This window comes from Neomonachus schauinslandi, chromosome 3 (genome assembly GCF_002201575.2).
Source record: "Neomonachus schauinslandi chromosome 3, ASM220157v2, whole genome shotgun sequence".
Taxonomy (NCBI): domain Eukaryota; kingdom Metazoa; phylum Chordata; class Mammalia; order Carnivora; family Phocidae; genus Neomonachus; species Neomonachus schauinslandi.
In genome coordinates, this window is record NC_058405.1 from 173,790,865 (window position 1) to 173,862,726 (window position 71,862).

Sequence of the window (71,862 nt, forward strand, 5' to 3'; positions counted from 1 at the left end):
GAGCTTGGACTGGTTTATAATAACGCATCTTGTTTACAGTGATGGCAGCTTTCTCAGAGTCCTCCATAAACACAGCTCTGCATCGGCTCCCCTGGGCAGACAAGGTCTCGGGAAGTCCCCTTAGCTCCCCGCCTCTCCCCACGCACAGAGAGGGAGAGACAGACGTGGGGGGGTTCTCCTCTCTGGGCTCTGATGCTGGGTCTCCTTGAGGGAAAATGATGCCATCATCTCCTCCACTCTCTGGTCCCAGAATCCTCCCGTCTCAGGGATGGAAGAACCACAAGAGAGAGAAAAGAGTCTACCCTGAATTGAGCTCCTAGAGAAACACCAGTACCATCACTATGACCCATAATAATAACAATTACTAACATTTATCGATCCTTTACTATGTGCCAGGCACTGTTCAAAGTGTTTCAAATTAACTCATTTGATACTCACACCAGGAAACAGGTACAATTCTTACTCCCCATTTCAGATGAGGAACCGAGGCTCAGAAAGGTTCAGTCACTTGCCAAAGCCACATAGCTAATAAACATGGTCGGCCTGAGTCGGGCCCCAGCAGTCTGGCTTTCGGAGTCACATTTTTTGCCTCACTCTAGACCTCCTGGCCAACACAGCCCTGTTTCCAGGCCCAGCAAATCCTCCCCAGGCCCTGTCTAAATCCCGCACTCCTGTGCCCCTCATTGGGCAGTCAGTTAGTGCTGAGCACACTGCGGCAGGCCCGGCAAGGACCACCAGGGAGGCAAAAGGCCCGGGCCTGCCCTCAAGGGTCTTGTAATCCAGCTAGAAGACAGGTGAGCTCTCGGGAAGTTTGCAGGGAAAACTGAGGGGTCCCATATTCTCTGCTGGAAAAGGCCTAGGAAGGTTTCTGGGGAAGCTGGACTTCGAACTGGGACTGCCCCTCACCATGGTGGCAGGATAGTACTCGGCTCAGATACTACCATCACCCCTCCTTGCTCATCGACTCCCCAGGACCGCGCCCTCCCGGCCCAGTCCCTCCTGCCTCCCAGAACACCCAGGCCTGAGCTACAAGCCTCCAGCCCTAAAAAGGCAGGGATTACAGAGCCCAGACTAGCCCTGGAGGAGGCGGCACCGGGGACTGGCTCGGGCCCACCTACCACCCCACCCGACACAGCTCCAGCTCTCTGGAGACCGACCATCTCTCCGAGGGAAACCAAGGTGTGGACAAGTAGGAAGATGGCCAAGGCCACCAACCTGAGTTGAGGCAGACAAGGGACCCAGCCATGCCACCTGCCACCTCCCCTCTTGGGAAAGTGCTGCAGGCAATCTGAGCAAAGGAAGGAGAGGAAGGGCCAGGTGTGACCTTGCATAATGGAGCAGAGCACCCAGGGAGGTGGGCATGGCCTGCAAGGCTGGCAGACCCGCCACCCGACTACCTCGTTCCAGCTCGCTGGTGCCCACACCTCTGTGTGCCTAATGGCTTTGAAAGCTAAGAGCCAGGCCCATGGGAATATAGTTCTGGGGACAACAGTCCCTCCAATCTCCGAAAACCTCTCTCTTCCTCCCCTAGCATCACGCCCACTTGCTGTTTTCAGAGTCCAGTAACTGAGAGGGCTTTCCTCTGCACCCCCCTCCAATACCTGTCCCTCTGCTGGACCTCAGTTTCCCTTTCTAGGCAGAGACACGTGGCCCCAGAAATAAGCCAATAAGCCAGGGCCTGCAGCTGAGAGCCTTTGCCGTCCACGCCAGCTCGCACACTCAGCATCTCACCTTCCTGCCCCTCTATGGGGTCTCTGTCGAACCAGAGGAAAGCACGTCCTAATGAAGCAGCCTCATCTAGTCCTGGCTCGGGACAAGGGACTCCAGTTAGACACTGAAAAGGACTTCATTCTCAGATGAAGCCAGGACCGACTGGAGGCAGGGGGACGACCAGGGTGACCTCAGACCCCACTCCTTCACTCTCCCCACCAAGCAGAAAAGGAGTCACGGGGGCCATGGGGAGACGCAGGCTGGGACAGGATGGACGGAGCCCTGGTGGGTCCTGAGCCTAGCCCAGAAGCCTACCTTGACATTGCGATCATGAAAAGCCCCAGCCTCCCAGGGTGTGGTGCTTGGCAACCTCTAACCCCAATCCCACCCTGCCTCTCCTCCTGCCGCCTGGCACCCCCCCCCCACAGGAAAACAGGTCTGGAGAGGTGGCAGGGAGGGAGTGAGGGGACCTGCTCCTCCCACACTCTTCCCTCGCAACCCCGCTGCGACGTACACAAACCACTTCAAGCTGCCCTGACCACTGTGTCATGGCACAAATTTGGAGACTGAGGCTCAGGCAAGGGCCACCCCTGGGACTTTCTGCATCTCAGATCTTGACACTGTTCCTCGGCCCACTATCTCCAGGCAGCCTGGGGAGGCCCACGGGGGGGTGGTAGCAGAGGACAAACTGGGCAGGGGCATGAGCTGCCAAACCTCAAAGCACACCCCTGCCCCTACTCCTCACACACCAGCCGCCAGTTAGCCCCCTTAACTGGGAGCACGGGCTCTAACTGAAGTGGGCAGGGGGCAAGGTCGCCCCCTCCATCTGTGCTGGCCCTCGTGGGGTTAACCAGCAGGGCAAGGCTCAGGGTGAGACAGGAAAAATAGGAAGAAACTCAGAATCTTTGCAGGAAGCAGCTGGGGCAGACCTGGTAGGAGAGTGAGCACTGGGCGCAAGCGGAGAGCGTCAGGCTCTCTGTTCCCCAAACACCGGCAGGGAGGAATAAGAGGCAGTGCCCACGCCCCAGGCTGGAGGCCCCCGCCTTCCTGCTCCCCCATTCCGGGTGTCAGAGAATTCCTGACTCCAAGAATCCCAGGACCTCAGCATCCCAAGAGACCGTCAGGGTCATCTCTCCTAACCGCATCCCAGCTCAGGAATCCTTCCAAGCTGTTTTCTAGCCTCGGTCTGAACTCCCCCCAGGACGGGAAGCTCACTACCTTACAAGGCAGCCCATTCTCCGGCTGGCCAGCCAGGCTAGTTAAGAACCCCTTCGTTAAACCTGAGCCAAGCTTCCTTCCCCCGACAAAAATCCATTCTCCCTTTTTGCTTCCTGTTCCTACCTCAGTACAAACAGGGCACTGAGAAGTCCCCAAAATCCAGGTCTTCTGCTATAGTCCGTCAGAGATGAGATGGTCACCCAATGGCAAGGTCAGCTCCGAACTCACCGACACCCCAGCCAGCCCCCCTCCAACCAGCCACCAGCTCCCAGTGTTTACGATTCGGGATGCTGCCGCCCCCATGGGAGACTCTAAGCTGGGGCTCTGAGGAAGGTGAAGTATGGAGCAGTACAGAGTGAGCGATAGAGAAGGAGAGGCAGGCGTGTGGAAGCAGAGGGTCCCTCGTTGCCTCCTCCACCACCCGATAATTCTCAGCTCCGGATCAGAGTCCTGGCTCCCAGCTCTGGGGGTCCTATAGACTGGCGGAGACCCTCCCCAGCCTGGGAACCCAGTGAGAGCCCTCCCACCCAGCTCCCCATGTGGAGCCAGGTCCCCACCACAGTCCTGGGCCAGAGGGGTCTGGGGCAGGGGAGGGCTCAGCCTGAGGTCCTGGGGGCGAGTGAGGGTGGGGAGACAGGAGGGGCCGCCAGCTGGCAGGGCTAGAAGCAACTTAAGGCCAAGTCTGAGCCACAATGGTCCCCACCCCACCCAGGCAGCTCCAGGAAGGGGCCCAGCAGAGACTCAAGGAAAGAGAGTGCTCCCCACGCCCTCCTGACCCCCCTCCCTGCTTTGACTCTGCACATGGAAGAAGTTCTGCAGCTTCCAGAAGAGAAAGCCCTGTCCCCAAAGACTCTGGAACCCCGGTTTCCAGCTCCTCCTCTGAGCCTCATCCCACGGCTGCTTGTCCTGCCCTCCCCTATCCAGCACCCATCCTGTCCCCTAACCCCATCCCACCCCTGCAGGGAGCCCATCTCGGGAGCGCAGCAGGCTTCTCCTGGTCACCCCTGGGTCACCCCCTCCCAGTCTTCCCTTCTAGGACAGTGGCCAGCCTAAAAACATCTGGTCCTGAATTGGGCGGTGGGGGCCAGACACTGAGATTAGCTCTGCAGAGCCTGTTCCACTTGGGAAGGGGTGGCAGACGGGGCACCAGAGGGTCAGAGGAGGAGATGGGGGGTGGGAAGAGAGGAAGGAGAGGGGGTAGAAGGCAGCTGTGTGTGTCTGTTCATTAACCACCTGGATTAGCCATTTCTGCCCCGAGGGGTGAGGAGGGGATAAGAGCTGCTGGCTGGGGGAGGGCAGCAGGGGGCACTCGCGCCAGGCTGTGCCCGTGTGCCCAGGGACCCAGGCTGAGGGCAGTGCAGCGGGGAAACCCTTCCAGGCCTGCCTCACCCTCCCTCGCAGCCTGGCCGGCCCTCTGGGAGATGAGAGGTGGGAGTAAGGAGAGCCCCAAGGAGGAGGGCCCAGCAGCAGCTCCAGGGGGTGGCAGGGAAAAACCGCCCAGGCTCTCGTCTCATGGTCCTCTCCGAGCAACCCCGGGATGGGCAGCAGGTAGGGGAAGAGACTAATACTCCCAACCTCCCCCTCTTGCCCTGCTGGCCTCAGTCTCAAGCAGTCACTGACACCAACAGCTTCCCCAGCAAATGAAACTCCTGCTGACGGGTCTCTCAGAGCAGGGACAACCGCACCCGGACATCCTTGCCAGCACCAGACCCCGAAGGCAGGGGACTGACAGGTTGGCCTCCAGGGGCTAGCCTAGCCCGGGGACATGTGACTGAGTGGGCTGACCTCCCCCTCCCCTAATTTACAGGATCGGTGGTCCTGACAGCATCAGTAGGACACACACACACACACACACACACACACACACACACACCACTCACCTTGCCAACGGAAGAGCCACCGGGTGGGGTGGGTGCCTGCGCTCAGGGGACAGGGCAGTGGGCAATGACAGGGCAGCAGCTGTGGCCAGCCAGAAGCTGGTTACCGAGACGAGGGCGTGAGTGAGGCTTGTGTCCAGGCAGGAGCCGGCAGGAAGCAGAGCTGGTCCCAGGGCCACTGCTGGGAGCAACTGAGCCAGGGCGCTGCTCACCCGGCTCCCTCCCCCGGCAGCGGGCGGGCAAGCGGCGCACCGCCTCCTTCCCCTCCTTCCCGGAGCCCCGGCCAGCAGCCCGCCCGCCGCCGCCGCCGCCGCCGCCGCCGCTGCCGCCTCCTTTAACCCCTGAAGCGCTCGGCCAGCTCCCAGCTCCCAGTTCCCAGCTCCCAGTTCCCGGTTCCCAGCTCCCAGTTCCCGGCTCCCAGCTCCGGGCTCCCAGCTCCCAGCTCTCAGCTCAGCGGCTGGGCGGCAGGCACACGCCTGGGGCCCCGCGTGCCCAGAAGCACAGCCTCCCCTGCTTCAGCCACCTGCCCAGCAGCCTCCCCGGGCCCTGCAGGGAGGCGTCAGAGGGCCTGGGGGCAGAAGTGGGGAAAGGGGACAGGTGGCCAAGAGGTCCAGGACCCCAGGGAAGAAACACAGCTGCTGAGAAATGGCAAAAGGGCTGCCGGCTGGAGAAGGATGGTTGGTCAGATGGCAATGACAATGATAATCATAAGAACAGCAACTCCCAGTTTCTGTAGCGCACCCTGCTCTCTGCCAATCCCAACTCATTTGGTGACAGGAGACCTAGAATCTCACTTCTGAACCTGTTTTTTCTTTATCTGTCAAATCTGGGGTAACAGTCCCTGCTTTCTTCTCTCGGCTGAGTTAAGGCATTTGTGACTATTTTCAAAAGTGATGTGAAGTGGGCACACCTGGGGGGCTCGGTCAGTTAAGCATCTGCCTTGATCCCAGGGTCCTGGGGTTGAGTCTCCAATGGGGAAAAATCCAAGCTCAGCAGGGAGCCTGCTTCTCTCTCTCCTCCCCACTTGTTCTCTCTCTCACTCTCTCTCTCTCTCTGTTGCTCTCTCTCTCTCAAATAAATAAATAAAATCTTTTTTAAAAAAGTAATGTGAAGTGAACTCTAGTTAATGAGATGCATGCTTCAGCTCTCTTTGAAATGCATCAAACAATAACACGGACTGATGGATGGAAAGATAAATAGAAATGTGATAAAGCAAATGTACCAAAGAATTCATCACAGAATCTAGGGAGTTTACCATATAATCCTTTCAACTTTTCTATATGCACAAATTTTTTTTATAATTACAAATATCAGGGGAAACGTGACTTGAAAAGCTTGAAGTACCACATAAATAAGAGCTAGGAAGCAGAAGGGATTACTTTGAGCAGAAGGGAAAAATCATTCTGCACACCTGTTGCATGCCAGGCACTTAAAGAATATTCTCTCTCATTTAATCTTCGAATCGCCCTTATTCTAGCTGAAAAAAGTGATCTTGCAGTGGTTAGGTGACTTATCCAAGACCACACACAACAGTGTTGAGTGCAAACTCAGCCTCAGACAGCCTTGCTCCAGAGCCAAGCTCCCCACCACTCAGCCCTCCAGAGACGGAAAGGCCCTTCTCTTCCCCATCTGGGCTGCCTTTGTGGGACGTCCTGGGCCAGTGACCTGCATCTCTGAGCCTCAGTTTCCCCTGCTGTCCGATGAGTTTGAATCCAAAGGTCCTCAAGATGTCTTCTAGTTCTAACACTCTAATTTTACTAATTCAGCCAAACCCTTCCCCAGGCTTCAATTTTCCAAAGAGCAAAGTGACAGGGAAAGCCCAGAGGAGGGACAAACAGCCTCATGAAAGATTTGGGGGCATCTGGGGCCAGCAATGGTCAAACCTTCAGAGGGTTTTTTCCCTCCCCACCCCACCCCTCTGGCTTTGGTGACAGTGAGATCCTTGAGGATTCAAGGAAGAGGGGTACCTTCCCAGGACCCTGTGGAGACAGAAGCATCATTGTGCCCACCCCCTGCCTTCAGAACAAGATGACTTCACCCCTTCCTAGGTGGAGGGTTCCCAGGGTTCCAGATGCCAGCATCTCAGAACCTACCAGCCTTGAAGGTGGCCTCAGTCTATGAGGGTGAGGGTGCTGGCAGAGACAGAGACGGGAGAGACGTGCCCCACTGAATGTGCCTCTGACCTGCCCAGCTAGGTTCCCTGCCCAGCCCTCACTGCCCCAACTCTGGGGCAAAGGTGAATCCTGATGCCTCGTCCTGCTAACCCCCATGCCCCTGCAGACCAAGGGGTGGCCCAGGGGCTTGGAACAGCCCTGGTCAGGTGAGGGAAGTAAGAGAGTCCATGTCAGCAATCGGGGCTCCTCTAGAGGTGGATGGGGAGTCTGCCATAAAAGGGGGAACCCCCTCCCCATCTTGGACCACAGAGCAGCTCCCCATCCCCAAGTGCAGGACTGCACATCTGGTTCCAGTGCCGTCCTCCCCATCGCCTCCTTCCAACCCACACCCACGGTCACCCTGATCAACACCAAACTGTCCCAGGCTCCCCACTGCCTACCAGATCGAGTCCCAGCTCTGCAGAAGGACCCCTGTGACACAGCCCCACCTCTGAGTCTTCTCAAGGCACAATTCCCTCTTTTCTCTCAGGCCTCAATTCAAAAGCCACATCCTCCCTGGGTCCTTCTGCACCTGCACCATTTGGCGGGTACTGTCCCTTCCTCTGAACACCTAAGGCTCTTGCTCATACATTAACGCCAGGACGCTCACTTGTTGCGTGCTCTTCTAGATCTCCCAGTGAGCTGAGCAAAGATTTATTCATCATTCCCTTCCCCCACCCTAGCGTGTTCAATGCCCAGCACAGGAGGGCACACAGATTCTCAATGAATGCAGAATGAATAACTGAATAGTGGAGAGATGGATGGATGGATGATTGGTTACAAATGGAATCTTTAAAAGAGCACTTTTAAATGCTTGATTCAGCACAACACTGTACCAAGACGATTGTTGGCAGACTTTTATCTTCAAAGCTGTATAAAAAACTGAGCATCACAGAAACTGACCATGCTAAGACATGAGGATCATGTACATGATGTCCCAGGCACATCCCATCCACCCCAGGTCTGCAACAGATTGGGTGGGGGGGGGGCCTCTGAGAGATGCCGGCCTCAGCTGCTTGCAAGGAGCCACTGGAGGTGACACCTTCCATCCTCCGCCCAACACGACCCCTCTCTCCCAGCCCTCCTGCTCCAGGACCAATTCAGAAGTCTCTAGAAACCACACAGACAGGAAGTCAAGGAGCTAGAGGATTTCAAAGGAAAAGAGTAGCCTTCCCCTTTATTTCCAAGAGCTGTCCCATAGCTGATCATCCCCCGCAAACCCCCCCCCCAGGCTTTCCCCGGTGTTAGTCCCAGCATCTCACACGCCTGCACGCATGCACGTGCACATTCACACACAGAGTGAGAGCTGCTTTCTACAGAAGTCTGCTTAGCCCCTTTTCCCTCCCCTCCTCGCAGCCCTCCTCCCCTGAGCCAAAGCAGGCGAGGGATTCCCAGGGTTTCCCATCTCCCCTCCCCCCTCCCCTGCCCACCTCCTAAGCCAGCCCATGCCCCTTTCCCTCCTCCCACCCGCCCTCCCTCCCATCCCCAAGTGCAGGACTGCACATCTGGTTCCAGTTGTGGTTGGTCCGTTCAGGGGTAGGCCTGGGGGTTTCTCATAAAACTGAATAATACCAGTGTTGGAGCCTGTGGAGCTGGGGGAAGGGAGGGCAGGAGGCCGAAGGGGCGGGCAGGAGGGAGAGAAGTGGGCAGCCAGGAGGCAGGGAAAGACACAGAGCCCAGAAAGGAGCAGGGCAGCGCCTGGCATCTAGCGAGGATTCAATGGATGCTTGTTGAGGGAAGATAGAAGCCGGAGAAAGAGAGGTCAGGAAAGCCAGAAGGAGAGAGAGCAGGACAAAGAGGGGGTCAGAAGCAGAGACCCAGAAGGAGGAAAGAGACGAAGCTGGGGGTGGTGGGACAGTACCACTGAGCCACAGAGCAGCCATTGAGAAGAAGAGGGAAAGCGCATTGTGCCTGTCAGGGCCAGGTGCTGAGTTAGGCACTTCCAATGGAGCAGGAGGGGATGTGGCAGAAAGGAGGACAAAGGGACACACAGAGACAGAGAAGAAAGGGCAAAGATAAAGTCAAGGGAAAGATGGCCTGAGAATGTTGAATCCAGATTCCCCCAGCCTCTGGCCCCCAGAGCTGCTCCCTTGTTTTCCCTCATTCCACTTGCATCAAGATTTGAGTGCCTACCCTGCACCAAAACTTTCCCGTGTGTTTTTCCATTAAAACCCGTGAAATGGCTGTAATTCTTATCCCGGCCTTAGAGACGGGCTCAGAGCAGTTAAGCAATTTACCTAAAACCACAGGGCAGCTGATGAAACGGAATCTGAACCCAGGTCTTGCAACTCAAGGCTGTTTCGCCGCCTGAAACAACTGGGAATTCCAGGTCCCCGGTGCTCCCTTTGGAGGTCATCATGTCACGTAACCCCCACTCTTGCAGGGCCAGATGCCCCCGGGGTCCTTCCCCGCACTGAGCGGGGCTAAGAGTAGACCGCCACCATCCAGCAGGCAGGGACTGGCCTCCCAATCTTCCTAGGAGGTGCTGGAGCTACCCCCCTCTAGCGCCCTTGGCCCCCACTCTCTTCCTCCCTCTCCACCACAGGGAAGGCAGGGCCACATGCCCAGGTCCCCAAGGGCAGAGGCCCACAGCACAGCTGGCCGGGAGCCAGGCCCTGGGGGACACCCTAGGCACTTGGTCAGTCTGTGCCTTGGGTTCCACCCCCCCCCCTCTGCCCCCCCCCCCCCCCCACTGCAGCTAGAGATGAGTCAGGCTTTCTCCCAGGATCCTCCATCTCAGGGCTACCTCCTAGGAACCAGCCACCCCCTCAGCTCGCCCTCCTCCCCCAGAGCTGGCTCCAGAAGCCACGCGCCACCCTGCTGCCCCACAGAGCCCCTCTCCCTTCCTTCCTGATGCTGGGTTCCATGGCCCAGGTCACAGGTCTCTTCTATTTGTCATCCTCAACACTCAGGCCAGACTGAGGCAACAGCAAGGGGCACCCCCTCCTCACCATTGTCCACTTCATTTGCATCTCATTTGCATGCATTCCCAGCATCTCTCAGAGTGCAGAACTGGGCAGAGCCTCAGCCCTGCGCCAGCCACACTCTCCCCCAGGGAGGGAGACATGCTCAGCCTTCCACGTTCTGGTTTCCTACGTTCTGGTTTCCTACTCTCGGGTTTGCGCCCGTGGTCTGAGGGCAAAGGATCAAAAGGGCAGGAGAAGCACGAGAAAAACAGCCTGCCAACAACTTGTGCCTAAGACACATGCTTGCAGCCCCTCCCTCCTGAGCCTGCCTCAGTTTCCAAGCCAGGAAAGGCACTTGGATCCAGCCCCAAGGCTCAGACTGGGAGTCAGGGCCTTGGGTTCCAGCCCTGTCCAGCCACCAACGCCCTGGTGACCAGAGGACACTCTTGGTCCCTCTTGGCTTCCATCCCCTCATCTGACAACCTCTAAGGTCCCTGGGAAGATTCCCGGAACACGTTTTTAGGGAGACGCTAGTCCTTGGCAGAAAGTGCCTGCTGTGCCAGTTCATTGCCAGTTCATTGCACACAAATCCCTGTCTCCCCTGAGAACCCCGATTTTAAAGCTGTAAGAGCTCTGGGCTGTAACTGCCCCTAAACCAGCGATGATCACCAGCTTCAGCCTGGATATTTTCAGAGAACCCACAGCCCTCCTTCACACAGCACACCCACCACCCTAACCCCATTATTACAAGGTCCAGAGCCTGGACAGGACAGTCGGGGATCCCCCACACCTTAGGTTATCTGGATTTCAGGGAGGTGTTGGCAGGAGCCGTGATGAAATGCTTGGAGACGAGATAGAAAGCCGAGTGGATTCCTAGCCAGCAAGCCAAGGGGTGTTGATTAATAGATCAATGTCAACTTCCTGATTTGCCAAAGGGCTCTGTCCTCTGCCCTGGCTTGTCCAACATACTTATCAGTAACTTAGATGAAGACTTAGAACAGAGGCTTACCAAGTACACAAAGGTAAAAAAGCAAAAGGAAGAGCTAAGGCGCTTGAACCCAAATGCAAAACTGACTTGATAAACAGGCCAGAATTAGTAAGGGAATATGTCTCTTGGGGTCAAGTCCTAAACTAAGGTTCAAAAGGCATAAAATAAAAACCCTGAATTAATAATAGTTCATGCAATAACAAAAAAATTAAAATAGTTCATGCAAGGAAAGGTCTAAGATTTAGTGAAAACAGAAATTCAGTTCAGCTCTCAGTAGGATATGGCTGCCACCAAAAGTCATGTGCTCTTTGGGTTGCATTAACAGAGGTACAGAATGTAGACCAAAGGAGATGAGAGTTCCACTCTACTCCATGCCTCTCGGACACCATCAGAAGTGTCGAGTTCGGGGCACGTGGGTGGCTCAGTCGTTAAGCGTCTGCCTTCAGCTCAGGTCATGATCCCAGGGTCCTGGGATCGAGCCCTGCATCGGGCTCCCTGCTCAGCGGGAAGTCTGCTTCTCCCTCCCCCACTCCCCCTGCTTGTGTTCCCTCTCTCGCTGTGTCTCTCTCTGTCAAATAAATTAAAAAAAAAAGAAGTGTCAAGTTCTCTCCTATACTCTATAAACCAAAGAGCATCCAGAAGAAGACCGCAGTAGACACTCAATAAGTATCTGTGGAATCAAAGTACAAGAAAAGTTAAAGAAATTGGGCCCAATTTTTACTTCAGATGATTAAAAAAAAGGACACAACATACATCATCAAGTATTTGAAAAAACTGTCTTAGGGAAAGTGAGCCAGGGCAATATCTACTGCCCACATACACCTCCTTTGTCTCTCTGCCCCTTCATCTGTGAATTCCTTGAAGCCCGGGACCATTTCCCATTCATCTCTGAACGTCTAAAAGGCAGAATCGGTCAGGGGCTGAGCAGTGCGAAGGACAAAACAGCATCCTGACAAGGCCAGGCCTATGGGCGCAGATCAGTCGGGAGCTTGCTGGCCCCAGCACGAGAGCGGACCTTTCGCCAAGCCGGCTGCTGAGCCAGAGGGGGCGAGGAGCCAGTCTGGTGGCTGAACGTTTGGCTTGCACATGCTGTCCCAGGCTGGCTCTCATGCTGGCCAACTGGCCTCCCATCCCCCAAGACTCACCCCTGCTGCCCTGTGGGGACTGGCCCCAGATGCACACACTTGCCCGAAGTGTGGAGCCGCCCTGTGGCCCAGGTCCTGCCATCGCTGGATTGGTCCTGTCTCTCATCACCTGCATGGCCTATCGCCTCATCCTCTGTGCATGGACTTCCTTTCCCTCGCCCCCTAACCGACCCTCCTCTCATCATCCCTTCTCCTTAAAGTCGAACCCCATGCCTCCAGTGTTCTTCTCATGACTACTTCTTGCTCTGTGCTCCGTGGCTTTGGGCTGCTAAAAATTGCAGCCCTCACCCTACTCCCGCATCCTCCCCATTTTTTCTTATTTATGTAGCGCTTCCAGGGCTGGACAGAGCTGGAGACTTCCCCCTGAGGACTTAGCTTCCACCGCTATAGATAATAATCTCTCCGCTTCACCTTGAAATGCAGTGCCGTCCCTGGGGGGCTGGGGATGATGAGAGCCAGGGAAACCTGGCCCTATCCTACTGAGGCCCAGGGGAGGAGGGGAAAGAGTCTAGGCTTTGGTGTTGCACGGACCATCTCTGAAGCCTGGCCACCCACCCCTCACCGGCTGTGTGACCTCAGGCAAGTTATTAACCACTCTGAGACATGAGCACAGAGTCTGAGCCAGAGCGGCCCTCCCTATACTCAAGCTTCCCCCACCCCCTCCTCCATCCGAGAAGCCATCACCATCCCCACCCCAGAGTCACAATTCATCTCTCCTTCCCGTGTGTCTCTTAAGCCCTATTTAATAAACACATTTATTGAGTGTTTTCCATGTGCCAGGCACTATTCCTGGATATTAACTTTAATCGTCCTAACAACCCTATGGGTAACGACCATTATTAACCCCATTTTACAGATAAGGAAACGGACACTCAGAGACCTCAGCTATGATTGCCACTACTCTCCTCACTCAAGCAGCATCCGCAGGGACCTCAGGGCCCATCGACATCCTGTGCCTGACAGATGCTCGCTCGCAGCCTCTGAGCTTGCACACCAGGCCCTCGGAATTCACCCCGCACCCTGCTGAGGTTGGAAGGTTCCGCTGAGTGGCAGCCTGCTTCCTGTGCCTCCTGGTTCTGCTGCAGAGAACAAGTCCCTTCGAAGCTTTATTCAGAAATTTCCCTCTCTCTTTCTCTCTCTCTCTCTCTCTCACACACACACACACACACACCGGCTCACAATCTCCCCCAAGTCCTCGCTTCACAGGATGGACATTCCCAGCTCTGCCACAGTTTCTGGCTCTTCCCACCTCCCAGGTGCTCGCTTGTTTCCCTGCCTCCGATGGGCCCCGCGGGCCTCCAGCCGTGCCTCCATTCACTTGTTCCTTCCGCAAACGCTCCTGAGGGCCTGCAGTGGGGCGAGTGAAGGGCCGGCCCTGCGGGCGGATCCCGAGCAAAGCCAGACGGAGCACCTGCCCTCAGGAGCACCTGGTCTGGAGGAGGAGACACCACACAAGCAGGAGCCTCAACACTTGCCCCGAAACGTGCTGAGCAGTGCAAGGGGGACGAGCAGAAAGCCAGAGGGAGGGATGGCGCAGATCCTAACAGCTATGGTGCACTTGGCATAGGCACAGGCCCGTTATAAACCCCGCGCCTGCCTTATTAGCTCGTTCCCTCCTCACCACGGGCCTGGGAAACGTCCTTCTAACCCGACTTCCAACAGCGGAGGGAGCTCAGTCACTTGCCCAAGGCCAGTAAGACAACACAGTGGCGGCCATAGGCCTGAGGCCCAGCTGTGCTCTCAAGCACCCGGCCATCTTATCTCCAAGAGGCTCGGGGCGGGTTCCTTAGGACTCAGTTCCCAAACCACCCGCCCCTCACACACATGCCAGCAGCAGCCTGGCCGTGCAGAAGGTCACAGGCCCACCCTGGCAGTGACCCCGACCCCATCCTGTGCTTTTCATCCATCCACCCTAGTGCAGCATTGGCTTCAGCAACATGGTAGTCACGCCAACACCAAACCCCCGGCTTGTTCTCCACTTGCTGTCACCTTCAGACATCTGACCTTTACCCCGGTTGGCTTCAAGATGGCTGGGAAAAGATGCGAATGAGGCCAGCCCCTCCCATCAGGCTTGCTTGAGACATGGTTCCTGGTGTCACGGATGGGACCAGGGATGGGGCGAGAAGGGCTCCAAACTCTGGGAGACAATCACCCCAGGCTCTCCCCAGGGCCACCCAAGTGAGGCTCACAGATGTTGACAAGAATTTAGAGTTGACTAATCCAGTCCTCTCATTGTAGTTAGATGGAAACTGAAGCCCCGAAAGGACAAGTAGGGAGTCCCAATGTCACTACAGGGAGGAACTCAATGGAATCAACCCTAAAACCCTGTGTCCGCTCCCACCCCAGTGCTCAGGCCCTGTATCCCGCTAGCCCCCAGGAGAGCCGGTCCTGGCCTTACCCACGTGGGGATGGAAGCAGGACCGTATCCATTTAACCATGAGGGAGGAATGAGGGGCTCAGGCCCCTACGGTGGTGAGGGGCCCACAGGGCCAGATAAAGGATTCTTGGGCTCCAGGTGCAGGCCAGTCCTGCTCCCCACCAAGGGCCAGAATGGAGGCTGGGGCAGGAAGGGTAAGCAGGGCAAGGGACATCAGCTGGAACCCCTCCCTCTGGGTGCTCCTCCCCAGGGACCCCACAGGTGACTGTTTTCCTAGGAACATTGTGTTCAAGCTGTGAGTCTTGGCTCAAGCACCCCACCCTGGCAGATCTCCAGCTGCCTGTTTAATAATGTACAGCCGATCGGCCATTAACAGTAGGTTTCAAAAAAAAAAAAAAAAAGTTTGATGGTTGTTTTTGTTGTTGGTTTTTTCTTTTCCTTCCAGATAGTTGGTGATGGTTATGAGGAACAAGTCTCCTCTGGCAGGTGTCCAGGGCAATCACTGCCTGCCCAGGCTGAGGGATCCTGGCAGATCCCACCTGCCTCTGCCCACCCCGCCCACAGTGCCCAGGCGCTAAAATGCCCGCTCCCGCCTCCACAGCCCTGGCGACACCCTGGGCCGGCTTCCCGGGGGCGGGCAGCCGTCCTGGCATCTGGGAGGTCCAGAGAGACCTAGCAGGGCCGAGGGAGAGGATGTGGGATGTGCTGGCAGGGGCAGAGGAAGGGCAGGTGGGGGCTCAGCTCTAAATGGGCCCAGCGCTTCCTAGGAATTCCGCCCCGTCTGGCCACAGTCAGGAGTGGAAGGTGGAGCTGGGGTAGCCCAACCAGGTGTGAGGACCTAAGTCCAGAGCCAGATGGCCAGCTCTCCCGAGCAGGGCTGGGCGAAAGGGTGAAGATTCTGGGCCCTGCCCTCCTTGGGGCCGACTCATCTCCACCTGCGAGTCGGGATTTGCCGCAGGATCAAGGGAGCTAGAAAACAGAAGACTCACAGGAGGGCAGTTAAGACAGACAGTGGAAACTTTGATTCTGTAAGAACAGATCCAGTAGTGAACAGATTGGTCCTGGGCGATGTGCAGCAGTGGACCCGGGTGAGGAAGCCTGTCAGATTCTCCTTGCCTCTCCAGCCTGGTACCCCAGAAACGGGAGCAAGGAAGTGCAGGGGGTGAGAAGAGCTGCCAGGAGCCAGGGGCTGGGTCCTCACAGCTCCAAACAGCTCCCTGATGACCCCAGGGCCAGTCTGTGCCCTCTCTGGGCCTCCATCTTACTGCTGTGCCAGGTTGAACGGGGGGCTACGGGGGGGTCCCCCATCCTGCCTGGGTGTCCCAACCACAGAGGGACTGCCAAGGTCAGATGCAGGGCACACAGAGGAGTCCATAATCATGATGCTGATGGGGATACATTATCATTTATCAAGCTCTCAGGATGTTCTAGGCACTGTATTTTTTTCTCTCTTGTTAATTTTGCTGGGCAGGTGCTATTATTCCCACCACCAAACAGATGAGGACACTGAGGCTTGGGGCAGTTGAGGAGTCACTTGCTCAAGTGATGGTGTGAGTGACAGAAGCAGGACGTGGACCCAGGCCGGCTGACCTCAGGGTTTGCACTGCCTTGGAGCTTCCAGTCAAGGGGAGTGGTGGCCCAGCCCCCAAGCACCAAGGGCCCCAGCAGCCCCTCCTCTCGGCTCTGCACATCTGACCACTGCCTCCCAGCCTGTCTTGCCCTGGCGGGGTCAGCAACCTCCCCTCTGTCCTTTCCCTCCCTCCCGCTCCCTAGGCCCCCTTGGGGCTTCCTGGCCCCCCCCCCAGGGCAGTGGCACACACAGCCAGAGCCACACAGTCCTGTACACACTCACACACACACACACACACACACATACTTGTGCATGTATGCACAGAGACCCATGCACTACAGGCCAGCACATGTGCTTAAACTCATGCACACACACACACATGAAAATATGTGTACAGAATACACATGCACCCTCTTTGCACACACATTCCCACACCTAACGGCCCCCAAAGATCCACACTGGCACACACTGGCACCCACACAGGTACATGCCCCCACGCACACACATACACACGGATCCATGCACACACGCACACAGATCCACGTATGCACACACACACACACAAGCACACACGTGAGCCCCAGCCATGGGAGGCTTGGCGTCGGCACCCGCAGACTGTCTGGGCAGGCCGAACTGGACAGATGTCTGCCATGCCACCCGGGTGGTTATTCCAAAGGCGAGAAGGCCGTCGGCTAAGAATACTGCAGCGCATTCCTGGCCTGAGATAAGCGGCCCCAAGCATCCTCGGCACGTTCTGGCCTCGCTGTCTCACCCCTGTGGATTCCACCCACCCGCAGCGCCATCCTGGAAGAGCCCCAGCAGCCGGCACCACCAGCAAACACACCTTGGCCGGGGACCGGCCACTCTCCCCTCTCCAGGGACCCCAGGCCCACGGGGGGGGGGCCTCGGTCTCCCCCACAGAGACACGCACACAGGGAAGGAGGGGATGTGTGTGTCCATCCTGAGATGCGGGCTAACCTACAGGAGCGGTGTGCCTTCCAGCCCCAAGCTGGGCAAACACACACCCCACGCACCCCCCACTAAGTACACACCACTCAGCACCTCATCACACCCCTGCTCACCACCACTCCACGGCATCATTGTACCCTGCAGGGGAAGGGACTGAGGTCCACAGAGACCCCACTGCTAGAAAGGAAGAGACCCCAAATTTGAACCCAGGTCTTCTGGCTCCTAAGCCAGGGCTCTAACCAGGACCTCAAACAATTCCCCCGCCTGGCTGATTCTTAAATCACATCTTTTCAGGGCCACTAGGTAGATCAGGGACATCCCTGGGATCACCTTCCTTGGGGAAAAGACTTGTGCTCATTACAGGCTCAGGAGGGGGCTCTCAGTCACACACACATACAAGGGCAATACCCCTACAAAAGTGTCAGATGTTAGGGGACGTTCTGGGGCATCTGCAGCTGCCTTGAGAAGTGAGGGGTGTCCCTGGGGCAGGAGACTACGAGCTCTCAAAGCCCCAAGTCCCCGAGGATTTGGGAGGAAATGGAGCTGTGAAGACAGAGAAAGGGGCTCCCCCATCCATGGAGTCAAGAGGGACAGGCCTTTGGATTTTAGTGCTGGAGGATCAGGACGAAGGGCTGGGCCTTGGGGAACAAGGCAGGATCCTGAGGATGACAGGAACATAGAGAGTCCTCAGGGGCCCAGAAGGGACACAGAGAGAACAGATGGGAAAGAGAAAGAACAAAGTTAAGGAACCCGAGGTCCCTAAAGGAAAGAGGTAACAGGGAAAGATAAGAGATGTGGTTGCCACTCTGGAAAACAGTATGGAGGTTCCTCAAAAAGTTGAAAATAGAGCTACCATACGATCCAGCAATCGCACTCTTGGGTATTTACCCCAAAGATACAAATGTAGGGATCCGAAGGGGTACATGCACCCCGATGTTTATAGCAGCAATGTCCACAATAGCCAAACTGTGGAAAGAGCCAAGATGTCCATCGACAGATGAATGGATAAAGAAGAAGTGGTATATATATACAATGGAATATTATGCAGCCATCAAAAGGAATGAGATCTTGCCATTTGCAATGACGTGGATGGAACTGGAGGGTGTTATGCTGAGCAAAATAAGTCAATCAGAGAAAGACATGTATCATATGACCTCACTGATATAAGGAATTCTAAATCGCAGGAAACAAACTGAGGGTTGCTGGAGTGGGGGGTAGGGTGGGAGGGAAGGGGTGGCTGGATGATAGACACTGGGGAGGGTATGTGCTATGTGAGTGCTGTGAATTGCGCAAGACTGTTGAATCACAGATCTGTACCTCTGAAACAAATAATGCAATATATGTTAAGAAAAAAAAAAAAAGAAGATAGCAGGAGGGGAAGAATGAAGGGGGGGAAATCAGAGGGGGAGACGAACCATGAGAGACGACGGACTCTGAGAAACAAACTGAGGGTTCTAGAGGGGAAGGGGGTGGGAGGATGGGTTAGCCTGGTGATGGGTATTGAGGAGGGCACATTCTGCATGGAGCACTGGGTGTTATGCACAAACAATGAATCATGGAACACTACATCAAAAACTAATGATGTAATGGATGGTGATTAACATAACAATAAAAAAATTTTTTAAATTAAAAAAAAAAAAAGATGTGGTTGCAACAGAGGCCAGGAGCTAGAAAGTTCTGGTGTACCTTGGTGATCCTGGGCAGCCCACACTTCTGTTTTTTCTCACCTTGTAGCCCAACCCTGTTCTGGGGCAGCAGTTCTAAAGTCTGTGTGCGTGTGCGCACACACACACACACACACACACACACACACACCCCTAAATCTCAAGTGTCCCTCTCGGCAACTCAGTCAATGAGGTCAAGAGCTGTTCTGGACATTTTTCATATGAGAACAGTGGGGCCCAGAGAGGGGCTGTGGCTTCCCGAAGGCGCCAGGTTTCCTTTCTGCTGGAAAAAAAAAAAAAAAAAAAGCCAAGAAGAGGACCCAAGTATCCCTAGCTCCTCAATTCCCCGGGAAGCAGCCCTACCAAGCAGTAGAGCTGAGGCCAGAGGCCTCAGAAGCAAAGGGAGAACGGAAGGAAGCAGGCCCCGGGAACTCGGGGGCGTGACTTTCCCAGCCCCAAGGAGATGGGATCTGAAAGGATCAGAGCGGCATCCCGAGCTTGACACCAGCCGACCAGGCTCCAAGAGGGCAGGACCTTGGCTGGCCATGAAGGCAGAGGGCACAGAGGTGCAGGAGGTGGGGTCACAGTATGGAGTGAGGCTGAAAGAGGGGGTGTGTTCCCATGAAGACTTGGCCACCCCCAGCCACTAGCTTGGTAAGACAGCTGTGCTTCCCAGAGCCGCGTGACCCCGCAGCCAGAACCGCCTGCTGGCCACCCCCACCCCCCCCAACTCTGAGCAAGCCAGGCAGCCTTACATGGACATCTCAGGGACACAATATTTACCAGATGAGGCATCAAGGGACTCAGACGTGTGAGCTCCGCCCCTTCCCCCAACTTCACCCTGGGGTGCCGCTCACTCTCCACCGCCCCTCCTTCCAGAGCCCCCTCTTTCCTGGAGACAGGGCAGTGGACCAGCAGGCCAAGGCCGGGAAGGAGGAGCTGAGAGAGGAGGAATACTAGACTCCGGATTTCACGTCCAGCCAGAGACCCCAGCTGGAAGCCTACAGAGAAACCTGGAAGGGAGAGGCCAGGGATAGGAACTAAGGAATGAGGACCCATGGGAAAAGTGATCACCTATCGTCAGCTGATTGGTGAAGGGACAGAAGCAAGAATATATGTAGATACATGATTGTTCCAGAAACGGACAAGAGCAGAGTTGGCACGTTCATTTGCCTGATGCAAACAAACCAACTGAAACAAGACATTTTTGAGATAATCACGGAAAACTGAACATACACTAGGTATTAGCTGCTCCTAGGAAATTGTTATTAATTGTGTGGACTGTAATAATGGTATTATGGTAATGTTAAAATTGAAAGTCCTTATCTGTTAATGATACATAGTAAAGTATTTACAGTGGAATGATATAATGTCTGGGATTTGCTTTAAAAACACTCCAGCAAAAAAAAAAAAAAAAAAGGGAGTGAAGGGGGCAGATGAAACAAAAAAGTTGATGGTTGTCGAGCATGGGTACAAAGGAGTTCATCATGCTATTCTTGCTACTTCTGTATATGTTTTAAATCTCCCACAATAAAGAACTGACACACACACACACACACACATACACGCACGCAAGCACACAGTGGGAGGAAGGGGGGTTCATCTGATCCACGTTCCCTAAAGTGTGGTATTAAGATGATTTTAGTTAGAAACATGGCTCAATAATTTTCTTTTAATATTTCTGCATATTAAAAATATAAAACCAGGGCGCCTGGGTGGCTCAGTTGGTTAAGCGACTGCCTTCGGCTCAGGTCATGATCCTGGAGTCCCGGGATCGAGTCCCGCATCGGGCTCCCTGCTCGGCAGGGAGTCTGCTTCTCCCTCTCCCACTCCCCGTTTGTGTTCCCTCTCTCGCTGTGTCTTCCTCTGTCAAATAAATAAATAAAATCTTTAAAATATATATATATATATATATAAAACTGTAGAGTAAGCCTATACATTCTTTTTTTTTAAGATTTTATTTATTTGAGAGAGAGAGAGAGAATGAATAGGAGAGGGAGAAAGAATCTGAAGCAGGCTCCCCACTGAGCACAGCCCGACATGGGGCTCGATCCCACAACCGCAAGATCATGACCTGAGCAGAAACCAAGAGTCAGACGCTTAACCGACTGAGCCACCCAGGCGCCCCAGAGTAAGCCTATCCATTCTATTACTTAAACGAGTAAAAGGTTATAAAAGCCAAGTCTTTTTTTTTAATGCAGTGATAGTTAGGCCAGTGAGACCTGAAACCGTAAAATGGCAAAGGAGAATGCGCCCGAGCGCAGCTGGGGAACCACCAAGCCCACCCAAACTCCCCACTGCCTGGGAAGCCACACAGGCTCCCACGGTGGAGCCACCCATCCTCCCTCGTCAGCATCCCGGAGAGGCAGGTGTGCATCCACACCTGAGACAGCACCACAGAGGCTGGACGGGGCTGTGCCTGCGAGCAGCTGGGATGCAGAGACCACAGTGGGTAACAGTCAGCTCACCCAGCTCTGTACTTGCACAGTCTCCCATCCCCGATCCCCACAGAGCCCTCAGAGGTAGACAACATCATACTCATTTTACAGATGGGGAAACTGTGACTCAGAGAGAAGAGAGGACTTTCTCAAGGCCCCAGGGCCAGTGGGTGGCAGAGTCAGGATTTGAACCCCCATCTCTCTGATACCCAGGCTTGCAAGTTGAACCAAGAAGGCAGCCAGGTAACTGGACCAGCAGGAGCCCATGGCCCAGCAAAGAGCTAAAGCGCTGAAAGAGCTGGGCAGGAAGACAAGAACGACATGAGCTGTGGGAGGGAGAGGAAGGAGAGGCGGGCTGGTAGGCCCAGGGCTGCATAGTCGGCTTGGGTGCCAGCACAGTTGTTACCCAGAAGTGGCAGAAAGGGAAGGGACTGCAGCAAGTTGAATGAAGGTCAGACAGCCGGGGGAACTGGAAGGTAGAAACGGAAGGCTGGTAGCCTTGGTCAACATTTCAAAACGGACTTCTGAGCTTTGGGCTGGAATTAAACCAACTCAGCATGGGAACATACATTATTCGGTGCCTCCTGGAAGTTTCTAGTTGGTAGCCAAAATGTGTTTGATTAACAAAAACAAGGAAATGCATGTAATTTCTCCAAATGTGAGGTTCATGGGGGAAATATTAGTAAAAGAATCCTTTCATTGTGCACCAGAATCTGGATTAGACCCGAGGACAAAGGGGTTAAGGTAATGCCCTAGAAAGGCTATCTGCCTGCCCAAGGTTCTAATTTGACAAGGCTAGGAAATAGGAGAAGGAACGCTTGAGGGACACAAAGCTTCTACAAAGCTCTGAGCCCCCAGGAGATCCCCCATCCGTCTTTCTTGGCAGTGGGGATGCCCCTGGGAGGCCCAGGCTCCTAAGCAAGTCTCACTCCCATTCTTGCATCTGCTCTCACGGCTGGGGCCCGGGGCCTAGGTTGGACAGGCTGATGGAGCCTAAAGCTGGTTGTGGGGAAGGGGTTCCGAGTTATCAGCAACATAGGGGTTCTGGCTCCATTCATTAGCTGCGTGAGGCTGGGCAAGCAGCTTGACCTCTCTCCTGTTTCCCCGGCCTTCCCACCTTCCCCTGCCTGTCCATCTACAACTGGAATAATAACAATCATAATGACTTCCTCATGGGGCTGTTTCGAGAATTCATTGACATGATCCATGTAATGTGCTTAGCATGGAACCTGGTGCCTAATTGCTTCATCAGTGATAACCATGGCAATTATTAGCCTTAACTATCCTGTCTGAGATCCACAGTTGGGCCCTTTGGCGCTCAGGGCCCTGATGAGCCTGGACCCGAGGAAGCCAACGGTGGGCAGTAGCCCACAGGACAAAGGAGGCCGAGACGGGAAGAGCAGCCCAACCTCATCCTCTCCAGGAACGCGGCTGGTGGCTGGGAGGGTGGGGGGCGAGGGGAGATGCCTCGCCGCTGAGGTCAGGCCCTATTTGGAGCTGGCAGAGTGTTTATCATCCTCACGTGTGAGAGGAGGGGGGGTGGTGGGGAGCGGAGAGGGGGAGGAGAAGAAGCAGCTGCGGGGAGGGGGGGAGGACTCCCGAGCGGGAGGGAGACCACCCCCACCCCGGCCCCTCCACTAACTCACTGTGTGAGCGGGGGGCAGGAGGAGTGCCAACTGCACACAAAGGTGCCCCCCCACTTGCTGCCTCAGCCAGGAACAGGACATCCACCCCACCGTGGGCCCCGTTTTCAAAGCTCTTCACAACCCCCCAGCAAGCTAGATCTCACTATCCTCGGACGAACGAGGTAACTGAGGCTGGGGCTGGTCAAGCTCACTGCCCAAGGATGCTCACTGACACCAGTCCCCATCTCCTGGATCTCCTCACTGCCCCAGAGGCCACTCACAGGGGTGGCTGCAGGGGTGGTGGGACAAAGGATGTGGTCTTAAGGAGGCGGAGTCGGCCTGCGCTGGTTTGCCCCAGGTCGGGGCAATGCAGGCTGAGACACATCATCCTGCCCCTACAGACACACGCACCGCCAGGTCAGGGCAGCTCGGCCCTCCCCTGGCCAAATACAACCACTTTTATTCTTTTTTTTTTTTTTTTAAAGATTTATTTATTTATCTGAGAGAGCGAGAATGAGAGAGAGAGTACATGAGAGGGGGAAGGGTTAGAGGGAGAAGCAGACTCCCTGCCGAGCAGGGAGCCCGATGCGGGACTCGATCCCGGGACTCCAGGATCATGACCTGAGCCGAAGGCAGTCGCTTAACCAACTGAGCCACCCAGGCGCCCCACCACTTTTATTCTTGACATTCCAATCAAGGGGCCCCAGCGGCTCCTTCGGTTCCCTGGTGCCCCTTTTCTGGCTCCCCACCACCAGAAGACAGCCCCTCGGAATGAACCCAACTCGTTCATGTAGGAAGCATGAAAGCCACTAGCTTCTCATTTGTCAAGGTAGGTAGAGGGATGGAGAATTTCAAGCTGTTTCCTCCTAGGCTGTCCTCCACCAAGACCAGGAAAATTATCTGGCTACCTCAGTGACTGTGGTCGTACCCACTCCTCTACTGAAGTTAGAACCACCCCGGGCCTCGGTTTCCCCTTATGGAAAGAGGGAGGGCAAGTGACCCACAGGGAGGTAGGAGGAGTACCAAGGCCCTAACAGCATGGGGCGGGCTTTGGAGATATAACTAGAGCTTTCCATCTTGCTGGTTTCTCCCTAGTTTCCAGACCTGCCCCCATTCTGGGAATGCCAGACCTCCCCTGCTCCCCCCTCTCTGCTGCCTACAAAATGTCAGGGAGCTCAGCCCTGTTAGAGAGCCTTGCTCGGCAGCTATCTCCTCCTTGCCAGTGCAAATCCCCGAAGGTCTCCCTGAATCGCCAGTCATTCCCCACCCACACCCCAGGATATTTCACACACACACGTGCGCACACATACACACTCGCAGCCACAATTCCTGCCTGGGTTCTGTAGTTAACCCACTGTGATGACTCTGATTACTGCCTCCCATAGCGATCAGATCAGACAGAGGAACTGTGGCTGCCAACGCCACCTCAGCCTCTCCCAGAAGGGAAGGTGCCCCGCGTGTCCCCAGAAGACTGGCTGCATGTCCCAGAAGGCAGCTGAAGCCAAGCCCTGCGGAGGGTGTGTACCCACTCAGGCTTCTGAGCAGGCACTAAAAATCCTTCCTCTGATTCCCCCCAGCCACCTGAGAACAATAATGATCCTTGCATTTTACAGAGGAAAGGAGTGATCTGCCCAAATCTCACAGAGGGCAAGAGTCAAAGATCAAATCTGCAAACGAACGAGGCCCAGACCAGAAGCACATACTTCCATCCCAAATCAGCCTGATGGGACCCCTGTATTCTCCATCCCTCTACCTACCTTGACAAATGAGAAGCTAAGTGGCGTTCATGCTTCCTACAGAACAGGTGGGTATGACAGTGTCATACTCCTTCTGTGTCAACTCGTCCCAGCCACAGTGCCCAGTGATTTAACCAAACACGATCTGGGTGTTGTCTGAGGACGGTTAGTATCTATAATCACTTGACCTTAAGTAAAGGAGATCGCTCTCCATCATGTGGACAGGCCTCCCATTAATTGAAGCTGCAAAGAGCAAAAACTAAGGCTTCCTGGAGAAAAAGAAATTTTGCCTCCAGACAGCAACACCAGCTTCTATCTGATTTGCTAGACTGCCGGCCTGTCCTAGAGATTTCAGACCTGCCAGTCCCCACAGCTGTGTGTGCCAATGCCTTAAAATAAAATCTCTTGGGGCGCCTGGGTGGTTCAGTCATTAGGCGTCTGCCTTTGGCTCGGGTCATGATCCCAGGGTCCAGGGATCGAGCCCGCCCATCAGACTCCCTGCTCCACGGGAAGCCTGCTTCTCCCTCTCCCACTCCCCCGCTTGTGTTCCCTCTCTCACTGTGTCTCTCTTTGTCAAATAAACAAACAAACAAATAAATAAAATCTCTTAATATACATACGGGCATACCTCAGAGACGTTGCAGGTTCGATTCTAGACCACCATAATGAAGCCGATTGTCCCAGTAAAGCTAGTCAAATGACTTTTTTGGTTTCCCAGGGCATATCAAAGATGAAAATGGGGCGCCTGTGTGGCTCAGTTGGTTAGGCGACTGCCTTCGGCTCAGGTCATGATCCTGGAGTCCCAGGATCGAGTCCCGCATCAGGCTCCCTGCTCAGCAGGGAGTCTGCTTCTCCCTCTGGCCCTCCCCCTCTCATGTGCTCTCTCTCTCTCTCTCTCAAATAAATAAATAAAACCTTTAAAAAAATAAAAAATAAAAAAAATAAAAAATAAAAAATAAAAAATAAAAGATGAAAGTTACATTTACACTAGACTATAATCTAGTAACTGTGCGAAAGCATTATGTCTAAAAATTTACATAATTTAAAAATACCTGATTTGCGGGGCACCTGGGTGGCTCGGTGGGTTGAGCATTTGCCTTCCACTCAGGTCGTGATCTTGGAGTCCTGGGATCGAGCCCCGCATCGGGCTCCCTGCTCAATGGAGAGCCTGCTTTTCCCTCTGCCCCTCACCCCACTCATGTTTTCTCTCTCTCTCTCTCTCAAATAAAATCTAAAAAAAGGGGGCGCCTGGGTGGCTCAGTTGGTTAAGCGACTGCCTTCGGCTCAGGTCATGATCCCGGAGTCCCGGGATCGAGTCCCGCATTGGGCTCCCTGCTCAGCGAGGAGCCTGCTTCTCCCTCTGACCCTCCCCCACTCATGTACTCTCTCTCTCTCTCATTCTCGCTCTCTCAAAATAAATAAATAAATCTTTAAAAAAATATATCTGATTTGCTAAAAAATGCTAATTGTCACCTGAGCTTTTAGCGAGTCACCTTTCAGCTGGTGGAGGGTCTCCGTGTTGATGGCTGCTGACTGATCAGGGAGGTGGTTGCTGAAGGCTGGCATGGCCATGGCAATTTCTCGAAATAAGACAATAAAGTTTGCCACAGCAATGGACTCTTCCTTTCATGAACCGATTCTCTGTAGCATGTGACGCCGTTTGGGAGCATTTACCAATAGGACGATTTCTTTCATCATTGGGGTCAGTCATCTTAAACCTGCTTCTGCTTTGTCAACTAAGTTTATGCAGTATTCTAAATCCTTTGTGGCCTTTTCAACAATCCCCACAGCATCTTCACCAGGAATAGACGCCGTCTCAAGAAACCACTTGGTTTGCTCATCCACGAGAGCAACTCCTGACCCATTCAAGTTTGATCATGAGCTTGCAGCCATTCAGGCGCATCTTCAGGCTCCGCTGCTAATTCTAGTTCTCTTGCTGTTTCCACCACGTCTGCAGCTACTTTCTCCACTGCAGTCTTAAGCCTTCAATTTGCGGGGGGAGGGGGAGATAGAAAAGGCAATATCGGCAAAGCGCAATGAAGCAAAGTGAGCTAAAAAGAGGTAAGCCTTGTATACCTCCTACTGGTTGCTTTTGTGGAGAACTCTGACTGATACAGTGAGCAAATAAGATGTCAAAAAACGTGAGTCCTACCAACTTAAACAAACTCGCAATGGCCATGGCAGGGTCAATTCAAATAATAATATAACAAAAATAATGATGATAGCACTGGATTACAGCCTTTAAAAACAAGTGAATATCCAGGTTCCATACTGACATAAATAAATAACTGAATAAAAAAATAAGGGATGCGAGACAGTGGAATGAATAGAGACAGTAGAATGTGAAAGAACAGTCGAACTCCATTTATCCATGTAGAAGGAATGATGGAAACACAAAACCAAATAAAGTCAAGCTAAGAGACATTCTACAAAACACCTGACGCATACTCTTCAGAAGTGCCAAAGTCATGAGAGACAAAGAAAGACTGCTGAACTGTCCCAGCGGGGTGGAGGCAAAGCAGGCACACGGCTAAATGCAATGTGGGATCCTGACATGGATCTGGGATCCAGAAAAGGGGAGATACTGGAAAAACCCAGCAAACTCTACTAAGATCTGTGAATTAGTAACAACATCCGATCAGTGTGAATTTCCTGGTTTTGATCATCGTGCAATAGATCTGTAAAGCTGTCAACATTTGGGGAAGTTGAATGAAGGGTATATGGGAACTCTACTATTTTGGCAAACTTTCCGTAAGTCTAAAATCATTTCAAAAAGAAAACTTTTTTAAGTGGGTTCTAAAGAAGACACAGATTAAGGGTCAGAATGAGAGTCAGAGGGCAGTTAAAGAATTAGGTCTTTGGGAGGGAAGAGGGATTCAACGTGGGAAGGCCCCAGATGCCTCAGGGAATCAGAGGAGGGATGCTCAGATGAGAGAAGGAGGAATGCAGGCTGCTCTAGGTGCACAGCACACAGATCTGGCCTCTGGATAAGGTGACACAAATAGAGCACATGGGCCTCCCAGCTCTGGGACCCTCCCCTGGAGACAGCCAGACTTGGCTAACGACCACAATGCCACCACTACCATCATCGCAGGTCACTGCGCACCAGGAGCTGAAAGCTCCATATCGACTAATGTCATCCTCACTCCAACTCTGCAGGAAGGTCTTTATGACCTCAGTTTATAGATGAGGAAATTGAGAATCCGAAACCCTCAGTAAATGATCCCAGGTCACTCCGCTATAAACAGGGGAAGCAGGGAACAAATCCAGCTCTGACTCCCAAGCTCCCAAACCCTAAAACAAAACAGACCTTGACTACCCCCAGTCCGACTTTCCTCCACACAGCACAAGATGGCTGCTGAGAGTTTACCATCTCACAAAAGAGCCCCGTCCAGGGGAGACCATTCTCATTGTCTTCCCTGGAGGTTAAAGCTGGCTTGGTAATACAGAATTCCCTCCATCCAACCCAATGGCAGCCTCTGTCTGGGACCCCAGTCACAAGGCAATGACAATGACACAAAATGCTGGGATTCACGACTGCTCCAAGCACTGTCTATGCATTATTCACTCGGTAACTCTCACAATTATCTGACAAGGCAGGGACAGATCAGAAGTCCAAGTCACAATGAGGCTGTTGAAGTAGAGAAGTCAGAAATGGGCCAGTTCTCACTATATCATCCGCAGGTCAGACTCTCTCCTCGAGGCTCTCCCTAAATCTGGGTCTATTCCCAGGTCCCGGTTCCACCACCTTCCTGGCTGTGTGAGCATGCAGCTCAACCATCCCAGCCTGTCTCCTCCTCTGTGCCCTAGGGGATTACATTAATGCCTACCTTTTCATGTTGTTGTGAGGATTAGATTAAATGGATCCCGTCCATGCAAGGATAGAAGATCTTTGTAAGCCAGGCACTCATGGTGGAATTCAAGCCAGTGTGATTTTTCTAGTGCAGGAGAGGGCACTGGAGTTTTTCTGCTGTTCCTCCAATCACATGTGACCCATGAGTGACCTTCCTCCCCAGCTTCCTTAAACAGAACCCAGTTTGAACCCAGACACCTCTGGACACCCTCGCTTGGGTGCCCAGGCCCAGCAGGTGGAAACAGGCCAGGGGGTTAATCTGTGACTCACTCGGTGCTTTCTTGTGCCTCAGGACATACATACCCTCTTTTCCTAATGGCCCCCCGCTAACATCCCACCCTGCTTGCCAGCTATGGGGTACAAATGACCAAGTCACTCATCAGCCAGAGGCCAGAACCTTAGAGAAGAGGAGGCGGGGCCTCATAGGTCCTGGGCAGGGTGAAGCAGGGCACAGGACAGGGGGCCAGCAGGTGACCACAGGCAGAGGAAGCAGTGTGGGGGAGGGTAAGGGAGTATAGGCCATTGTCATTCTGGTGGAGCTGGCCAGACCCGCCAGCTGGTGGATTTCTGGGGCACTTAGCTGCTTGTTATCCTTGGGTCTCATAATAACAGAATAAATAGGAGTTATCATCTATTGAGAAAGAGCCTATCACATGCCAGGATCTTACCTACATTTTCTCTAATCCTCACACCAACCTTGCAAGGTTGACTGATATCAATGTCACCAGTTTTCTATTGATGAGGAAACCAGATTTCGGAGGTTGAGTGACTTGTCTGATATAACACAGCTCACATAAATGGCAGAGTCAGAACCACCTGAGCCCAAGGCCAGAGGAGCTCCAGCTCCATCGGGCCCCCTCTCAGGACACTCAGGCTCTGGAAACTGTTCTAGGTCAGTGGCTTGGGAGGCTCAGAAGGCTAAGACAGTCTTGGCCACTAGGGAGAGCCACGCAGGAAAGAATGCTGGGTTCCAGGAAGGCAGCTCAGGACCCCAGGAGGGAGGGGCTCACCATGCACTAGGAGTGGGGAGCCCACCTCTCCCTCACCCTCTCTTGCTTAGCCGACTCCTTCAGAGACTACAGACCCCCAAGCTAAAAGCTGGAAGCACTGGGGGAGGCTGGTATGGGCCAGGGGTCCAGGAGTCACCCTGTTCCCTCCCACACCACTGACAAGCCTCCTCATCTGCGCCGGGCCTTCTGCCCTCTACCCCACACCACGGACCCCAGGCCTCACCAGATCCCTCACACTCTCAGTGGGAAACCTCTGGCCTCTGTTCCCTCCCACATATTTCACCACATGTCCTGTCTCAACAGGACCCCAGGGTTTCCCTCTCCTTTCCCCCTCTCTGGCTCCAAGTCTCCATCTCCCATTCACCCCCTCTCCCTGCTCTGGGCTCCCACCCTCCCCCTTTCAAACTCCTCTGTTCTCTCAGACACAGCAATCCCCTATGTGATGTTTACACAGCCCCAGAGTCAGAAATACTGAAAACTATGAGACCTTTTGGGAGCCACATTCCAGGAAAATGAGAAGCCAGTCTCAGCTCAGTGTCACTTTCTCCCCCCACAACCCCTCCCCGCTTTGCCCCCTCCCTGCTGGGGTGTGTATGTGTGTGCATGTGCGTACTCACTGCTTATGACACACACCCCAAGCTGACTTATTAACTCCTGAAGGTCCTACACTCTATTACCTCAGAGAGAACTTTAGGAAGATGGAGTAGGGGCGGGCAGGGCATATAAAAATGTACAACTTCTTGCAAATTTTTATAAAGCATCGAGGAAATGGCTTCCCACCCAAGACCTACCTTATCCTTGACCAGCACCCCGGGGGTGGGGGAAGCAGAAGCCAGGAGAACACAGAGCCCAGAGGAACTGTGGCTTCCTGGGGAACCAAAACCCAGGAAAGTTGTGGAGGAGTATCCAGGGCAAACACGGGTTATTCAGGTGCTGTCAGGGAATCCCAGCATCAGAATCTTTGGGGACATTAGATAATACGGCATATCCCTGGACCCGAGCCCAGGCTCACTAAATCAAAGCTGCGTAGCTCAGTCAGCTAAGCATCCGATTGTTGGTTTCAGCTCAGGTCATGATCTCAAGGTCATGAAATTGAGCCCCAAGTTGGCTCCACACTCAGTGCAGAGTCTGCTAGCGATTCCCTCTCCCTCTCCCTTCCTCCTTCTCTCCCTCTCTCTCTCATAAATAAATAAATAAAATCTTTTTTAAAAAAATACACAAACTTCCAAAACTGACTCAAGAGGAAACAGAAAACCTGAATAGACCTCTAACAAATAAAGAGATTGAACTCACAATCAAAAAACTGCCCACAAAAAAAAAGCCCAGACAAACTGCTTCAAATGTGAATTCTACCAAACATTCAAGAAGAATCAGTATCAATTCGTCCCAAACTCTTCCAGAAATTGGAAGAGGAGCAAGCACTTTCCAACTCATTCTATGAGGCCAATATTACCTTGATGCCAAAACCAGACAAAGACATTATAAGAGAAAGAAAACTAAAGACCAGTATCTCTTATGAACTGAGATGCAAAAACCTTCAACTACATACTAAAAAATAAAGCCAGCCACAAATAATAATAATTATACACCATGACCAAATGGGATTTGCCTCAGGAATACAGGACTGTTTTCACACCTGAAAATCAACTAGTGTAATCACGTTCCATAATTAAAGTCCATAATACATCCATATCAAAGGAATAGAAAAACAAAACCACTTGATCCTCAAGAGATGCAGAAAAGGATTTTGAGAAAATCCAGCAGTATCTCCTGATTTAAAAAAAACACTCATCAAACTAGAAATAGAAGGAAATGCCCCTGACAAAGGGCATCACAAAAAAAAAAAAAAAAAAAAACCCACAGCTATCATCATGCTTAATGGTGAAAGACTGCATGCTTTCCCCTAAAGTCAAGAACAAGATTAGGATTTCTGCTCTTGCTACTTCTAACCAACATCGTAACTGGAGGTTCTAGCCAGGACAATTGGGGGGCTGAAGGGGATAAGAAATCAAAAACATCCAGGTTGGAAAGGAAGAAGTGAAACTACCTCTATTCACAGATTACGTGATCTCACATATAGAAAATCCTAAATAATCCAATTAAAAACTATTAGAACTAATGAGTTCATCAAGTTGCAGGATAAATCTCCAATGTTCAAAAATCAGTTGTATTTGTATACACTGGCAATGAACAACGTGAAAATGAAATTAAGAAATCAATTCCATTTAAAGAAATTCCATTTCTTCCATTGAAAAGAATAAAATACTTAGGAATAAATTTTATAAGACATACTCTGAAAACTACAAAACCATGTTGAAAGAAATTTAAAAAGATCTAAATTAACGGAAAGACTTTCCATGCTCATGGCTCAGAAGATTCAATATCGTTAAGAGAGTAATATTCCCAAATTGATCAATAAATTCAATGCAGTCCCTATTAGAATCGCAGCAGGTTGCTTTGCAGAAATTGATAGGCTGATCCTAAAACTCAGGGACCCAGAATAGCCAAAGCAATCTTGAAAAAGAAGACTCACACTTCCCAATTTTAATACTTATTACAAAGCAACAGTAGAATGGTGCCTAAGGATAGCCATATGTACCAATGAAGTAGAATTAAATCCAGAAATAAACTCACACACCTACAGTCAATTGATTTTTGACAGGGTTGCCAAGATCAGTGGGGAAAGAACAGTCTTTTCAACAAATGGTTTTGGGACAATTGGTTAGCCACATACAAAGGAATGCAGTTGGGCCCTGACCTCCTACCCTATATAAAAATTAACTCAGGGTGTCTGGGTGGCTCAGTGGGTTAAGCATCTACCTTTGGCTTGTGACATGATCTCAGAGTCCTGGGATCAAGCCCCAAGTCTGGCTCCCTGCTCAGCGGGGAGTCTGCTTCTCCCTCTCCCTCTCCACTGCCCTCCACCCCACCCCATCCCCCGCTTGTGCACTCACACTCTCTCTCTCTAATAAATAAATAAAATCTTTTAAAAAAATAACTCAAAATGGATGAAAGACCGAGCTGAAAAAGCCAATACTATTAAATTTTTAGAAGAAAACATAGGGTCAAATCTTCATGACCTTGGATTTGACAATGAATTTTTAGGCATGACACCAAAAGCAAAAGTCATAACAAAATAAGAAATCAGACTGTATCAAAATTTTACACTTTCATGCTATAAAATGAAAGGACAACCCACAGAATGGGAAACAAAATAGCTCAAATCATATCTGATAAGGGACTTGTATTGTGAACATATAAACAACATTACCAACTCAATAATAAAGACAACCCAATTTTTTAAGTGGGCAAGAATCTGAATAGACATTTCTCCAAAGAAGATATACAAATGACCAAAAAGCACATGAAAAGATGCTCAGCATCACTAGTCATCAGGGAAATCAAAGCAAAACCACAATGAGATGTCACTTCATTTTCACGAGGATGGCTATAATCAAAAAGTCGGAGAAGCAGCGACGAGGATGTGGAGAAATCATAACCTTCATCCATTGCTGGTGAGGATCTAAAATGGTGCAGTTCTGTTATGGGCTGGATTGTGTCCCTCTAAAAAGATATGTTGAGGTCCCAATCTCCAGTACCTGAGAACATGACTTTATGTGGAAGTAGGTTCTTTACAGAGATAATCAAGTTAGAATGAGGTTCTTGTTGTGGGCCTTAATCTAGCATGACTGGTGTCTTTGTAAAAATTTGGACACAGAGTCAGGCAGACACAGAGGAAAGATGATGCGAAGACATACAAGGAAAATACCATATGAAGACGGAGGGCTGGGGAGATGCCTCTGTAAGACAAGAAGCGCCACAGATTGCTAGCAAACCCCCAGGCGCTAGAGAGAGGCAAGGAAGGATCTCCTCTACACCTTTCAGAGGAGCGTGGCTCACCAACATTTTGATTTTGGACTTCCAGCCTCCAGAACTATAAGACAATAAATTTCTGTTGTTAAAAGTCACGGATATGTGGTACTTTGTTGCAGCAGACCTAGAAAACTAATATAAGCTACTTTGAAAAACAATCTAGCAGTTCCTCCAAAAGTTAAGCAGAATTACCGTAGGACCCTGCAATTCCACTCCTAGGTATATACAGTTGGCCCTTGAATGAGGGGGTTAGGGGCACCAACACTCTGAGCAGTGAAAAGCCCCATATAACTTTTGACTCCCCCAAAACTTAACTACTAATAACCTACTGTTGACTAGAAGCCTTACCAATAACATCAACAGTCAATTAACACATTTTTAATTGAAATCGGCACATATTTTATACGGTATATGTATTACATACTGTAGTCTTACCATAAAGTAAGCTAGAGGAAAGAAAATGTTAGTAAAAACATCATAAGGAAGAGAAAATACATTTCCGGTACCATCCTGTAAAAATCTGTGTATAAAGTGGACCCGTGTGGTTCGCACCTGGGTTGTTCAAGGTTTGACTCTATCCCCAGAGAAATGAAAACATACGGTCACAGAAAGACTTGTACATGAATATTCATGACAGCATTATTCATAACCATCAAAAGGTGGGAACAACCCACATGCCCATCCATTGAGGAATGGATAAACAAAATGTGGTATACTCCCACGATGGAATAGTATTCAGCCATGGATGTGCCTTACAAACATTATGCTAAGTGAAAGAAGCCAATCATGAAAACCATACATTCTATTATTCCATTCATATGAAATTTCCAGAATAGGGAAATATGTAGAGACTGAAACTAAATTAGTGGTTGCTTAGGACTGAGGCAGGTGTGGGGGGAAAAGGATGGAGGAACTTTTTGACACCTTGATCTTGAAACATGGCATTATAGTTGGGTCATCAATCTCAGTGCTCACGAGAGCCCTACAAGATAGGTCTTACTATCATCCCCGTGGTATGGGTGAGGGAACTGGAGTTCAGAGAGGTTAAGGAACTTGCCCAAGGTCACACAACCAATTATGGATGCAATCAGGATTTAAACACAATACTCTGCCTCCAAGGCCAAGGAACAACCCATGCGTCCTGGGGCCACGAGCCTCCCCCAGTCCAGCTATACCCGGTAGCAGGAGAATACTCCAAGTTTCCAATACCTCGAGGGAAGGTTGCAGGTGTGTTTATGAGAAAGCGGGAAAAGCGGTGTGTCGTATGACTGAAAGGTGGGGGTTCATTATGGGATTTCCTTTCCTTTCAAGCTTAAAGGATGGGATTTAAACCCCTTTGGTACAAGGGAGGAGACAAAGTCATTGCTGGTGCTCGGGACAGGGAAGAGCCAGGGTCTGGGAAGAGGGTAGGAGAGAAAGAGAGAAGCAGGAGGTGAGTAGGAGCCGCCTGGAGGCTGAGGCGTGGGCAATTTGGCTGCCCAGCAGCTGCCTGGTACCTTCCTTTAATTTGCATCTGACCTGGAATGGAAATGAGCATTTTGCTGGAAGGAGCTGCTATTTTAAAACAAGGGGCAAATCAGAAGCGAGAAAAGCGTTTCTCAAAAATGTATTAGGGATTAGGGAAACGATGTGGGCTACACGGGTACTCCCTGGATCATCTTTGCAACTTTTCTGTAAATCTAAGACAACTCTAAAATGACAAGTTTCCTTTAAAATAATAGATAAATAGATGATAGTTAGCTAACTAGATAAAATTCACCTGGAGGTTGTGGAATCATATAGCAGGGGAGAGAGAAGAAACACAAAGCAGAAGACAATCTGCCGTGTATATACATACCATGTGTATACTGAAATAGAAGTGGAAGACACATCCTGGACCATCCACTTTAATCCTCAACAGGAGAGAAACAACTAGGGACAGATAAGGACCCCATGAGACATAGGGGTGGGGACTAAGGGAGGCTTGGAACTGCTTCCTTCAAGGGATTCGGAATGGGGAGCTGGAGGGTGGCATTTCCATCCACTGTGGTGTGTCTCCAGTGCCCAAATCAGCCCCGCTCTCAGTCTGTCTCACTCTCTCCTCTTCTCACCTGCTCCCCACCAATGGATCCCAGGGCCGTGCCAGAATCATGTAGAAAGCCACTGGCCCTTAGCCAAGCTGGTTGCCCTCCCCGGGCCTCAGTTTTGGATCTATAAATTGGGGCTACCATGAGCCCAGCCCACCCCACAGAACCGAGGTGAATGAAGACATTTTGTATATCACAAAGTTCTGTGTAGATACAGATGACTGAAGCACATCTGTTCATAATAGCCCCAAACTGCAAATAACCCAAATGGCAATCAGCAGTGGGATGGATAAACAAATTGTGCTTTATTCATATGCTGGAATACAACATAGCAATCAAAAAGAATGAACTGCTGTAATATGCAAGGGCAGGGATGACTGTCCCAGACAGAATGTTGAGTGAAATAAGCCAAGCACAAGAGTAAACAGGGCTCCCTGGGTGGCAAAGTCAGTTAAGCATCGACATTTGGTTTCAGCTCAGCTCATGATCTCAAGGTCATGAGACGGAGCCCCATGTCAGGCTCTGCAATCAGCACAGCATCTGCTTAAGACCCCCTCTCCCTTTCCTTCAGCCCCTCCCCGCTGCTCGCTTGTGCTCTCTCTGTAAAATAAATAAGTCATTTAAAAAAAAGAGTAAACATACTGTATGACTCAATTTATAAGAAGTTCAAAAAGAGGCAAAACTAATCTGTGATGGCAGAAGTAAGACTAGAAATTTCCTTTGGGGGATACTGACTTGGAGGGGCGCAAAAGGGCACTTCTGGGTGCTGGAAATGTTCTAGATCTTGATCTGGTTCATATACAGGTACAAACTTATTGATCTGTGTACTTGACGGTACGTGAGTTATACCCCCGCTAGAAAATGTAAACGACTAAACTTATGTGGAGTGTGAGTCTCTGTCAGAAGGTCGGAGGGCTTTCTGGAAGGATATTATGAAATGATTTTGCTGCTCCCTCTCTCCTGCTCTCATGTCCTCCCTCACCCCACTCCACAGCCTCTCTCTAAATAGGAACCTCTTGTTCCTCAACATTCCTTTATTCCACTCCTTTACTTCTTCATCCGAACCCCTTCTATGAGTCAGGCACTATTCTAGAAACTGAGGGTGCAACCTCTCAGCCCTCCTTTGTGCAATAAACAGGTATTTTAACATCTACTCTGGGGCCCCTCCTCAACCAGTATGGAGCATTTTCTCTCCAGCAGGTCCCAGTGGCAAAGAACAGGGCATAGAATATCTAAGATCCTGGCCAGTCTCCACCTATGGTTCAAGAAAGGAGAAAGGTACCTACTATGTGCTGGGGTGCATTTATTCCTCTACAACACAGGTCACATAGCTGGAAGGCAGCATGGGTAGAGGGGTATGTCTGATTCCTACATCTCCGCCCTTCCCACCACTCCCATGGACCACCCCCTGCCCAGGAGCAAGGTCAACCTCGCCCTCTCTCTGGGCATCTATGTAGCTGGCCTCCAAGGTGGCCACCCCATTGATTCTTGCCTCCAAGTATTCATGTCTTTATATAGGTCCCTCCCACAGTCAATGAGGATGACCTATACAACCAATAGGATATTGTAAACATAATAGTGTTTGTCTTCCAAGGCAAGGACATAAAAGACATTGTGGCTACCACCTTGCTCTCTCTTGAATCATCCACCCTAAGGAAGCCAGCCACCATGTTGTGAGGACACTCAAGCAGATCTATGGAGAGCGCCATGTGGCAAGAAACTAGGACCTCCTTCCAACAGCCAGCACCAAGTTGCTAGCTACATGAATGAACCACCTTGGAAGCAGCTCCTCCAGCCCCAGTCAGGCCTTCAGATAACTACAGCCCCAGCTGACATCTTGACCGCCACCGCATGAGAGACCCCAGGCCAGAACCAGCCAGCCAAGCCACTCCCAAATTTCTGACCCATGGAAACTATATGAGATAATAAATGTTTGTTGCTGTTTTAAGCTACTAAATTTGGGGGTAGACTGTTACATCATATTGCTATATGTAAATAATATAGCCCCTCTCAGATCAGATCATGGGTTCATGCTGCAAGAACAGTCTGGAAGGTGGCATGTTAAGGTGTCCAGAACTATCCACTCACTAGAGGGATGATCAGCGTGGGCTGAATCTGAGAGGACAGGAGAGAACACACGTGCACAAGAAATCCCCAGTATGTGGGAGAAGAGCTGTGAAATAAGAAATCAAGCAAAGCAGAAATCTTGGCACCTTCTTCCCTAGAAATTTCTCACACACTCCATCTATCTCAGTAAGTGGAACCACGTGCACCCAGTGACTCTGGCCAAAAACCTGGGAGTCATCCTTGGGCCTATTCTCTCTCACACACCCAACATCTCATCCATCAGCCAAGTCCTGGGCTCTACCCCCATGATGTACCCCAGACCTGGCCCCTTCTCACTGCCTTTCCTGCGAGCACCACGGACTAAGCCACCAGCCTCCTTCACCTGGGCAACATCAGTAGCCTACTGGCCCATCTCCATAGCCTACCCTTGTGCCTGCTCAAGGCCAGAGTAGTCTTCTCAAAACAGATCAGATCATGTCCCATATGCTCAAAACGCTCCAGGGCTCACCATTCTCCAGTGACATGGCCTTCTTTCAAGCATTTCATAAGCTCATCTCACCTGAGGGCCTTTGCACTTGCTCTTCCATCTTCCAGATCATCACGTAACATCAACATCTGGGTCTCACCTCATGCAATACTTCCTCTGAGAAGTTTTCCTGGGCCAGGTTAGCCTAATCACTCTCTAACCCACTGCTTTAGCTCATTTCCTTCATAGCATGTTTACCTATTTATTGTCTGTCTCCCCCGGGAGAATGTCAATCCCATGAGGGCAAACATCTTATCTGTCTTGTTTACCTAGAACACTGTCTGGCCCTTGGAAAGAGCTCAATAAGCATTTGTGTAATGAGCCCTGTCTAGAGGTAAGGGGATGGATGAGATGACCTCCAAGTTGATCTGGTTATAAAATCTAGAGGACAGAGCTCTGCTGTGTGGTGTGTCCTGGGGCTCACATTGCCCTTCCCAGCAGGAGGAAAAGACAGGGCAGTAGTAAGAGCTGTGGTTTTAGGGGAAAGACTTGCCAGCTGGGTGGAGCCCACACCACCAGTGGGTCCCATTTCCTATAGAGGAAAATCCTCTAAAAAAGCTCCTTCTGTCTGTCTGTCCGTGCCCTGCCAGTCCACCTCTACCCTCTGGGTTGTCCTCCGGGGCTAGGCAAAGCAAGATTTTGCCACAGCCTGGTGGATTCTAAGCCCCCAGCATTTCTAAGAATTGCCAGGCAGGCTATGCCCCCAGAAGGCATCTTTGGCATCCCTCTGTCATCTCACAGAGGCTGTTATATAATAAGAAACCCTCTTGGGTCACACCTCCTGACCTCCCTCAGCCCCCATTCACCCAGACTTAGACCCTCCACGCCAGTATGTTCATGCCCTTATCCTCTCTGAAGGCATCCGCTGCTGCAAGAGATGGAAAGCAAAAGGGGAGGGGTAGGCAAGGATTAAGGGACATCGGCAAGATGGGATATTTAGAAGGAAGCACAAAGGCCCAGGGACAAAGACAGGGTGAGGAATTATACCAGGAGCCCTTGGGAAAGTCATTCACTCAGTGCCTCAGTTTCCTTATTCATAAAACAATGGGATCTTTCAGCCTACTTTATGCTGTGATGGAATTAAAAGAATAAAATCAGATAATGCACTGAAGTGCTTTCTAAAGCCTGAAGCGCTGTACAAACATTCATTGTTACTACGAGAAGCAGGTGCAGAAATGAAGAGAGGAAGGGAGTAGACAGAGAAGGAGCGAGAAGACACCGCCTCTGGGGTTAAGGGTGGAGAAGCTCCGCTCTGGATGAAGAGAACAAGGAGGGAGATGGAGGGAGAAGCAGAAACTCACTCGCCCCCCCCCCCCACTCCCACCTGAAGGAGACAAGGCTGAGAGAGCCGGAAAAGCAGAAGGTGATGGGAGGGGCAGCAGCTGTCCAGGTGTGCCCATTGTGAGCCAGGCCCTTTGCACCTCTGCTAGGAGGACACTCCTACCTGGAGTTTACCGATGGGGAGATGCCCCCAGCAAGGCTGCATACTTGGCTTGAGCACGGTCACCCGGAGGAAGTGGATTCCCTCGCAGATCTGTCTGCTCCATGAGCACCCTTCTCCAGAATAATACTTGGCTCTTGGAGCTACCAACTGATAATAACCAATCACTACGTTTTTGAGCACCTACCTATGTCAGGCACTGTACTGGGCACTTGCACACACATTATCCCATTTCATCTTCATAATAACCTTTTCTTATTCCCATCCCCTTGAGGATGAAACAGAGGCTCAGAGAGGTTACATGACTTGCCCAAAGTCATTCAGCAAATAAAGAAGCAGAGCATGAGATGCACCAGATACTGGGCCTCCACTGTTCAGTGCATCCTTTTGAAACCTCCTCCCCTCTTCTTCCATTCACTGAACTCCTTCTGGAAAGATCACGTGTGAACAGCAAAGGTGGGGTGAGAGGGCGAGGAGAAGGTGAGCCATCATGGGGTGGGGGGCACAGACTGACAGGTAAGGCAGGGCATTTCCACCTCCAGAGGGCTGAGCCCATCTGACAGAACAGCTCCCCTACCAAATAAGCCATCATAACCCAGTACTCCAAGAAGCTGGCTCCTGATCCATCACTCCTCTGTCCAGGCCTGAGAGGATGCTGCAGGACTCCAGCCAGCCTTGCCAACCAGGACCCAGCAGCCCCTCTGGCCTTCTTGCTCAGTTTTCCTCTCACCAAGACCAGCCCTGAAACACTGATGGGGAAACTGAGGACCAAAGTGCCACCTGGCCAATAAAGAGAGTGGGATGGTCCTGCAGGAGGTTCCATGCCCAGGGAAACCCTGACCTCCGACTTCATCCCCACTTCCCCACCTATCCCATTTTCCCGCCCTCGGGCTCCTTCAGCCGTTGCCCCCATCCCAAGTTTTTCCAGACTGCCCAAATTGGGCCAACCAGGGCTCTGCGGGGCCCACGGGATAACTGAAATGCATCCCCCTCCTCCTCCATTCCCCCAACCAGCCCCCCTCCCCCAACTAAGGGAAATACCTTCAAAGACCCCTCCCTCGGAGCTCGGGTCCCCGCCTGCCAACTTCAGGAGCTGCCCAGACCCCGCGCCGCGGGCCCCCACCCCCGGCCCTCGCCTTCACCTTGACCCGAGCCCGCTCCCGGGCCCGAAGCTTTGCATAAACAAAGAGCGGGGCAGGGGACGACCCGGGCCCCGCCCCCGGCCCGCCGGCGCCCCCGCTCCCGTCCCGGACCCGAGCCGGTCGCGCCCCGAGCCCCCCGCGGAGCCAGCCGGCCCGCGGCCCCTTACCTTGGCCCGGCATTTCGGATGACAGGAAAAACTGCAGACTGCGAGAGGGCGACACAGAAAGAAAGTTTAGCCGCGAGGTATGGAATGGAAACTCGGGCGAAATCTCCTCCCACCCCCGCCCGCACTCCGCGCTCGGGAGGGAAGGAGGGAAGGAGGGAAGGAGGGAAGGAGGGACGGAGGAACGGAGGGAGGAGGGGGCGAAGGGGGGGCGGCTGCCGCAGCTCCCCGGGGCCTGCGGGGCGGGAACGCCCGGGACTGCGGACCCGCGGGTCGGGGAGGCGCCGAGCCCTCATTGCCCGAGCCCCTGGGACGGACGCGGGAAGGTGGGGGGGCAGGGGGAGGGGCGGGGGGGACCGACTCCCCCGCTGGATCCTTGCCAGGGGCAGAGGGACCCAGGCCGCGTGGCAGCCGCGCCAAGGAATGGGGTGGGGGGGGCTTCTCCCCTTACATACACACCAGGCAGGCAGGCAGCCGGCACCCCAGGAACCATGATCACGCTCCCTCTCCCCCAGAGAGACACACAGACCCGATTTACCGTCCAGGAGAGGACCGGTACACACACACATACACATTTACACCCATACACACACACACTCACCAATAACCACTATCCGCATTCACTCGGCCAGACAAGCACACATACACATATAAATATACACAGAGCCTCGCACACATTCACACTTATGCCTGAGGGAAACCTCTGACTCAGGGGCACCAACACACACACTTTCACAGGACACCCTCAGAGTACAGCCTGACACAGACGTTGGACACAGACACATGGATAGATGTTTACACAGGCTCACAAACTTCTTGTGCATCATTTGAAACTCACACACACACACACACACACACACACACACACACAGCAGACTTAAATCTACCCTCCCACTACCAGAAGCTGGAATCAAATTTCCTATGGGGTTCCCTCAGTCTGGAATGTCCCAGCCCTGCCTGCCCCACCCCCAGGGCCCTCCACCCTGGGATTTGGTGGTCCCCTCCCACCAGGTCCCACAGATGCGGTGAGGGGGTCTACTGAGCTGAGCTTCTGCACTGACTTGACCTTGTTAGCTGCTGAGACAGGTGGGTTAGGGGCACTGGTTAGAGAACAGGGGTCAGGGAGGCAGGGGAGAGCTGCCCCAACCCCAAAGCCTTGGCAAGCCACAGCCCTGGGCCACAGCCAGCTGCACTGGCCTCTTGGATCTACAGTTCATCCAACCCCTTTCTGGCTTTGAGTCAACCTGATTCTCAGCAGAATGCAAAAGGGGAGACTGAGGCGCAGATGAAGGCCCAGAGCTGCAAAAGAGGGCTCTCCATACTAAGGCTTCTGACTGGTCTGTAGGAATGGAAGTCTGGGATGCGACCTTGGCCATTGGCCCTGCCTGGGACCCTGTTCTCCCAGAACCTTGTCCTGGCCCCAGCTCAGACCTGTGACTCAGCTGTTGCTAAGCAAGGCTTTTCTGACCCCACCAGCCACCCAGGCCAGCTCAGGGACTTCTCCACCCCTGGCCACACCAAGACATACCCACCCCTGACCACTCGAGTCAAGTCATGCCCATCTGTCTAGACTTTCTGCTTCTCTCTCACCCCACCCCGCCCCCACTACCCCAGGATGGCAACTCCCCTCCAGACACCCCAGCCCCACCCCCATGCCTTCTTTCCTGGCCTTGGAATGTGGAATTGAGAAAGCTTCAGGCCATGTGGCCTGAGCTTGGAAGGCCATTCCAGCCAGGCAGGCGCCCCACTGTGCCACTACCTCCAAACAGAAGGACCTTTCCCCTTCCTCTGCTAATCAAATCCCAAGCCTTCAGGAACAAGTCCTGGGCCTCTCCTCTGGAAGCTTCCCTCACTGTTCCCTACCTCCTCACAGGTATCACCGCACAGAGCACGTTTCCCCCACCACCTTGGTCCCTACAGCTATGGGCTCCTTCAAAGGAAGGACCTCTCTCTCCTTCTCTCTCTCTCTTTCTCTCACTACACAATACCTGGTACCTGGTACATACAGTAGAAGCTTAATAAATGATTGAGGAGTTGGACCTGACTGAAGATCTCCCCTGGAGTTTATGTGTACCCCCCATTTAATCATTCCCACCCCACTCTCAGCCTTTCCTTGAGCCATACCCTGTCCCCAACATTTCATAATCCATCAAAAAGGCATTCCCTAAGTGTCCACTCTGGGCCTCCCAACCCCAGTCAAGATACCAACAGCACAATGACAGCCAGGACCCCATCTCCCTCAAGTATCGTACTGCATACTTCTGACAGGTCACAGAATGCACCAAATCCTTTCCTACCTCAGGGCCTTTGCACTTGCTGTTCTGGCTGCCTGGACCATTCTCCCTCACCCTAGCTGTCCATTGCTCACCAAGCCAAATCCTTCTTCTACTACTAGAATCCACTGAAAGCCATCTATCTCCTCAAAGAGGCTTTTCCTGACCACCCAAATGACATTAGGCACCTCCAATATTCTTTCTCAGCAGCACCCTGATAATTTCCTTCTTAATACAGTTCACAGTCTGAAGTCAACATGGGTAATTCCTGCTCACTTATGAATAGTGTATCTCCCTACACTAGACCCATGAAGGCAGGGAGCATGCCTGTCTCATTCACACAAATCCCCAGTAGTGAGAACAGTTTCTGATCCAGGCCTCCAACACCAAACAGCAGCTTTGTGCAAATTAGAAAATGTCTTACCCTTTGGGTAGACCAGCCCCTTGGCCACACAGCTGAATACAGCGTCTTTGTGGAAATGGCAAGAAGGTGCCCTTTCTCCAGGTGGACCCAGCTCTGTACCTGGGTGCATGGTTTGGAGAGCAAAGCGTGGCTGCTTCCAGTGCTCTCTCGGGGAGGCGCCCTTGGCAGCAAACGGCCTGCCTGACCATACAGGGCAGCCCTGCCTGTCACACAGTGGGCAGACGTCCAACAAATGCCCCTGGATGGAGGGCATTGGGCAACAGCAGTACAGCGAGCTGAGGGCTCCGTGTGTGCTGGAATGCTGAGCGTGCCCTTGAGAGCTCTCCAGTGGGGAGCAGACGAAGCCGGCCCCTGGCCCCCAGCCCAGAAGACAAAAGCTCGGCAAAGTCCACTCAAGTGGCAGGTTCCCAGCAGCTCCGCTGGTGGATTGTTACACCTTAGGAGCACCTGCGCCCAGCCCCAGGGAGGCCCTCTTGCGCTGAGGGCCCCATCCCTCCAGGGATGGGGCCCTCAGTCTGGCCACTGTACCCCCCATGTGAGGCATGCCTCACAGTCTGGCCACCCTTCTCCAGTCTCCCCCAGGGGGCAGTATTTCCTACTCTAACTGGCCGGCCCCCTACTGTCATGTGAAACTTGGGCACGCCACTCTGCAGGCTTCCCACTTCCCAGATGCATGGCACGTTCAAATGTGCTCCAGAAAGGGGAACTGTGGCAGCCAACGTTTCCTGCCTCCTGGATGCACACCTTCCTGTCATCCATTCCCACGGTGAATAGGGCTGGCTTACGTGGCCCACTGAATATTGTAGAACTGCTGGTGTGTGACTCCTGAGACTCAGTCATCAAAGGCATTGTGGCTTCAGCCCCAGTCTCTTGGATCACTGGCTCTGGGGGAAGCCAGTTACCACGTCGTGAGGACACCCAAGCAGCGCTATAGAGAGGGCCATGTGACGAATAGCTGAGGCCCCCTGCCACCAGCCAGCACCAACTTGGCAGATGCATGACCGAACCACCTTGCAAGTGGATCCTCCAGTCCCTGTCAGGCCCTCTGATGACGATGACCCCGGCTGACGTCTTGACTACGACTCACGGGAGACCCGGGGTCCAAACCACCCAGTGAAGCCACACGTGAAACCCTGACCCTCAGAAACAACATGAGATCATAATTTCATATCTGTTGTAAATTGCTAAGTTTGGGGACAAATTTGTTATGTAGCTACAGATAACCAACACAGAAACCAGAGCCCAGGATCCCACAGAAAGCAAGAGGCTAAAGGCTGATGCTGGGCGCTGAGGCCAGAGGCCATCTCCTCGGTCCTTCCTTGCTCCCTGGGTACAGGCATGCTCGTCTCTGGAATTCCTTCTTCCCCTTCCTTCCCCTACCAAGCAATTAGTCATCCTGTCCCAGAAAGTAACTCCAAAGAGGCTGTCAAATCTCCCCCTTCCTGCCAGCCCCCCACCACTGCACCAGTTCAGACCAATTATCCTTCCCTGGGCCCTGTCTCCCCTCCAGCCTTGCCCCCCCTTTAATCCAGAGCCACAGACCATTCTCAAGTGCAAACTGATCACATTACACTCCTGCTTAGAACTGTCTTGTCCAACTCCTCAGCACGCTTACAAGGCCCTGCTTGGCCTGGTCTTGCCCCCACCTCCAGCCACTGCCCCAAAAGAGATCTGCCACACTGAACTCCCCAAAAGGACATTGAATCTGGTAGGTCTGAAATGGTGAACTCATATACATCCTCCAAGGCCCATTTCAAAATGCCCCTCCCTGAATATTCAGGCATTCAAAGATGATCACTCCCTGCTCTGTGCTCCCACTGAAGTCCTGTTCAACCTGGCAGCTTTGTATCCTGCCCCTTCTCCAGGCACAGGGTCTGACTTACAGATGGGGCTGAACAAATGTGGCATAAATTTAAAACTGGAAGAATTCTTCCCAGCCTAAACCACTGGGACCGCAGCTGATGTTCTGGGGCAATGGAAAGGACACAAGAGAGGGTGGGTGAGCTCCACTTTTCAGCCCCAGCCCCTGCTGGGAGAGGGCCAATGTGGACCATGGTCAGTGCCTTCTGAGTGCCTCAGTACAAACACCACCTATTACCCAGCCTGGTCCTGCTCTCCATCTACCCGCTTACCTCCCTGGCTACACGGAGACTGGCTCTCAGCTCAGATGCCGGTCATGCTCTGTGATCCGGGACCAGTTATGTAGCCACTCTGAGCCTCCATTTCCTCATCTATAAAATGGGCGCAATAGTAACACCTCCTTCCCAGGGTTGTGAGAGTTGACTGACTTCATATATGTGGCTGGCCCTGAGCATGCTCTGTAGAAAGCTGTAGCTGGTATCAGCATCGTCTGATTCTGTATTACTGGTATTCTACCGGAGAACCCCCATCTCCTGGTCAGGAGACCGGGTTCTAGTCCTGAGTGCCATCATGCAGCTGTGTGACCTGAAGCAAGTCGTTCCCACTCTCTGCTCCCCATCCCGCCCCACTGACTCACTCATTTGCCTGCATCAGCCCTGAGCCCCGGAACAGATGGTCCTCAAGCCCTCTCCCAGCTGTGAGAGCCTGTGGCACCCCACTGGTCTCTCCACCGGTCACCACCTGCCTCTTCCTCCCTCCGACAAAGAAAGGAGGGGAGGCCCAGGTTCCAACCTTGAACGCATCCTGGACACTGGGGGGGAAACACCCAGCCTGCGGTTGACAGGGATGTCCACTCCACAAGGTACAGCTCCTCATCATGGGGGGACATGGGCAGGAAAACATCAGCCGTCCCATCCTCCTGGGCTGTGCGCTTGAGTCCTCCCCAGACACACATCCCAGGATCCACCCCACCTGAGCGGACCGTGGCCTGCCCCAGCTCCCGCAGAAGGCAGTGGCCTCGTAAGCCAGTGACCCCGCAAGATGAAGCCCCCTGGGGAGGGACCCTGCCAAACCAAAGCTCAATGGAGCCCCAGGAGCCTCATCTCTGCCCATGGGTGTCAACACGGCCCCCCACCCAGCAGGGCCCAGCCCGTGGTGGAGCTAAGAACCCCATAGTGTGGCGGGGTCCATAGATTACCTGCTGGGGTAGAAAACTGCACCCCCAACCCCAGCCCTGAGCCAGCTCCCGCCTCATTGGGCTGCTGGGATTCTATCCTGAGGTGGCTTCCTGCCCTCCCGGGAACACAGGAAGCTAACATTGTTGGGATCTAAATGGCCTTTTCCTCCTGGCCTCGGCTCGGAAAATGAGCACATAGCCTCGGTGTGCACCTGACCCCAGCAGGAACCGCCCACACCCGCAGTGGGCCTCAGCTCCTCTCCCCAGCTGGCAGACAGACTGGCCCAGCCACCCACCTGCCCGCACCACCTCATGGCCCTTCCCTGCCCTGCTTATCTCCATGGCCTGGCTTGGAGGTGTGTGATGGTTTATATTATGTGTCAGCTCAGGTAGACTATCTATCATACCCAGATAGTTGTTCAACATGATTCTAGATGTTTCTGTGAAGGGGTTTTTGGGGATAAGATTAACATTTAAATCAACAGACTTGAGTAAAGCACATTAACTTCCATAATGTGGGTGGGCCTCATCCAATCAGTTGAAGGCCTGAATAAAACAAAGACTGATCTCCCCAAGCAAGAAGGGACTCTGCCAGCAGACTGGTTTTGAACTTGAACTGCAACTCTTCCCTGGGTCTGCAGCCTGACAACAGATTTTGGACTTGCCAAACCTCTCTAATTGTATGAGCCAATTCCTTAAAATAAATTATCTGTCTATCCATCCATCAACTACCTACCGACCTATCTATCCATCCATCCATACATCCTGTTGGTTCTGTTTCTCTGGGGTACCTCAAGTAACACAAGGTAACTCAGGGGATGGCCCGGGGTCGTGGGCGCTGTGTGGCTCTGAAGTTCAAGCAAGAGGAAACCTTCTAGATGTTCCCATCCAATGGTTTTCAAACTTTCATGCAGATGGACTCTTATGTGGAACCTCAGTGATCTTGGTTAACTTTTACTAAAAGCTTGTTCTGCGCCCTTTATGTATACATATTATCTCATTTAACCCCCAAAGTAACTTGAGGAGGGAGGTGTGCTATGTGTCTCATTTTAAAGGAAAGGTGCCTGAGGCTCGTACCGGCGACACACTCTGCTCAAGTTCTTACTAGTAAGGGGCAGAGCTGGGATAGGAATCTGGAACGTCGGGGCTAAGTGCAAGACCACCATCCACCCTGCCTCCTGATATATTTAACTCCTAAAACCAGAACTGTTCTGATTAAAGTGGGCAAGGCTTCCAGCGTCCCAACCCCTCAAGCCTTTCCCCTTAGGTTTCTTCTTTTTCCTACCTTCTCAGGCCCCTGTATCACCTCCAGAAAAACCTTACAGTTCCTCTGGATGACAGTTTAGAGCCTCTGATCTTAGTCCAATCCGTCCTTTAGAGAAATGGGAAAGCCAGGCTCAGAGAGGTTAAGTTTCTCACCCAAGCTCACACAGCTGGGCCATGGCAAGCCAGCACTAGAACCCAGGGTCTTCCCACTCTACTAGGCTGACTCCAAAAAGGTCCTCAGACAGAGGGTAGAAGCTGGGATCCCCAGTGAAGTAACAGAGGACAAAGAGCTCCCTGAAACAAGGTTTCCCCAGATTCAACCAGTAAGGGCTTCTGGGTAGTTTTGTCCCATTGAGAGCCTAATTCTCTTTCCCAAGTGCATCCCACTCTGGGGAAACTGCAGGCGACTTCCCTACCTTCCAGGCTGATCAGAGGCATTGAGAAGGGAAGTAGTCTAAGCCTAGCCCCCAAATCCAGACCCAGATGGCAGCCCTTGGGCTCTTGATCTGGCATTCTGGTTTCTTCCCTTGGGTTTCAGTGTAGCAGAAGGCTAGGGCCCTTTGGCAAAGCTCTAGACTCCCTAGAGCTCCACCCGAAGAATCTGTGGGAAACCCACCATTTGAACGAAGGAACTCTTACACACCCCTCAAGACCCAGACTACATATGCCTTCCCTGATGAAGCCTGACAGGAAAATCTCTGCTCAGTCAGAGATGACCTTTCACACACACCTCTGTGTCAGCTTTGCCACCATGTTCTATGACTGTCTGATGGTATGTCTGTCTTCCCAGGTCAGGGGCTGGATCTTGGCACCAGTACCTGGCACCGCATCCAGCCCAGAGGGGGCTCAGTTCACGATCATCAGATGGATGCACGTGTGTATGCAGGAAGTGAAGGGGCAGCCTCCACTGGCCGAGTTATCAAGCCTTTACAGATTCCAACAAAGGAGTTTTCCAGACACCCCCCCCCGCACCCATGTCTGGGCCTCGGTGAGCATTCCTGGTCCAGCCCCTCCTCCATAGTTGAGGAAACTGAGTCCTGAGCGGAGATATGATTTATCTGAGGTCACACAGCCTGTGGGTGGCAGGGCCAGAGATAGGACCCCTAACAAAGGCCCGGGGCCTCCTCTCCCCCCATTGTCTCATCCGTCCGTCTCCCCCACACGGAGCCTTAGTCCCTAACACTAGTGTTTGTGTTATAGCCACACACAGAAACTCCGTGTTCCTCACAATCACCACCCCCCCCCAGGGACGCAGGACAGGGTTTATTGTTAACTGCATGGGGCACAGGAGGAGACAGGCTCAGCGAAGGAGAAGACTGGTAGCTGTCTCACAGGACCTCTTGGCCTGTTTATCAGTCACACTTACACCTGAATGTCCTGCCACCTTAGTTCATTGTCTGCACGGTCCATCTATGAGTCTCCCAGACCAGGCCCTGGGCTCTTTGACTCCTCTCCCCACCCCTGTCTCCCACCCTGCCCCTCCAGCCACATTACATTAAACAGTGAAATGCGGGAAGGCGGGGAGCAGAAAATTGTCCGAGCTACAGAGCAGGTCAGACAGAGGGAGAAAGACAAGTGGCCCAGTTTCTCTAGATCTAGGAAAGTGTCCTCACCGCCCCTGCCTGCAGGAATTCCCTCAGCACTGCAAGCCCCGTGGAGACTGAATTCACAGCCTTGATGTTCCATACACCCTGCCCCCCTACCCCCCAGCCACAAATCCAGAGGGTATCCATGCTGTAACCCCAGACTTGAAGCCCATTAAAGGAACCAGAGAGCACAGCAAACCCTGGGCTTGGCGAACAAAATATGACCTGGATTTTAGTCCACAATCACCCCCTTCGCCAGGGAGCAACAACCCATACCTGGTGGCCCTGGATGGATGGATGGATGGATGGATGGATGGATGGATGGATGGATAAGGGCATTTTTCCATCTCGTGCCACCTCCTGGTTCCAAAGCACAGAGAGCTGGCTCATTGCTGCATCTCCCACCAGTAAGCCCAGTGGCCCCAACCCTGACCCTCAGGCCTGGTGACCCCGACGATCTTGCTGAGAAGGCACACCATAGCCTATAGAGCTGGGAGTCTTCAATCCTCCCTTGCTGCCCCCCTCCACCCGCCCCAGCCCTTCCATGGCCCAGTCCTGACACCTAGTGGTGCCTTTGGACTTCAGTCTGGCTTTCTTCCCACTTCTCAATTACTCATTCAGAGCTGCCAAACCAGCCCGACAGCCCACTGGCCACATGACCTCCACTCTGGTTCACACTGGCAGGGCCAGGCTCTGAACCAGGGAAAACCCGTGTCTCACCTTGGGAGCCTTCCATTCCCAGGAGGTCACATCCCCTCCTCAACCCAGGCCCTCAAGCCAGGTCAACTGAGGAACCCAGGACCACAGACCATCACAGAACATGTGGCCAAAGATGTGCCCAAGGTCACACAGTGAGTGCTGGGACTTCCTTCTACCCCACCCCTGTGCTGCCTCTGGTGGTTCCTGGGGTGAAGGGAAGGCACACTGGGGAAGGAAGGGAGGCACTGGGGGAAGGCTCAGGGGCTAACTTCAGCAGGTTCATGGGGCGGGGTCAGGTGGGGCGGTGACCCTGCGCCCAGCAATTCGGGCCTGACTCCTCCCAGCTCTCACCCTGACCCGCCACCCGTCCCAGCCAGACCTCTTGGGAGGAGCGTGACACCATGCGGCGGATATGGGTACTGCAGAAGTCCCTGTTGGCCGCCTAAACTCCATCTGGGTATCCCAGCTCTTCAGTGAAGGACAATTAACCTCTACCCTTTGTCCAGAGCAGGACGTGCCTAGAATATCCTCCACACGCACATTCGACACACTCACACGCTCCCATCCACACCCACTCCCCACTCCATCGTGCCGCTGAAAGTCCTTGTCTAGGAAGACTTCCCTCCCCCAGAGAGCACACCCCCTGACAGCCCCACTGGGACCCAGCCAGCTGTGTGCCTTAGCAAGAGTCTTAACGACTCTGCGCCCCAGTTTCCTCCTTTCCTCCTCTGTAAAGTGAGGGTGACACAGGCCGCCCCCCCACCCACCCCGCCATGCTGTGAGCACTGCAGGAGAGCCATGTGAGTGCTTTGATGATTACTCCCTAGGCTGTCTTCCCAGACCCACTGAGACTTCGGCAGGGGAGAGGGGAGGAGAGCGAAGTCCAGGTAGAGCCACGTGAGCCAAGGCCCAGGGCAACAGAGAGCCCGGCCCCTTTGGCATGTTTGACACACTTGGCCTACTCGAGAGCCGAGCCGGGTGCAGCCGGGCTGAGTATGGACTTGGGGGACAGGGGTAGATGGGTCAGAGAGCTGGCAAGGGGTGGAGGCTGGGCCTCACAGCCACAGGAAGGGGCGGTGCTCTGTCTTGAGGGCAGGGGCACTCCCAAGGCTGTACCCAGGGAACGGCCGAACTAGGTGTGCATGGAGTCCCGCTGGGAGCTGGTGAGACGGTGGATCGGAGGGGGTGGGTCAGGAGGAAAAGGATCTACAGTCAGCCCTCCAGGCGAGAGGAGCCAGCAGCCTGAATAGGCTGTGGAGAAGCTCAGGGACTCAAACTATATTGGGGGGCCCTGGCGATTGACGGGACATGGCGGGGGAGAGGAAGGCATCTGGTGGGACAGCTGGGTGGGGGGATGATGTCAGCCACCAAGATTAGGCGCAGGGGCCTCCTGCTGATTTTACTGTGTGACCTGGGCCAAGACACCGACTTCTCTGGCAGCAGGGACAGCAGAACCCCAGGCCGGGTGAGAAGCACACGAGAATAGTGATTGAAAAAGCCCAGCAGCCGCCAGGCCCTCCCCCCAGTCTGACCTGGGGCCTCTTAAACTCACCCCTAAATGTGGTGTCTTTCCCAGTGCCAGTCACACACCACCCACACACCTTCCGCGTGCCCTCCACATGCCAATCACAGGACCTCCACGTGTCACCCATGTGACCGCCACACAGCACCCACTCACCTTCCACACGCCCCATCCACATGCCAACTACATGACATCCACGGGCCAGCACGCCCCACTCATGCACCCTCCACACGCCACGCACACACTCAGTACATGCCAACCACAGACCATCCACACACCGCAAACCACTAGCCGTACACCTTCCACGTGCCATCCGCATGCCTTCTTCATATCATCCACACACAAGCTACATGCCATCTCCATGCCACCCACCACCTGTCATCATGTACCATCCATACACACCCACGAGCTTGCCATCTGGTGTGCTCAGCATCGACCCCCACGTGAGAACCTGGCCCCAGGCCAGGACCCCAAGGACATCCACCCAGGTCCCAGGCCACCTCCTTCCCACCATGACGTGCTCCCCATCTCCCATAGCCTGACCAACTACTCACCTTTGCAGGTGCAACCCTCCCGGGTGATGACCTGACGGCAGATACCACAGGGCTTCACCTTCTTGAAGGTCTTCACCTTGAAGTGGTGAGTCTTGGGGGCCTCCAGATCCTCTGGCTGTGGGGGGAGAGGCACAGTGATCAGGCCTGGGCAGAAGGCTGGGGAAGGAGCTGGGGGGACTCGGGGAGAAGTGGGCCAGGACTGGGGAAAACGAGAGGTGAGAGCCCCTTCAGGGGTGACAGGCCTGAGCCCCCATTTCTGGGAGGAGGTGCCCCAGGAAAGAGAGCTGAGTGTGACCCAGACTCTGACACTTAGGTGGGTCAGCACACTGGGACACTGATTTTAAATGGCTTACTCAATAACAATTTTACACACATACACCATGTCACCACACCCCAGAGGGCTCTCCCATGGCCATCCCAGTCAATATCCCCCTAAGGTAAATACTATTGTGACTTCTTTGTTTTTTTTTTAAGATTTTATTTATTTATTTTATTTATGGGGGTTTCGAGAGGGGGAGGGGCAAAGGGAGAGAAAGAGAGAGAGAGAATCCCAAGCAGACCGCGCTGAGCACAGAGCTCGATGCGGGGCTCAATCTCAATCCCTGGGCCGAAATCAAAAGTTAGACACGGGGCGCCTGGGTGGCTCAGTCGGTTAAGCATCTGCCTTCAGCTCAGGTCATAATCTCGGGGTCCTGGGATCGAGCCCCACATCGGGCTCTCTGCTGAGCAGGGAGTCTGCTCCTCCCTCTCATTCTCCCTCTGTGCTCTCTCTCTCTCTCTCTCTCAAATAAATAAATAAAATCTCTTTAAAAAAAAAAGTCAAACGCTTAACCAACTGAGCCACCCGGGCGCCCCAATACTATTGTGACTTCTATCAGCAAAGATTCGTCTTGCCAGAGTCTGAAATTTCACTGAGCAGGCTGTACCCCTGCGTCCGGCTTCTGTCGCCCGGGTTTCATCTGTGGGATTCATCCACACGGCTGCCCGGAGAGCTGCTCTTTCTTTTCGCTGCGTGTGGTAGCCCATGTGTGAAAGTAGCTGCTTCCTTTATCCGTTCTACTGGTGATAGTCCTTAGCCTTTTTACCCACGTGCCCCCCATTCCCCCTCACCCCCTCGCTACCACCTCCAGCCCCAGCCCAGAAGCCTTCTGCCATTTTATTTTTATTTTATTTATTAATATAAATATTAGTATTTATAAATAAATATTTATTTATTTACAATGACATCACTTTGCATTATGAAAATATTGGTCTGTTAAATCTCCTTTTTAAAACTATGGGGCGCCTGGGTGGCTCAGTCGTTAAGCGTCTGCCTTCAGCTCAGGTCATGATCCCGGGGTCCTGGGTTTGAGCCCCGCATCGGGCTCCCTGCTCAGCGGGGAGCCTGCTTCTCCCTCTCCCTCTGCTGTTCCCCCTGCTTGTGTTCCCTCTCTCGATGTGTCTCTCTCTGTCAAACAAATAAATAAAATCTTTTTAAAAATTTTTTTTAAATAAAAATAAATAAATAAATAATAAATAAATAAAACTAGCTCACCACACACATGAGATGAGAGGCGGGCGGGCGGTCCAAGCCTTCTCTGGGTCTGACCGGCCGTGAGCCCCTGGGCCAGTCACCGCCCACCGCTACCACAGGCCTCGGTTTCCCACTCTGGACAGCGCAAGGTTGGGCCCCACACCCTCAAGCCCCGACAGTCTGTCCTTGGTAACCACGTACAGGAACGCACTCTAAGCCGCAAAGCCCTGCCCCCACACGGCTTAGAACCCCCTCCTCCCATCTGCGGCCCTCAGCCCAGGCACAGGCTGGGGGAGCTCCCCGTTTGGAGGACACCCCAGGAAGCTGTCCCTGCTCAAAGGCACCATGCCTCTCCAAGGTACTTCACCGTGGCGTCCAACCCGATTCATTTCCCGGCTTCGGCGGCAGGGGCCAGCAGAGTGCAGACATTGGCCGCTCCCTCGCTCTCTCCCTCTCCCAGGCACAGAGCTTCCTGACCCCCCTCTACACACATAGCCACACACAGAGACACAGCTGATGACAGACCCTGCCGTTCCGGGGGAGGGTTCTTCTCTTCCAAGTGTCCCTCCTTGGACCCTTCTCCAGAGTCTCTGGGACAGGGGCTGGAGGGGGCGACTTGTGTGTTCAGAGGAGGAAGGGAGGCAGCCTCCCACAAACCCAGCATGTCCAGGACTCCTCTCAGAAGACACTACAGTGGTCTGGGGCAGAGAGAGGCTGAACCACAAGAGACACAGAGAGAAAAACCGACAGAATGAGAGAGAGACAGAAAGCCAGAGAGACAAAAAGGCAAAGAGATAGAGAGGGAGAGATAGACAGAGAGAGAGACAGAAACAGAAAGAATCAGAGAGACAGACACAGATAAAGACAGAGAGACAGAGAAAGAGGGAGAAAAGCAACAGAGTCAGAGAGGAAGAAAAGAAGACCCAGACAAGGCAGAGGCAAATAAAGGCAGAGACGAACCAGCACACACAGAGAATAAGCGAAATTAGACAGAAGCACACAGAGACTATAAAGGCAACCAGAGAATCAAAGGCGCAGACAGACAAAAGGACAGAGGCGCCAGCTCGAATGGGCCCCCAAAGGCTAAACCTGGGCAGATTTGAGCATCATAATACAGACTGATAGTAGTGGCTTAAATTAGTCCAGGCCAATATGTGAACTAAGTGAAAAAATTCAAAGTGTGATGAGAAAGAGAAGATTCACAAATCTCAAAGCACCTCGCCATGCCACACTTCTAAATTACAAAAGGGAAAAAAGTAACTTTGCCTGGCAGACTACTCGTTAATCAAGGGATCAAAGCAAACACGACCAGTAATGCGATGAATGGAAATTGTGCACCACAGAGAGGATGCTTGGAGAACAGGACACCACGTCTGCCATGTTCCTGCCAAAGAGACACAAGCTGAATCTAATCATGAGGAAACATCAGACCAACCCAAATCAAGGCACAGTCTACTAATTAAATGGCTTGTGATCATCAAAAGTGACAAGGTCACAGAAGCCAAGGAAAGACTGAGATTTCCAGACCAATGGAGTCTAAAGAGATACAACAGTCAAATGCAGGGGCTGACTTGGAACTGGATTCTTCCCGTGACCATAAAGGACATCATCGGGACAACTGGCCGCACCTCAGTGGGGTCTGAGGACAAGACGGTAGCCATGTGTCAATGTCAGGTCCCTAACTTTGATGGCTGGGTTGGGTTAGGTAGGAGAAAGTCCTCGTTGGAAAATTAGGAAAGCATGTAGGGGTGGTAGGGCACTGTGTCAGCAACTCGCTCGCAAACAGCTCAGGAAAACAAGTTCTTTGCACTGTATTTGCAACATTTCTGAAGTCTGAGACTGGCTCAAAATTCAAAGAGACAGGCAGACAGAGATGACAGGGAGGCAGGACGGAGCAGAGACAAAGCCCAGGGCAGAGGTGGAGAGAGCAGAGGGCCATTGAGCCGGGAGCCCAGCACTGCCCCCTGGTGGCTAAACCAGGCAGCATGGCCTGGGTCCTGCTAGTCCAGTGTTGTGTTCTAGGAGCTGTGCTTACAGCTTCCACTGAGGGTGGGGGCAGGGCCTGGGCCAGGGCCGGGGCACGGTCCGGGGCAGGGTCCAGGGCAGGGCCGGGGCAGGGCCGGGGCAGGGCACTGTCCTGCACTAGACCTCACTCAGTGTCCCCCAGCCTACCAGGAGAGGCAGGTGAGCCCCCTCCATTCTGAAGTCTCACCTCCCCTGTTTGCCCTTCTCAGCCCCTGGCGGGGCAGCCTTCCAGATAATCTCTGTCATAGACATTCCAGGGAGGGGGCCCAGCCCAAAGTCAACTGCAGCAGCCCAGCCCTGGGCTGGGGGGAGGTGCAGGAAGGGGACTTGGGGTTCAATTTAAGGCCTGTCTGGGGAGGCAGGCAGGAAGCCCTAAAGCCCAAACTTCTCAGGCCTACTCCAGCCACTCCCCAAGACTGCTCTCCCACCCTGTGGAGTCAAGCTGAGCTTCCCATTCCAGCTTATCCCCTAGACTTCTCCGTCTATACCCCAAATCCAGCTCTTCACCCAAAGCCCACGGAAGGTGGCCTTCTCCCCAAAGTATAGTTGGAACAGCGGAATCTCCCAAAAGAGGCTCCTGGCTGCCCAGTGAACAGATGGGGAGCAGGCAGAGCCTTCTAGGCTGACAAGCAAACGCCCAGGCTTCTCCCCTGGGCCCTGGGCTTGCCTGCCCTGCCTGCCCAAACTCATAAATGTGAGTTTACAAACTCTCTCCCCGCACGGGCGTGGGGAGCAGGAACAGGGTTTCAGATACATTCTCTGACCTCACTCACGGCCTCTGTAAGCAGCTTATGGGCCAAGGCCCTGCCCTTTCCCCCCACCTCATTCTGGCTCTCTGGCTGAAGGAGCACTGGGATGGGAGTCTAGAGACCAGCTCTCTAGGCTGGTGACCCTGAGAACACCAGTGGCCTTCTCTGGGCCTCACAGTCCCCAAATGAAAATGATGGGTTTGGACAAGATAGTCTGAGTATAGAAAGAGCAGGGGAACCGATGGGCCAGTTTGAGATGAAAGGGCTGGAGGAACTGGGGGGTGGGACATGCTCATGGTTACAGAGCGGGGTGCCTCATGAGATATCACCCCTCCAAGAGAGGCTGGGGGACCCACGTGGGAGCGAGGAGGCCAGCACCCCCAGGCAAGTGGCCCTAGGCTGTGACCTCCTCTGCAACATAGGCTTGCCCAGCTATAAAACGGGTATCTGGCAATGTTGTTGAAAGAGTCACCCACAGAGGTCTGAAGGTCCCAGTTTGCAGGAGGAGAAAGTCTAGGGTGGGTGAGCCTTAGATCTTCAAATATCTTGAGGGGCTATCATTGTAAGAATGGACCAGACATGATCTATGAAGTTACTGAATGCAAAACAAAACTCTGGGGGCAGAAGCCACAAGGATGCATGATTAGATGCAAGGGGGTACAAGAGTTTCCCATCGATCAACCATAGGTTAAATTCCAGAAGAAGAAGAAACCTGGGGGTCTAGAACCTACACTGCCCTCACGCAGGGTTACTCTGCAGGTATGGGCGGAGAATATGAACGAGCCCATGAATGCAAAGCTCTGCTCGGGGGTAACCACTTGTTATGACAATGCTCATCATTTTTCCTGACAAGTGCCAGACAGCCTCACAAAGCACTCCCCCACTCTTCCTAGCTGGATTAGCTCCTGGAGGACCTGGGGGCCCCGGGGGCGGGGGGGGGGGGCGCGAGGAGGCACAGCCACAGCGGGAGCTGCCTGGTGTCTCCAACACCCTCCTCCCTCAAGAGCCAGAGTCCAGAGAAGGGAAGGGGTCCTAGCCGGGAAGTCATTCCTCCCCACCCTCCAAGCCCAGAGCCCGAGCCCTGTGACAAGCCCACCCACCCAGCATCAGAGGGCTTTCCTGGGCCTCAGGAGGATCCTCTCCTTCCCACCCTCCATTCAGCCAAGCCTGCCTGCCAGATAGTTCCAGCCAGAGGGGCGTGGCACATCTGGCTGGGACAGCTTTGGCGGGAGTCCTGGGCCCTGCGGGGGGGGGGGGGGAATGCTGTTTGTTGGTCCCTCCCTGCCCCATGGGGGCTGAGTGTGGTGGGGATGGGGAGCGAAAGGGGACTGACAGCCCTAGGGGTCCTCCAGCTCAGGCCTCCAGACCCCTTCACAAGAAACTCCCCCCAGCCCTGTTCCCACTCGGCTCCCTGTGCCCACACTAGGAGCCCCGGATGATGTGGCCAGAGGGCAGAAGTCTGCGGGCCAGTGAGCCTTGGGGAAGAAAGTCACCAAAAACCAGGCCCTGGAGAGTCAGCAAGCCCTCTCCCCGCCTCCTGGCCATCCACACCACCACGCCTTGTCTTCTTGGGTGGAGACACCAGGATGGGTGGTATCACCTGTCATTTCTGTGGGGAAGACTCGGACTCCCCAAGGAGCCACAGGCTGGCATGTGGGAGACCCAGTCACCTCAAGTGCAAGCTTCCCCCAACCCCACCTCCCTTCACATACACACCAAAGTTCCTTAACCTCTGCCACCCCCACAATCTGCTAGCCAGCTAATGGCCTGATGGTGTTCTTGGTCGCCCCAGTGGAAAACTCTGAGTCACCCCCAGCTCCTCCCAGCCCTCCACCCTCCAGTCCAACTAGCTGCCAGACTTTGAATTTTGCTTCCCGAACACTCTCAGCCCTCCTGCGCTTTTTGATTCCGAGGCCTCTGCCCTACGGAAGGCCTTGTCACTTCTACCCACGGCTATTGCCACAGCCTCCTGGGCCCCCGACACTGGGCCCCGCCTCCCCCACACAGCCTCAATGCAGCCTCTAAAGAGCACAGCTCTATGGGGTCACTGACACCCCACCCACCCCAAAATGCTTCCATGCCTACCCATGCATCCAAGACAAAACGTGCACTCCCTCAAGCCAGCAGGGGAAGCAGCCTCAGTCCATACCCAGCCCACCCTGCCATCTCAAACCCCACACCCCGCTCCCCAGCTCGCTGCCCTGCGTCCACCTCTGAGCCTCTGCTCTGCTGTTCCCCCTTCCCAGAATGCCCTTCCTCCCCTCTCAGCCTGCCAAGCTTCTATAGGTCCTCGAGGGCCACATTCAAACCCCATCCCCTCAGGGAGATTTTCCCAGATACCCTCCCCTCCGCACAACACTGTCTTCGATTCAGACTTCCCACAGCTGTCTTCTTTTTTTATTCTGAAGGGTTTGAAAGCGCTGGAAAAGATGAGCATGCATGTTCCGATCACCGTGATTCACCGTTTGCTAATGTTGTGCTGCTTTTGCCTGCGCTGTTTCTCCGCCTCTGGCCCTACAGAAAGCCCTACAGAAAGCCCTACAGGCCGTGATGATCACACGCAGGGAATCGGGCATCAGCACTGTTCTCTAAGATTTCGTTCATATTCGAATTTCCCCTTTGGCCCCATTAACATCCATCCTAGCTGGGTCTTCGGTTTTGTTTTGCTCCGGGACTCAGGATCCACCAGGACCCTGCATTACATTTCCTTGCTGGGTTCCCTTCATCTTTCATCTAGACACACTACTCCACCTTTTGATTTCCCTTTTTTGAAGACTCTGGGCTGTTTTGCAGGAGGTCCCTCAGTTTGGATTTGTCTGCTTACTTCCTCAGGATTCCATTTGGGCTGAGCGCCCCCCACCCCCAGGCACCCCCTCCTCCCCTGGTTGCACTTTCCTGGTGCCCCCTCAGAGCCCTCTATGCCATCGGGAGTTCCTGCTCCTTCCTTGCTAGCGAGGTGGCCCCAGGCAAGTGGATTAGCCCCATCTGCCTCACTTTACTAATCGGTTAAATGGGCTGGTAATAGTCACCTCCCACAAGTTGTTCTGAGACAATGCCTGGCCCTCGGTGAGCAGCTCCCAGGCATTCCACGTCATCTGTCACTCCTGTGTGCACTAGACTAGCGCACCGGGGGCACGTGTCCGCCAGGCCTTCTGTTCCATGTCCCCGTGCCCTGGACCGATGTGATCCCTAAACAAGTCTGAAGGAGCAAACTGAGTGGATTTGCTGTCTGGCCTCAGTTTCCCCACGTGTGGTTGTACCCCACGCGCACTGGCCTGCCCTTGGGGAGAGGACACGGGTCACCCCCTTCACCAGCCACAGGTGCTAGCTGAGATGAAACTCTGACTCCAAGTAGCCCCGCTTCTCCGCGGAGGGAGGAGGGCAGGGGGTCACGCTGACTGAGCTCCTGCCCTGTGACAGAGAACACGGGGGCTTGGGAGCCCAGGACTCAGCCCCAGACTCAGTTTCTGGAGCTGGATCATCTCCCCCTTCAGCTTGCTTCTCTCTCCCCTGCTCAGCAACTTCATACACCACGTCCCCACATGCCTGAGCAGCCAGTCGCAGGTCCCTTTTTGTGCCCTAAAGTGAGTCATCTCCTGGGGTGGCAGGGCTCAGAGATGGGACAGGCTGAGCCCCATGCATGGGCCGGTGCCACGGTGAGGGGCTAGCCCAGATTCCCTCACTGACCCCTCACAGTGACAAGGAGCCCAAGGAGCCTGCTCTGGACACACAGGCAGGGCAGGATGGAACAGAGATTCAAATCCAAGTCTGTCTGAGGCAGGGTCCCAAGTCCCTAGCCACTGCACTCCCATGTCACTGACAGTGTGCCAGAGCCCTGACCGTCCCATCCTCGGCGCCCCTCTGCCCAAAGGCCACCTCCTGGCAGTTTCCCCAGTCCTGTCCATCCACAGTTACCCTTAGCTGCTGCACTTGGACTTCTGAGCTCTCAGCTTCACCCCTGCATTGAAGTATACCTCTCCTAATACCTCCCCCTCCTCCAGTCCAGGTGAGGTCCCCCCTTACCTGCCCCCACAGCTTCCGTCTTGCAACACCCACCTTACTGTAATCATTAGCCCAAGACCTGCAAGCTTCTTGAAGAAATTAGGCACCCCATAATCGTCTGTGAGATGGATGGACGGGCAGCGGGTGGGTGGGTGCCTGCGTGGCCCAGTGGCTGGACGGTGTCTCCATCACACACAGCACTTCCCCGACACCAGCCGCTACCCCTGGACTGCCGGCCCCCAACTCCCCCCCCAACCCAGAGCTCCAACACCCTCCCAGCGCCTACCCTTCCCTGTCTAGGACCACTGAACCCAGAAGCCACGTGGGCCTTGGGCAGGCCCGTTCCCCTCTGTGGGTCCCCTTCACCATGGCCGGAAACTAGAACCTTCGTCCCTGCCATTCATGCCTTACAGAATCACACTGAATCTCAAACGAAACTGTTGAAGTCGAGGAACTGTACACAAGGAAGGCACAGAGAGGCTAAGTAACTTGCCTGAGCACACAGCTAATAAGTGGTATCCAGACAGGCTGGCTCCAGAGCCCACGCTCTGACCGTGTGCATCCTGCCTGCAGGGGAGGGCCCTGATTCTTCTCAGGCCTTCGCATCACTCTCCTGATTCTCCTGGCCCCGCACACCCTGCCCTGAAGGATTCCCAGGATGGAGAGCCCTTGATGGGGGACCGGGAGAACCCGGTCTCTACTTCTGCTCTGGCTTGCTTCGTGGCTCTGAAAACATGCCATCAGACGGTAAGAGCTAACATTTCTTAAGCCCTGACTGTGTGAGAGACGCTATTCTAAATGTATGCATCTATTAGCTCATTTAAAACCAAACGACCCTCTAGGTAGGTGGGGAAACTGAGGCACAAAGATGTGAAGCTACTTGCCTAAGGTCTCGCAGCTAGCAACTGGCGGGGCCGGGATCGAAGCCAGCCCACTGCACTTCCTCTGAACACTGCAGAGGAACAGTGAGGTACTTGTCCCTGACCTTGTGCCTCAAATGTCATTCTGAAAACCTCTGCAAAAGGAGGGTTTTATTTCAGACTCCGGTCAGTCTCGTGTAGCCCAGCCTAGGTCCCAAGCCCTACTTATCAGGAGGCCCCGGGTGGGCACAGCCCTCACAGGCAAACAAAACTCCAGAGCCAGCGAGTTCAGGACCAAGAGGTCAGACTGGGGTCTCTGTGGCAGAAACTGTGCCCTGTGAATCTGCGGGCTCATGAGGACCCTTCTGTTCAAAACTGTGCGCTTGGCACTGGGAAGAACACCACTCCAGAAAAAAGAACGCTTCATTGTCTGCAGCTGGAAGGGGCCTCTGAGAATACTTTCTCCACTTCTGTGAGGTCCAGAAAAGTCGAGTGACCAGCCTGAGGCCACATGGCTTCCTCAGGGCAGGGCCAAAGCACTTGCCCACCCCACCCCCACCCCGGGTGGCTCTTTCAGCCCCACCTCCCTTGATAAGCTCCTCCCCAGTTCCCGGGAATAGAGTGAGCCCTTCTGGAAGGAAGAGCCTGCAGCTCTAACTCCATCGGCACAACACCAAAGAGCCTCAATTAATGGGCATGTAATTATTTTCTAAATAAACCGTGTTTGAATATGTAATAACAGGAGCATCTGATGAGAAAATCAAGTTATGCATAACATGTAGCTATGTTCCTCCACTAATAAAGTGATTTTTATTCCTCGAGCTTATGAAAGCCGTGCACTGCAGATACACTGCTGCTCGGAGGAAGCATCTGTACCTTTCTCTGTCCACACACACAAGCATGCACGCACACGGGGGCACAAGACCTAGCTCTTCCAGACCATGCCTCAGTTTACCTCCCTGAGGCAGCAGACCCAGCTAGTTGTTGGCCTCAGAATACCTGGGCAGTCCTGGGGCAGTCAGGAGCCTCGGGGGCCCCCTCCCACAACAGCCATCCCAGGGAGATCCTCCCCGCACATGAGATCTGGGTTCAGGGGATCCCACGAGCTAAGCAGGACGTTTCGGAGCGGCAGAAGGACGAGCATCTACTGAGCACCTACTGTGTGCCTGGGCACCTGTTCTTTTGACATGCATTATCTCTGTGCTCATCCCCATCACACAAGGTGTGTTTTCTTATTCCCACTTTACAGACCAGGAAACTGAGACTCAGGAAGGGAACTGTTTTACCCAAGGCCCATCTGGTAAATAATGGAACTAAGATTTTAACCTAGCCCTGTCTTGTGTCAAAGTCCGCACACTTCCCACCACCAGCTGCCTCTCAAGGCAGAAGCAGCCCCCTTGGCAAGGTCTCCAGGGCCTCTGTGCTCCCTCTCCATACCCGGTGCCATCCACCCTTCCACTGCCCGCCACATACGCCCCAGTCCTGCCCAGAAGAGAGGAAGGTTGCTGGTAGAGCTGCCTGGGCATCTGTGGGAGCCCTGACAGGGCCAGAACTGTGCCCTCTGTCCAGTCCACACTTCCCCAGACTCTAGCCCCCACCCCCCGGCAATGGCCATCCCCTCTGCCCAGCCCACTCTCACCGGCAAGTGCCCACGGGGCTGGCCCACAGGGCCGGGAGGGACACGGCTGGGAAGGGACCAGGAGAGAGGGCAGGGGAGGGATTTAGAGGCCCCAAAGTGGCAGCATCCACACCTGCCTTTGGTCACCGGCACCATCTCCCAACTCTCAGAAAGGACAGTAAGGTCGACAGGGCACTCATGCCTACCTCTCAGCAGCTCCCCTTCACTATCCTACTTTCACCCATGGGGAAACTGAGGGCTGCCCAGGTGAAGTACTTTTCCCACGCCCTCTGAGCCGAAGTGGCCCTTCCCCCATCCACAGGAGCCGGTCACCCCTGGAAATCTAACTGCCATCTGTCCCCCGGCAGGGCTCCCCCGCTGCCCACCTTGAGCCTCAGCACTGTAGGCAGGCCTTCCTGAGCTCGTCCAAGGGCGCTGGAAGGGCCCAGAGAGATGAACTTGGCCAAGGATCCCATTTCACAGAAAACCACTGGTGCAACCTCTGTGCAGGACGTTGCGGGCTCTCCCGGTCTACTCTTCTGACCCACCCCTGCACCCGAGCCCCACGCTCCACCCAAACCCCCGCGTTCCAGCCCCCTCTCCCACCCTTCCCCTCACTGCCCCAAGGATGCCTGGCTGCCCAAGTCTGATCTCCCACAGCTGCCCCCAGCCTGGGCTTGCCTGGGGACTGGTCGGAACAGGGAAAGGGGCAGGAAAGGCCACATCTGGATCCTGGGCCCAGAGCCCCCTCCCCCCAAGCCAGCCATCACTCTCCTTGAGACCAACATGAACCTCAGCCAGGGATGACTTCCTCGCCCTCCTGACCCCTGTGCATGCCTTCACCCAGCCCAGACCTCCGAGAAGCCCCTCTGAGGAAGGGGTCTCCTGCCCCTGCCCCTGCCCCCACCCCTCCTGCGGCGGTCAGGACTCTCCCCGCCCCCCTCTCTCCCAGGAGACTTTTGCCCTCATCATGTGGCCCCCAGCCCCTGCCTTCCCACCCCTCAGGCACCCTCACCCCAACACATACCTTCCTAAATCGGGGGGGCGGGGAGCAGAAAAGAAGGGAGAAAGAGGAAGCAGTGTTTTCCTCTTCTGGGCAGGAGGGGAGGGGAGGCAGGAGGATCTTGGTAAGGATGGGTGGCCTATAGGGGAAGCGATGGTAGTGGGAAGAAGCTGATACTGAGTCTAGAAGGGATCAAAGTAACGGGATCCAAACAGAGGTCTCCACAGCCAGGCTTCCCCAGGTTTCATTTGCTAGGTCAGTGTCTCCTGTCCCCCAGACCCCTAGCACAGCCACCTCCCCAGCTTGGGCTGAGCAGCAGAGGGGTGAAGTATTTTCCCCCCAGTGTGGCAGGGCAGGGGGCGGGGGGGGGGGGGGGGGTGGGGGCGGTGCAGGCAGGAGAGGCTCCCAAAACAAACAAACTTCTTGGTGGCTTCCTTAGACTACAGCTCCTGGACTCAAGTGGAGGCAAGAAAGGTGGGGAGGGGGGATGTCCTGACCTGGAGAACCAGGGCCTAGGCCCTGTTGATGGGGAAGGACTACGGCTGAGGGCCTGCCCTAGTCAGTCTGTCCTTCTGTCAGTCAGCAGGAGGCAGAGAGGCCCTCCGCCTTCACCACCAACACTCCCGCACGCTGGCTCTCTGCCTAAGGATAAGATGTTGGGGAGGGGGGTGGCCCTGCGACCTCCTTGCTAAAGCAGCCAGACCTACCCAGAGCATGCAGGACAGACAGATCCACGTCATCTTGGGCGGGCGCCGTCCCTTGGGCCCAGGCCGGAGCCTGCTCACGGCCCCCCTGAGCTCACAGCCCCCACGGAGCAGGCAGAAGGCAGCTCTGAGAACGAGGGAGCAGTCAGCATCTGCCCGGCAGCTCACCCTGCCTGCCTCCAGCTCACCCTCCCTCCTTTCCTCCTCCCCCCACTCCACCCCCTTGTCCCAGCCTCCTGTCTCCTCCCTCCTCCCAGGCTCCACTGGTGGGGTTGGGGGTCAGAAGCCCTGCTTTGCAGGGGGGTATGAAGGAGACAAAGCAAAGGGACAGCTACTGGATACAGCCCCCGGCCCAGGCCATCACTGTCCACCCTGCACCCCCACCCCCACCTCCAGACATACAAGCCCTGTGAGCCACCGAGGCTCCTCCCGCTTTCTGATCTGATGCTGGCAGGCCCGCGGAGCCTACTGTCCTCACTGCAGAACCCCCTCCCCGCCCCCAGACCATTGATGAACAGACAGACACAATCTGTATATCCTGGGGTTCCCTGGCCCCGTCCCATCTCTTGAGTACAGATGCATGCCCTCCTGCCCTGGGAACACACATTTATTTGCACACACTCAGCAACAGGCCTTAACACAAGAAAAACCAGGCCCGAGACTGTGGGAGAATGGCCCTGCCTCCAGGCTGTGGATTTCATTCCAATTTTTTTCCTACTTCTTTTTTTTTCCTTCTTTCTTTCCTCCAAACATCTGTCCCAGCCCTTCCTGCCCTTCCTAAAGGGAGCCCCGCTCCAGGCTCCTGCGAGAGTCTGTTTTTCTTGACTGTACCCTGGGCCAACATTTGGTTTGCATTTCCCCACTTCCTCCTCCACAGCCCCTGCACCCCCTCCCTGGGCCCAGTTTTCACCTCCCACCATTCCACCGGCCTACTTCTCCCCCACAGTGCTCCCCTTCCCCTCCAGCCCTCCCCTGCCCTCTCCCCCACCTTTAGCTCGGGAGTGAGAGTTTGGGGTCCAGAGCAGGGTAAAAAGTAGGGTACAGAATATAAATGTATTCCCAGGGAGCACTGCAAGGGAATCCAGCAAAATCTGCCCAGGCCCTCATTGTCTTAAGCCGCTCCCACCCCTCCCCCCCCCAAGTTTTTCCCCCCATACTCTTTCCTCTTTGAGCTCTGGCCAAGGCTGGACCAAGTGAGGGTGGGTGGGGCTGGTAAATCACCCGCTCTGCTTTTTGGAGCCTTCCAGGGGAGGGAAAGAGGGCTCAGCCTCACCCCCTTCTGTAGACACACACACCAGGACACACAATCCAACTCACATAAACACACAAAATGCCGAGGACGGGGCCCCACCCAGAGTAGGCACTTTGAGACCACTTTCCTGGATTGAGTAACATGGCAAGAAAGTCCTCTCGCTTGGCTCCCCTGCATATGCACAAGTGTACGGTGCGTGCCCCTGGCACGTACAAAGGCTTACAGATCCCCTGACTCCCTCCCCACCTCACCCAAAAGCATGCCCTTGCCACCCTCTGTCAGCACCACATACAGTGCATCCCGAGGGTTCAGCCTCTACAACCGGCCTCTCCCCTCAGCTGGACCTGCCCAGCCAGGTGTGTGGCCTCCCAGACCAACCGAGACATTTACCTAACTCCAGAAAGAGAGGGATCCCTTCACACTTCAGCTGGGGAAAGTCTGCCACGTGCGGAAATGCAGGTTGTGCACTGCACAAGGGACTGACACTCTATCTTCTGGTGATTCTGAGAAGTCACAGGAGGACACCGAAGCAAGGTGTCTGATTCTGGTCCTTCCTGGAGCAGATGCCTGTGTTCAGAGTCTTTGTTCTGGTCAAGGAGACAGGGTGAAGAACCGATGTCCCTTCTCGGGGGCCCCCTTCTCCTTTCTCTCCAAGTCTCTCCAAGTCCTTCTGCAGAGCTATGAAGCTGCAAAAGGTTTTGCCCCTCCACGGCATGCCCTGCAGCATCACGATACCCTTCGATTCCCCCACCCCAGCCACCTCCCTTCCAAGCCTGCTGGGGCTCACTGACAGTTTGGCCGACACTGAATGCACCAGGGTTCCACGCATAGCCGGCCCTGCGACCACCCCTGGGTGGTCCACAGACGGACACTCCTGCACACCCTCCCACCCTCTGCAGACGAACCACAGGCAAGCGAGGAGGCATGGCTTTCAGGAGGCCCTTGGGAGCCCACCCCCCAGCCACCACCACCAGCCCTTCCAGCCTTCCCACAACTTGGAGGGCTCAGCCAGCTCCAGCCTGACATCCCAGTACCCTGGCCCACTCTTCCTGCTCCCACAGCCCTTTGCTGCTGGCGACACTAGAGGATGCGCCTCCCGACGGCTATCTCAGAAGTTCTGAGAAATCATCTTGCAGCTTCCCAGAAACGCTGGAAAACAAGCCCAAAGACCAAGTCACGGTGACACCAACTTGTCTGGCCTCCCACAAAGCCCAAAGGGGCCCCACACACCTCAAGTCAGCCCCTTCCCCGGTCCCCTCAGGGTGTGGAGGACCCTCATGCTGGGGGTCCCCCTGGAAGAACCCTCCCCCAGAATGTCCCCATCCCTCTATTCCAAGCCTGTGGGGGTCTCCCCCGCATCTGAACCTCTCACTGTTGGGAAGTCCTCCCTGCTACCTAACCACCATCCACCCTGTTGAATGTTAAACTCTGCCACCCGAGGTGTCTCTAACTCTGTAATGACCCCCTGTTTCTGGCTTGTTATCCATTTTTCATCCTTCGCAGCCTGGTATCCCCTCCCCACCCACACAAGGGGAGAGTTCCTTGGGCAAGTACATGCCCTGTGTTTCGTGTCTCCAGAGCCTGGTATACAGCAGGTACCAGACATGGTTGAAGAATGAATGAGTCGATCTATCAGTCAATGGGTCCTAACCTATTTTCCTCCTGTTAGCATCTACCGTCCCCTACCCAAACCCCTTTTTTCTCTCCCCCTCTGATCCCCTTAGAAGGACCTTGGGCAGTCCTGCCAGCACACGTTTGCACACGCCTGTGATACCCACCCATCTTCAGCACCATCTCCTCCTGCTACCCCCTGGCCTCTGGGCCCTCTCAGACTGCGGACTCTCAGGGGGCTCGGACAGTATTGCTCAGCCTGGGATTCCCCGCCTTGGGCTTGGACCAGGGTCTTGTCTGCAGCAGACATCAGGGATACGCCAGTGGGCTGGCTGGATTTTCCGGGCTGGGATCCCAGAAGCCTCAGGACCCGCCACCACCCCCGGCGCCACCACCCCACTGCCTCCCCACTGCCGCGGCCAGGTCTGGGTTCCACTCAGCTCCCCCATCTGCACGCAGAGCACTTCCTGCTAGCTGCCGTCCAGATCCAGACCCAACAGCCAGCAGAAGAAACAGTTCGGGCGCTGGACGGAGGTGGACTGAGCTGGCGCAGAGGGATGCGTGAGTGAGGGCGGGCAGGAAGCTCAGGGGCTTTGCGAGCCTGAGCCTGACACACCTCTCTCCCGGCCTCATTTCCTCACCCGCAAAATGGCCAGGCTGATGGCCTCTCAGGTCCCCTTCAGCTCCACCTTCTGTGATGCCCCCAAGTTCCCAGGCCGAGGCCCCAGTTCCCTCCAATCCACTCTTCCTGTCCCTCAACACTCGTCCATCAAAAAGTTCTTCCTGTTGTCTGGCCCATCTCCTGCAGTGGCTTTGAGCCTTGCCTCTGTCACAACCGCCACAGAAGCTGAAGGTCAAGATCATCGGAGGTGGAAAGACTCTCAGGCTCAGCGAGCAGCCACAGTCAGGGCGACCAGGAGAGTCATGGTCAGAGCCTTCAGGGGCCCGACAGACGTTAAATGAGAGGAGCGGGCAAGGGGTCTCTGGGGACCTCGAAAGGGCAGCCCCAGCTAAAGGGGACACGCACTCCTCAGGACAGCCACTGTGGCATCTGGGACATCTGACAGAAGACCACCAGATCCTTTGGTCTGTCAAGAAGCCCCAAATCTATATGATCATATAAAATCTTTCATACAAAATATGAACAAAAAACCCGAATTTTGAAATTTAAAAAAAAAAAGGAAAAGAAAAGAAAACCCATGCTGCCAGCCAAATTAAACATGTCCACGGGGAGAGTCTGGCCTTTGGGGCACAGCTTATCTAACCCAGCCCCCTTGTTGAACGGACGACAACCCTGCAGTGGAGGGAGGTCACAGAGCTGGTCAGGAAAGAGCCCCAGTCTCATGGTTCCCAGGCCCCACACATTTCCCTAAAGCAGCCAGTCACTGTGCGACAATCATGCTTCCAGCTTCCTGCCAACCCTACAGCCCACCGCCTTCCACGCAGGGGCCGCTCACACCACAGCCTTCCTCCCAGTCTGTCCCAGATGCCTCCCGTCAAATAAGCAGGGGCCCTGCTGGCTCTGGGGTTCCTCTCCAACACCCAGCTACAGAGCCTGATAGTATGGGACGCGCAGGAATCTGACACCAAGCGCTCGGTAACTCCATCTGTACCCGTTGGTCCCCTTAGACGATACCACTCCACCCCTTGCCCCAGGAAAGATAGTATTAACTAATCAGGCACTTCATTGTGGCATCCACTTAAGGCTCCTACCAGCTCTCATTTTACAGAGGCAGAAGCTGAGGCACAGAGAGGTTCGGCAAGCTGCTCGGAGTCACACAGCTAGGGTGTGTGAGAATGGAGAGCCAGCGTCTGACTCAGACATCTCATGGGGATTGAGAACGTTCCTGCTGCTCCTATAGCAGGACTAGGGGCTATGGTCCCATGTGGCGGTGATGATTTAGCTCCCCTCCCACAGCTGATCCAAGGGCTGGCTCTGCAGCTCCACAGAGGGGGTCAGTTACCCAGGCCCAGGTCTGGCTTGGGTGGGAGGTGCAGGGGGGCAGGAAAGAGGGAAGCTGAGGACAGTGCAGCCACAGGGTTCGGGGTGAGACTGACTGGCTCCCTTGTGGCCCCAGAAGAGCCAACAAGAAGAGAAAAGCCGCGGGACTTGCAAGCTCTGGGGCCCGAGATCTGGGTGAGCACAGGGTCTGGCCTCTGCTGGCCAGAGACCCTCCTTTCCAGTAAGCTATGCCTCCTCACCCTGCTTCTTCCCAGCCCCATACACACTCGGCCTTTGAGTTCTGCGGTGCTAGAACCCTAGCATGCCTCCATGTACCACTGCGCAGGGTGCCAGGGGTCAATGGGGGCTGAAGTCCCATCTACGCTTCATTCACCAAGCCCGGCATGGGACACATCAGCCCGCAGCATGAGGCATCCATCCCAAAGCTTACCAAGGCACCCTGTGGGCTGGGGAGGTCTTGCCCCTTGCCCCCATGCCCACCACCCTTCCAGTATGAGATGGGGGTCACCCCGTTGCATTCCAAAAATCTGGATGCTCCCTGAAACAGAAGGCGAGTTTCCAACTGGGCCCTGCCTGGGCCTCCGTTTCCCTAGCTGACACAGGAAGGAGCATCATTCACATCCCCTTCCCCTAACCTCCCCTCCACCAACACCCTAGGTGGGGACAGAGTCTGGGCCCAATCCCAACAATTTTTAATAAAATCTTCGCCAGGGCTCTACTAGGTGATCTTGATCTCCCCCCCAGCTCTAATTTCCTGCCTGACTCAGGCCCTCCAAGGCTGGCTGGAGGGAGGGAGGCAGCTGCAGCTGCCCATCCAGCCCCTCACCCCCAGTGCCCCATTCAAATCCTGGCCCAGGAGGGGTTCGGGGTCACCCTCTACCTCTACAAATGAGGAGTGGGGGATTGCTAAGCGGCCTGGGGTCCAACTGACCTGGTCCTTGCTGGCCATTTCCCGCTGCAGGCTGCCTTTTCCCAAATGTGAAAACCCGACTCCGCAGCCTCTGAACTCAGAGTCCACTGGACCGTGGATGGGGCTCTGGCCCCGTGCGCCACAGCTGCAGAGTCTGCCTCCCAGCCAATCCCTGGGGACAATGCATTTTGCTAGAAGATTTCAAAGCACACCTTGGGTGACTGGAGCGGAAGCCTGTTGGCACCTTTCCCCACTGCGGAGTGGCAGAGAGGGAAACTGAGGCCCGGAGGCAGCACCTGGGAGGAGGAGCTGAACATTCAATCCCATATGATGGAGAGAATGGATACTGGGAGAAATCCCTCCATCCCCACATACTCCAGTCCTGGCCTGTCTGGAGGTCTACAAGGAAGGAGACCCCTGCTGGAAAGGCACAATAGTAATCAAGATAATATCCCTAATTTTTATTGAACACCTACTATGGAGTAGGCACTTTGGTAAACACTTTAAACGTATTGCCTCATTTAATCCTCACAACAACCCAATGGTGTAGGTAGTTTCATTATCTCCATTTTACATGTGTGAAAACTAAGGTACAGCCAGATTTAGCAACTTGCCCAAAGTCCACCGCTAGTAAATGGGAGAGCCAGAATTCAAAGCCAGGCAGACGGGCTCTGCATCTGGCACTCTTAACCAGAATGGTGTACTGCGCCCCTCTCCCCCAGCATGACGGGCCCTTCTGGTTCCCAAAAGGAATGCAGAATGGACCAGAAGCCCAGTTCCCTGTTACAGGACCCCCAGTTCCTGAAATCCTTCCCCTCACTGGACGCTTCTAAGGGCTCAAGGTCATGCTCTTGGGGTTCTCTCTGCCCCACCAGGAGAGAATTTAAGGTTACACACAGTTTTTCCAGTTCCCTACTCTGCTGGCTAGCTATGCACCCACCTCCACCCTCTCCCCAGCTTCCTCCTTACACACACACACACACACACACACACACAGAAGTCAAGCAAACACCCTGAAGGCATTGTCAAGGAGCTTCTCTAGGAGGATCCCAGGGGAAAGATGCTCAACCAGGACACGCCCACCCATAGACCCATTGCACTGCGGTCCCCGGCAGACCCCTCCACCCTCACTAGCCCAGCTACTGCCTCCTGCCCTCATCCTCTCCCTGTCCAGTTCCCTGGTCCCTCCATCTTCTGGGAAATCCCTCCCGAGTCCACCAGCCCCTTCACGCCCCACTTCCATCTCACTCTGCTATCTCCCAGCCTTAACTCTGGGTCCTCTTAGTCCAGTGGGGGGAAAAGAGCCATTTCCAGGAACTCGTCCTCCCTCCCCACAGAAGCTTAGGAGGGATGCTGAAAACCCTTAGAAACGCTCCTCTGTGCCCAAATCCCCACAGACTTCAGTACTACCCTTCAGACTTCTGACCCAAACTCCAGATGCGCTGGGGGAAGGGCAGCCACTCCCTCCTCGTGCATCCGTGCTGCCCCGGGAAGGGGCGCCCCAGGAGTCCCCACACCGTTGAAAGCCAGGCTGACAAGGGTCAAGACGGTGTGTCCCTGAAGGTGGAAGGGTGATACCTCGGCCGCGGAGGAGACCACGGGCGGGGAGTGCCTGTCAGGGAGTGGGAAGCCGGGGTGGGGGAGGGGAGGGGAACAGGTGCCAGGTGAGGCGGAGGGCTTTTACCTGGCTGCGGAGGCAGAAGCGCGGGGGCAGCAGGCAGGAGAAGAGGTACTTGCCCCATCGGATCACGCAGGAGAAGCACCAGCTCAGCC